The sequence below is a fragment of the Trichosurus vulpecula genome, chromosome X, assembly GCF_011100635.1.
Source record: "Trichosurus vulpecula isolate mTriVul1 chromosome X, mTriVul1.pri, whole genome shotgun sequence".
Taxonomy (NCBI): domain Eukaryota; kingdom Metazoa; phylum Chordata; class Mammalia; order Diprotodontia; family Phalangeridae; genus Trichosurus; species Trichosurus vulpecula.
The window spans coordinates 58,581,238-58,652,263 of NC_050582.1; the positions used below are offsets into that span (position 1 = coordinate 58,581,238).

Below are 71,026 nucleotides of genomic sequence, written 5' to 3' on the forward strand. Positions count from 1 at the left end.
TATTGCCTCATTGCCCACTCTGATTCCTTCTATTTCTTTTTCTTACCTTTTTGCTATTGCTAGGATTACCAATACAATACTGAATAATATTAGTGACAGTGGGCATCCTTGTTTCACACCTAATCTTACTGGGAAGGCTTCTAACTTATTTCCATTACAAATAATGCTTGCTGATTGTTTTAGGTAAATGCTTCTTATCGATTTAAGGAAAAGTCCATTCATACCTGAACTTTCAAGTGTTTTTTAATAGAAATGAGTGTTGAACTTTATAAATGCTTTTTCTGCATCTGTTGATATAATCATATGATTCTGTTACTTTTATTATTGATATAATCAATTGTATTAATAGTTTTCCTTTTGTCACACCATTCCTGCATTGCTGGTATGAATCCTGTTTGGTTGTAATGTATAATCTTTGTAACATATTGTTGTAATCTTTTAGCTAGTATTTCTTTTAGGATTTTTACATCCACATTCATTAGTGAAATTGGTCTATAATTTTCTTTCTCTGTTTTTGCTCTTCCTGGTTTATGTATCAATATCATATTTGTTTCATAAAAGGAGGTTGGTCTGGCGCTTTTTTCTTAGGAAGCTCATTTATGGTCTGTTCAATTTCTTTTTCCAAAATAGGTCTATTTAGATATTCTATTTCTTCTGCTAATCAAGAGAGTATATATTTTTGTAAATATTCTTCCATTTCTCTTAAATTATTAAATTTATTAGCATATAATTGGGCAAAATAACTCCTTATAATTGCTTTGCTTACATCTTTGTTGGTGGTACAGTCACCCTTTTCACTTTTAATACTAATGACTTGATTTTCTTCTCTCTTTTTAAAAATCACATTAACCAATGGTTTATCTATTTTCTTATTTTTTCATAATACCAATTCTTAGTTTTATTTATTAATTCAATAGTTTTCTTACATTCAATTTTATTAATTTCACTTTTAATTTTTATTATTCTAATTTAGTGTTTAATTGTGTATTTTTCATTTGTTCTTTTTCTAGCTTTTTAAAAATTGCACACCCCATTCATTGGTCTGTTCTTTCTTTGTTTTATTGATGTAAGTATTTAGAGATATAAATTTTCCTCTGATTACTGCTTTTGCTCTATCCCATAGGTTTTGATATGTTGTCTCGTTGTCATTCTCTTTAATAATATTATTGATTGTTTCTATGCTTTGTTCTTTAACCCACTCATTCTTTAAGATCAGGTTGTTTAGTCTTCAATTAGGTTTTTTCCTATGTTTGTATAGTCCCTTATTAAATTTAATTTTTGTTGTATTGTGGTCTGAAAAGGAAGCATTTAATATTTCTGCTTTTAGCTATAAAATTTTCATGCCCTGATATATGGTCAATCTTTTTAAAGGTATCATGTACCATGAGAAAAAGGTGTATTACTTTCTATTTCCATTCAATTCTTTCCACATATCATATTTAGCTTATCTAAAATTCTTTTCACTTCTTTTGGCTTCTTTCTTATTTATTTTTTTGGTTAGATTTATCTGGTTCTGAGAGGGGAAGATTATTACAGTACTACTATCTATTTCTACATTTAATTCATTTAATGTTTCTTTTAAAAATTTAGATGCTATAGTATTTGGTACGTGTAGGCTTAGTACTGATATTACTTCATTGTCTATGGTACCTTTTATCATAATATAGTTCCTCTGTTTATCTTTTTTAATTACATCTATTTTAACTTTAACTTTGAGATCATTATTACTACCCCTGGGTTTTTTTTCTACATCAACTGAAGCATAATAAGTTCTACTCCAGCCCTTTATTTTAACTCTGTAGCTCTCATTTTCAAATGTATTTCTCATAAGAAACATATTGTCACATTTTGATTTTTAATCTATTCTGCTATTTGTTTCTGTTTTATGGGTGAGCTTATTCCATTCACATTCAAAGTTATAATTACTATTTCTTTATTTCCCTCCATCCTAATTTTTTCCCTATTGTCCTTCTCAGCCTCTCTTTTGATCCTATCCCTCCTCTAGTTTACTTTTGACTACTACCTCCCTAATCCACAGCCTTTTAAAGAATCTCTCCCTTATCCTCTCCTTTAACCCTCCTATTCCTTATTCTACCCACTTCTCTAAAGAGCTCCCCCCTTTTCTTCTCCCCCACTCTCCTAAATATTAATTTATACAACCTTCTAAAAGTTCCTCTCCCCCATTGTCTCTTCACTCTCTTATTCCAATATAAATTTAGAAGACTTTTATATCCTTCCCGATGTAAATGTTGTTCCCTCTTTAATCCAGATCTGATGAGAGTAAGGTTCCAGAACTACCAGCCCTCTACCTCCACTTCCTTCCTCTCTATCAGTTCTTCCTCTCATGCCTCATTTGTAAGAGATAGTTGTTCCTTTTTACCTTTTTCTATCCAATTTTATTTTTTAGAATTACCCTATCATATTGAGCCCAACCTCAAATTTTCTTTCAAACTACCGAAGTACTGATGACAGTCCTAAGAATATTGATAACATTTTCATATATAAGAAGTTTGACCTTATTGAGTCCCTTATAAATGATCTTTAATGTTTACCTTATATTTCTCCTGGATCTTATATGTCAAATTTTCCATTAAGTTCTGGTCTTTTTATCACAAAAACTGCAAGTCTTTCAATTCATTAAATGTCTGTTTTTTTTCAGGATTATACTAAACTTTGCTGGGTAAGTTATTTTTTGTCACAACTCCAGCTCTTTTGCCCTTTTAAATATAATGTTGCAAGACCTATGATTTTTTTGCCAACCTCTTAAGTTCTCTTAGGCTGGAAAAATGTCTCCCTCTGACTTTTTTTGGCTCTACCACTCCAAAATTGGATGTGAGGTGTTGTGTTAAAGTTATTTGGAGGGGAATGTTGAGAGAGTTCAGCTGGGTGGCTGCCTCTAATCTGCCATCTTCAACATTATCTCTCACCAGATACCATCAGGGAAGAAGTCAAACCAAGAGCAGAGATCCAACTGAACGGTCAAGGTTGACTTAAACCTCATGAAGGTTTCACAACTACAACCAATGAAAAAGGGTACTATCTGCCCAAGAGACTAGCAGACCAGAACCAGTTACTAAATGTCTACACAAGCTCCAAAGTCTCCCTAAAGCATTTTCCTTACATGCCATCACAACTTGCCTGGAAGCCAGATGCTCAGCTTCTTCCACTTGGGAAATTGCACCAGTCAAATACACCAATACATTTTGTTCAGGTCCACAAGGACTGGGTTTATTGGCCGGTCCCCCAGTACATAATGTTGTTTTCTTTTATATTACCGAAGTCATTGTGTAGATTGTTCTGGTTTTGTTTACTTCAAGTTATGAAGTTTATTTGTATGAACTGATCAAGTTATCAAGTTTACTTATACGAACTGATGTTCATACAAGTCTTTCCAATTTCTCTGAATTCTTCGTATTTATTGTTCCCAATCCCTCTTAATTCTAGTCCCCTCCTTCTCTTAATTATCTCCTATTTATCCCGTATATTGCTTGTTTGTACATATTTATTTGCTTGCTGTCTCCTCCATTAGATCATAAGCTCCTCGAGGACAAGGATTATCCTTTGCCTCATTTTGTATCCCCATTGTTTAGCACAGTGCCTGGCACATAGTGAGCACATAATAAATGATTATTGTTTGTTTCTTATGGCCCAATAATATAACATTATCCTCGTATGCCACAATCTGTTCAACCATTCCTCAAATAATGGGAAATAAATTTCCTTTCAGTTTTTTTCTAATACAAAAAGTGGTGTGTTAAAAGAAAGTTTATTCTAAGAGAGGATTTTGGGAAGATGGCAGAGTAGGTCAGAAAATTCCAAGCTCTCAAGATTTTCCCCCACAAGTTAAAATAGCACCTTAGGGCGAACAAAGTGTGGCTGGTGACAAAGAAAAATAGGGGCACAACCGGGATCTTCCTCGGACAGTTTGAAAAGATCTGAAGAAAAACCCCAGGACCAGCTTTGGTCCCGGTGAGGCGTAAACACCTCGAGGCTGGGTTCCGTTTCAATAACAAGCGGCAAGCCGCTTAAATTACTAGTGGCAAGCCCCAGGGGTAGTTGGTTTGAGAGGTTGCCTTCGCCCAGCCACTGGAACTTTTCACCCCGGGATAGTGAGGGGAGTCCTGCATTTGAGCCCAGAAAGATTGCGGGAACCTCTGCTGACGAGGAATGTCTGACCCAGCTGTGCTGTGAAGGGGTGGGGGGCGGCAAGAAGGAACCAGCACACGTGGGTGAGTGCAGAAGCAGTGGGGCAGAAAGCCCCTGGCTGTGGGCACTTACAGGAGGTTGCAGGTTTGGCTTTGGTTCCAGGCTAGAAGAGAGAACTGAAGATTTGGAGCAAGAAGCACCATTTCCCATACCCCAGGGCTAGAGGTATTACAAAAATCAAGTCATACACACAAAAAATGCACAGGCAAAGGAGAAAGAATCCAACCATAGAGATCTATTACAGGAATAGGGGTTCATCTTCAGAGGAGGATATTGAAGTGAAGAACCCCCCAAAGAGCAACGTCAAATGGTCACTTGCCCAAAAAGAATTTACAGAATATCTTAAAAAAGACCTTAAAAATCAAATGACAGAGATGGAGGAAAAACTAAAAATAAATAACTAAAAATAATCCAAGAAAAACAAGAAAGTAATGAAAGGAAGGGCAACCAATCAGAAAAGGAGATCCAGAATTTCAAGAAGAAAAATGACACCTTGAAAATTAGAATTGGGCAAAGTGAAGCCACTGAAATTATAAGAGATCAAGAAATAATTAAATAAAACATGAATAATGAAAAAATAGAAGGGAAAGTAGAACATCTTATGAGAAAAACAACAGATTTGGAGAATAGATCAAGAAGAGAAAATATAAACATAATTGGAGTAACTGAAAGTTATGATCAGAAAAAGAATCTTGATACAATAATATAGGAAATAATTAAAGAAAACTGTCCTGAAGCATTAGAACAAGGCAGGGAATTAGAAATAGAGAAAATCCATCAAACACCACTTAAAAGAGATCCCATGAGGAAAACTCATAGGAATATCATAGTCAAATTCCAAAACCCCCAGCTCAAGGATAAAATATTAAAAGCATCAAGATTAAAACAATTTAAATATGATGGTGCCACAATTAGAATTACATAAGACCTAGCAGCAGAGACATTAAAGGATGGCAGGTCTTGGAACAAAATGTATAGAACAGAGAAAGACCTGGGGCTCTGGCCAAAAATATCATACCCTTCAAATTTCAGTATTATCTTGAATGAAACAAAAATGGACATTTGACAAACCCTCAGACTTTCAAGACTTTGTTAAAAAGAATCCTCAACTTAATAAAAGATTCGACATACAAGAACTAAGAGGCACATAAGGTACATACCAAAGACTGACTATAAGGAATTCATAAGAACAGACTGCTTACCTTTTATATAACACAAAATGTAAAATGTATGTCTGACATTCTTATTAATAATTGTTGAGCTCATAAGAAAGAGGGGGATAAACCTGACTATGATATGAATTTAAAAAGTAAAACCATTTAGAAACAGCTAAAACAGTAACTATTTTATACAAAAGAGGTGCAAGAAGAAGAAAGGATACAGAGGATTTAGATGGGGGAGGAGGGTTGGTAGTTCTGGTAACCTACTTTCATCAGGAATGGATTTAAGAGGGAACAATACATATATATTTAGAAGAATATAAAAGTCTTCTAAATTTAGAAGAAATAAAATGGTAGGGGTTTAGTGTTGGGGGGAGAGGACAAGGGTGGGATTAGGACAAGGGAGGGATTTTTAGAGGGGAGAATGAGGGAATAGGTAAAGGGAGTCCAGATCAATGGGAATGGGAGGATAGGGAAGGGATCCTTGGAGGGGGGAAGGCAAGTATTAGGAGGGCAGGGTGGTTGGTGGAGGAGGGGGGTAGGCAGGTAATAGGAGTAAAGTAGAGGAGGCAGGAGGGATAGGAAACAAAAGATATGTACAAATACAAAAAAACAGAGCAGGAGTAGAGTGTGTTTGGGAAACTACATGTCTATATATGCATGTACATGTGTATAAGTGTATGTATATATCTGTATGTGTATGTATATATCAAGAAACATATAAATTATATTTTAGCCTTCTGGGGGCAAGGGGAGGGGAAAAAGAAGAAGGTTAAAAAGTGCACAGCAGAAAACACAAGGAAGCAAAGAAAAGATGGACAATTCTCAACACAAGGTGTATTATTTATCATACAGAGTTTCTTGAAATGAAGATTTATTGTTACATATTTTGAATCCTCTCCTATGTTCTGCTATGCACATGACATGCTTTTTTTCTTTCTTACTTTATATTTAAGTTTCAATATTTAAGTTTATGATATGTTTTTGTTTCTTTTTTCTATTTTGTATTTGTGTTTGGGTAAAATAAAATTAAAAAAAAGAAAAAAATGTATTCTAACCTACTCATCATGTACTAGGTAATCCTCTACTCTGCTTATATATGGGAGACATGGGCCCCCTGTCTTGGGTCAAACCCATTCCAAAAACTTTACCAGATCAAAAGAGCAGAGGTCGGGGGGAAGGGGATTATGAGAAGATGAGGACTCTAACAAGGGACCAGGACTCAAGCTTTGGAGGAAGAAAGTTCAAGGACAAGAAGGAGGAATGGAATGAGTAGATATCTCTCTCTGGACCTAGGTTTGCCCATGAGATGACTCCATGGCTCCAGTAGCAATGGGAAGATATGGAGGTCCTAAGTAGCCCAGCCAATGAGCTAGCCATGGGGCAAGCAGACAGGTGGAGATCAAGACAGAGCAGAGGACAGAGTAATCATGGGATCATAGACGAATAGCTAGCTCTAGAAGGGATATTTTAGAGACCTTCAAGTTCAATTGCCTCATTTTCCATAGGAATAAACCAAAGCCCAGAGAAGCGAGTGACCTGTCCAGTGTCTAGTAACAGCTAGTAACAGTCAGGGGGTGGATTCAAATCTATATCTTTCTGATTTTAAGTCCAACATTCTCTCTAAGGCATGAACTCTGGAGTTATTCTTTCATTCCCCATTACCACTGACTTTCTGGTGACCAGAAGACTGCTACTTCTTCCTTCATGGAAGTGTGATGATTAAAAAATTCAATAGACACAGTTTCTGGGTAATTTAATCATTTTATTAATAAGTCCAACAAGTTATTAATTAAAGGATAGTCATTTGGCTGTCTCTCTTAGAGACAGTGGCCTCACAGTTTATATGCCTTTAGACGAGGAGGTGTTCCTGAGGGATGCCTAATTAACTTGGATTGGTTAACACAATGGGAGGTGTGGGCTATATTAAAATGAACATCTTGGGGTACTTGACTTAGGTCACTCAAATCTTGGTCAAAGAGACATCAATTTCCATATCACTTGTCTTGATAATAGGGAGAATCAACTTTTCCCCAGACCTGTCTGAGCAAACACAATGAGCAGGAATACACCCATTAGCCCAAACTTAGAATTTCATTTATTGTCTGATTAGATCTTGGCTGGGTAAATATCTAAGAGATTTATTTTTTTTTCCTTTTAAATTAATTAGTTTATTTTTAGTCTACAACATTTAGTTCCACAAGCTTTTGAGTTACAAATTTTCTCCCCCTCCCTCTCCTCTCTCCTCCCCCACCAATACGGCATGCAATCCAATATTGGTTCTACACATACATTCACATTAAACATATTTTCACACCTGAGGTCTTTCTCCAAACAAAAGGGGAGAGGGAAGAGACAGAGGCTCTCTTTTCCCCTCTCCTCTCCACCCCAATGATTTCCATTCAGGGGCTTGGTGGGACTTCTCTCTCCTCCACATTGCCTGACACTCAAATTCTGGGTTCCAGACTCATTTGCTATTAGATAGAAGACCCACAGATTGTGACTCCATGCATTACTTTCATGCTTTTGATTGATTCATTTATTCAAAAGAGGTATCCTCACCTAGTATGGATATTAAGGGTATATTGTGTTATTTAAATGAGGTGGGGTGATTTATTGATTGGTTCAGTCAGCCTGCATTCATACAGTCATTATAGGGAAGATGAGATTCAGCATGCTGGGTCCTGAGATCCTTCAATGAATTGGACATTGTCGCTCAAGGAGGCCATGAATGGAACATACTCTTCATTGAGCCCTGGAGGGCACTTTCTGCTACCTGCTTCTAGCCTGGATCCCCTCCCAGGATTGGCAACAAGCAGGGGGAAATTGGTACATGAGACAGACCAAATGTGCCTGCAGACCATGAAATTATACATTCAGAAATTGGGAGCATATCAGAGCCAGAGGCATTCTGAAAACAGAATGGAAGAGCTGCAAGGGACCTCAGAGACCATCTTGTTCAAGTCCATCATCTTACAGAGGAGAAAACGGAGGCCCAGAGAGGAGAAGAGACTCGTCCGAGGTCACATATTGGCCTAGAGAAAGGAAAGGACTTGTCCAAGGTGAGTGAGATAGTGAGAGAAAAAAATGTGAAGACTTCACAGGGAATACTATATATATGCATATATCTGTATCTAAAATGTTTGAGAATCAATATACAGAGAAAAGGGAAATGGGATAAGTTTGAATCTATGAGAACTTGATTACTCAGTCCCTTAGGAATGCCTTTCTTCCCTGAAGTCCCTGTCCTTTCTTCTGGTTCTGGTTTAAAGATTTACCCAATGAGAATGAGGTCACTGTGACCTGCTTTTCTTTTACTGTAAGAAAAAGGAGAGGGTCTCCCCCTCCCCTTACCTTATTCTTTTTCTTTAGATTTATAGATGCCGCCTCAGCAATAATCATTAACCAGGGAAAGTGGGGGTTAGATTATCTGTGCTTGGTTTCCCCATTCTTTGTCTAGCTTTTCACGTTCAGATTGTAAGCCCGCCTCCCAGCCAATGGTGAGGAGGGACAGAGGTGGGCGGGATTTTCTTGTGTTAGGGGTATATTTATTGGTGCTTTGTTCCTTGTGTTTTGCATCCTCCTGCTAGTCCTGTTCTGGCAGAGGATGCCCTTTTCTGGCAAGAACTGAATAAAATTTGATTTCTGTTCCTACCTTGAGATGGCTCTTTATTAAAATTAATTTCTTTTCATAATTGGTGAGGGTCTTTCACCCCACACAAAGGTCACTCATAGGCTCTAGAAACCTAGAGGAAGGGAAAAGACTTGTCCAAGGTCACTCATAGGACCCTAGAAACCTAGAGAGGAGAAAGGACTTGTCCAAGGTCACTCATAGGACCCTAGAAACCTAGAGAAGGGGAAAGGACTTGTCCAAGGACACTCATAGGACCCTAGAAACCTAGAGGAAGGGAAAAGACTTGTCTAAGGTCACACATAGGTCTCTAAATCTAAAGCAGGAAGGGAATGCAGAGACCAGCTACTGCAAAGACCTCCTTTAATAGAAGAGGAGCTGGGGGTCTGGAGAGTGGAAAGAACTTGGTCAAAATCACCCATGGAATGCTAATATAGATTTGGAAGGATTTCAGAGTCCACTTACTCCAATTGCCTTATTGTCTAGGGGAGAAAACTGAGCTTTGGGGAAGTAAGGGGACTCGTCCTCATATAGGACTCTGAATCAAGAGTTTGAAGTGATGCCAGAGGCCACCTAATCCAATTCCTCCTTTTAAAGAGGAAGACAGGGGGGCAGAGCCAAGATGGCAGGGAGAAGCCAGGAAGTCGCCTGAGTTCTCCCCAGTTTCCCTTGGAAACAATGTTAAATCAAGCCTCTAAATGGATTCTAGAGGGACAGAATCCACAAAAAGATGGAATGAAACAATTTCCCAGCTTAAGATGACTTAGAAGGACTTCAGGGAAGGTCTGTCTCACTTGGATAAAAGGGGAGTGCAGCCCAGCGCAGACAGTGTCCCAGCAAGCCAGTGGGAGGCTCTTAGCCACAGTACGGATTGGCAACCAAGGCCCCTTGGTCCTGGCTAGGCAGGCCAGCGGCACAGCAGACCAGATGTAAGGCCTCCAGTCCCAGCACAGAAGGCAAATTGCCAGTTCCAGAACCCAGGGCACAACAGGTGCAACTAAGCCAGGGCACTCCAGCATAGTGGGCAAGCTGTCAACACCTGAGGCCATAGCATGGAAAGCCAGTGACCAGACCCCTGACCCCCAGCACAAGAAGCTTGGGACAGTGCCCCCTGTGCCCCAGGAGCAGAGCTCAACTTTTAAAAAATGAGCAAAAAAGAGGAGCCTCAACAATAGAAAGCTACTATGAGGACAGGGAAGCTCAAAACACAAACTCAGAAGAAGACAACAATGTCAGAATGCCTACATGTGAAGCTTCAAAGAGGAATATGAGTTGGTCTCAAGCCCCAAAAGTGCTCTTGGAAGAACTCAAAAAGGATTTTAAAAATGAAATAAGAGAGGTAGGAGAAAAACTGGGAAAAGAAGTGAGAGTTATGCAGGAGAATTACAAAAAAAATAGACAATAGCTTGGAATAGGAAGGACAAAAATTGAGTGAAGAAAACAACTCCTTAAAAAAAACGATTGGCCAAATGGGAAAAAAACTACTGAAGAAAATAACTCCTTTAAAAGCAGAGTTGGCCAAGTGGAAAAAGAGGTACAAAAACAAAATGAAGAAAACAATTCCAGGGCAGCTAGGTGGTACAGTGAGTAGAGCACCAGCCCTGGAGTCAGGAGGACCTGAGCTCAAATTTGGCCACAGACACTTGACACACTTACTAGCTGTGTGACCTTGGGCAAGTCACTTAACCCCAATTGCCTTCCTTTCTCCCCTCCCCCAAAAAAGAAAGAAAATAATTCCTTAAAAATTAGAATCGGGCAAGTGGAAGCTAATGACTCTATGAGACTTCAAGAATGAAGCAAAATCAAAAGAATGAAAAAATAGAAGAAAATGTAAAATACCTCATTGGAAAAACAGCTGACCTGGAAAATAGATCCAGGAAAGATAAAGTATAATTTAAGAATTATTGGAATAGTTGAAAGTCATGATCACAAAAAGAGCCTGGACAGCATCTTTCAAGAAATCAGGGAAAACTGCCTTGATATCTTATTACCAGAGGGTAAAATCACCATTAAAAGAATCCACCAATCACTTCCTGAAGGAGATCCCAAAGTGAAAACTCCAAGGAATACTGTAGCCAAATTCCAGGATTATCAAATCAAGGAGAAAATACTGCAAGCAGCCAGAAAGAAACACTTTAAATATCATGGAACCACAGTCAGAATTATGCAGAACTTAGCACTGAAGGATAGCAGGGCTTGGAATATGATATTTCAGAAGGCAAAGGAGCTGAGATTACAACTAAGAACCAACTACCCAGCAAAATTGGGTACAATCTTTCAGGAGAAAAGATGGACATTCCATGAAATCGGGGACTTTCAATCATTCCTAATGAAAAAAAGATAAGAACAGGCAGTTTTCAGATAAAGAAATTAAAGCAATTTATAGTCATATGAAAAAATGCTCTAAATTACTATGATTAGAGAAATGCAAATTATAACAGCTCTGAGGTTCCACTTCACACCTATCAGATTGGCTAATATGATAGAAAAGGAAAATGATGGGTGTTGGAAAAGATGTGGGAAAAATGGAACACTAGTGCATTGTTGGCAGAATTGTAAACTGATCCAACCACTGTGGAGAGCAATTTGGAACTATGCCCAAAGGGCTATAAAACTATGCATATCCTTTCATCCAGCAATAGCACTACTAGGTCTATATCCCAAAGAGATAATAAAAAAGGGGAAAGGACCCACATGTACAAAAATATTCATAGAAACTCTTTTTTTGTGGTGTCAAGAATTGGAAATTGAGGGGATGCCCATCAATTGGGGAATGGCTGAACAAGTTGTGGCATATGAATGTAATGGAATACTATTGTGCTATAAGAAATGACAAGCAGGCAGACTTCAGAAAAACCTGGAAAGACTTATATGAACTGATGCTAAGTGAAGTGAGCAGAACCAGGAGAACATTGTACACAGTAACAGCAACATTGTATGATGATCAACTATGATGGACTTAGTTCCTCTCAGAATTGCAATGATCCAACCACCACCTCTTCAGAGGAACAAACTGAGGCCTAGAGAGGGGAAGGAACTTGTCCAAGGTCACACACAGGAACGACATAGAGAGCCAACAGGGATCTCAGGGGCCACTTAATTCAATTCTCTCATTTTACAGAAGAGAAACCTGAAGCCTACATATGGGAAGGCACTTGACTAAGGTCACACATAGGACCCTACTTTCAAAGCTGGCAGGGCCCTCAGAGGCCACTTAATCCAAAGTCCTTATTTTACAGAGGAGGAAACTGAGACCCAGTAGGGGAAATGTCTTCATAGTTGCAGATGTGGTAATTAGCAGAGCTGAGGCTTGAATCCCGGCCTCTTGGTTTGTAATATAATGTACTTTGCCCCTCTTCTCTCTCCAAATAATCCTTTCAGGGCCCCTCTTCTTTGTCCTCCAATCCTGGCTGTCTCTACCCTTTACCCCTTTCTTCTCTGAACCGCCCCCCCCCTTAGTGTTCCCTAGCCTCTGACCCATTTCCACTAACCCTTGATCTTAGAAAACATCCGGTAGGCTCCCTCTCTTCCAGCTTACCTCCTACATCCATTAAGGCTCAGCTTAAATATCACCTCCAACATGAAGTCCTTCCTGATAGCTCCAAGCTGGAAATTCTTTCTTTCATCCGATCTCATCCTGCTTTATACTTTTCTTATACATAGCATAATTTGTATGATAGCTCTTTATATACTCTTCTCATCTTCCTACTAGATTGTACACTTTGCCGTGGCAGTGCCCTGTGACATTTTAGAGACAGAATGGTGTGATGGAAGGAGGGCTGGCTCTGGCATCAGGAGCCCTAGGTTCATATCTCAACTTGGATATTTCCTAGCACAGGTGGCAGGGTGCTAGATCAGGAGTCAGAAACACTTGGGTTCAAAACCTACCTCAGATACTAAGTGACCTTGCACAAGTCACTTAACCTGTTAGTCTCAGTTTCCCCATCTGTCAAATAGGAGGAGGTGGGCTAGATCGCCTTTGAGGGCTCTTGATCTCAGAGCCAATGTATCCTCTGCCAACTCTCTGGAGCCTTGACTGTTTGAGTGACGCACTTAGTCACTAAGTCTCAGCTGGAAGAACCACCCTGATATCTTCACACTCTCAGCTTCCCCGTGTTGCTCGGAGGATAATTCTTTGTAAACTTTTAAGTGCTAAAACAAAGGAGTCATTAGTGTTATTAATATTTACCTTTGTATTTCCCTAGGGCTGAACAGAGGGCCCAGCATCCAGTTAAATACCTAATTAATGTTCGCAGATTGAATGAACAGAGGCTGAGTGAGAGCTGGAGCCTACCTCCCGCCAGGCTTATTTGCATTTGAATCAGGGACCTTAGAGCCTCAGCACCCAGAGGGACCTAGGGAGGATTCTCTGGAGTGGATTTTGACCTTTTCTTCCTAAGATGTTGGTTTGGGGCTGGCACACTCCATATCAATCTAATGCATTAAAGAAATATAAGTTGTTGTTATCGTTGTTATTATAACATCTTAAGTCACACTCTTCCTTTGACCGAGTACTTCCGGGCCCTCCCCCTTCTCTTTTCTCCTTTCCTCACCTCATAGGGATATTGGCTTAGAGCTGAAAGGGAACTCTGAGGAGAAAGAAAGGAAAGGATTGAAAGAATTTTTTAAAACGTCAGGAGAAGCTCCCTCACTCCCCCCCCCCCCCCCAAAAAAAAACCCGACCTAATAAAATCAATAGCTAGACTTCAGCTATACTTTACAAGACTTTTTCTGCATCCAAGGATTTTTGTGGGGTTTTTGTTTTTATATGATTGGATGGCGCTGGACCTGATATAGGGAAATTCCAGGTGAGGAAACACCCTTTCACGAATGTTGGCACCTTTTCTGTAACTTGCAGTCTTAGGGGATTGTTTAGATTCTAGGCAAAACTCATTTTTACAGAGGTGGAAACAGACCTAGAGAAATTCCATCCCAGATCTCCCGACTACAAGCCCAGCACTCAGAGGAGGGATCTATCCCATACATGTCCTTCCAGGACACTGACCATTTGCCTTAGCACAGTCGTGTGTGTGCACGTGTGTGTGTGTGCGCGCGCGCGAGAAAGAGAGAGAGAGGGGGTGAAAGAGAGAGAGAGAGAGAGAGAGAGAGAGAGAGAGAGAGAGAGAGAGAGAGAGAGAGAAAGTGTTCCTGTTCCTGTGTTTGTGTGTTTATGGGACAAGAGGTGGGGCAGTCATCAGGAGCACATGAGCTCATTCCTTCCAGGAAAGGAATGTTCTACTTTTTTCTGTTTCTCAAGTTGGACTTTGAGATTCCTCTGCTGAGTCTCCATAGCTGTCTGGCAGCCAGCAGGAGGGATATGTTCAAATAACTAGAAGGGGAATTTGAAGACAAACAGGAAGTACTTGTTTGCAGACAGACAAATTCTTTACTGCATCCCCCCCCCCCCCCCCCCCGCCCTTTTCACTTGCTGTTTTCATAGGACTTAGACCAGAAGAGACCTTAGCCCTCCCCACTGCCCTTACCCTTTAGAGATTAGGAAACAATATCTGTGCAATGGAATATTCTGATGGAACTTTAATAATATGCGTGTGTGCGTGTGTGTGCCTGCATGCATGTGTGTGTGAGCATGTGTATGTGTGTGTTGTGTGTTTAGTGTTTTTGCCAAGAGACATCAATTTTTAGGATCATATATTTAGAGCTGGATAAGACCTTAGAGGTCACCAAGACCAACCCTCTCATTTTACAAATGAAGAAACTGAGGCCTGGTGAGGTGACTTGTCCAGAATCATACAGCCAGTAAGTGACAAAGCTAGAATTTGAACCTGAGTCTTCTGGCCTCCAAGTACAGTGCTCTATCCATTACATCACACTGTCTCAATTCAACGAGCCTTTATGAAATACCTACTGTGTGCCAGGCACCGCCCTAGGAAATGGAGATAAAAAGACAGAAATTAAAACAGTCTGCTCTCAAGGAGCTTACTGGGAGGCTGACAATTTCCTGCTGGTGCCAGAGCCTGAGGAGACCCAAGAAATCTGGTCCAAAGCCTCTCCTCCTAGGAGGGAGAAAGGGAAATGAGGATTAACCTAAAGAGAAAGTAAAAACCATTGTGGTTGGAAGAGTGAAACTTACTAGAGTGAGTGACCTCAAGGAAAAGGTTGAGAGCACTTTCTCCCCAGCCTCAGGCAACAGTTTCTATTCCCAGAAAGAGAAAGCCAGAAACAGAATCAGACAACCTGAAACAAAACACACCAAACAAACAAATGAAAAACACCCCCAAAACAAAGACAATTTGATCTCTTCTGGTCCAGGCTGAAATACCAAGAGAATGGCAGCCAACACCTCGATAACAGAGCTTCACAAGCTATGGAATGTGGGTAGCATAGTAAACATGGTGGGAGGAGGGGAGCAGGGAACTAGACTAGACGGGGCAGTGATCAGAGCTGTGATTTTGTTGGCATAGGGAGCTCTCAGGTAAGAAAATCCCCTCTACCAAGGCAGGTTGGCACGATCTCTGCAACTTGTGTGCAGAAAGGTTAGCTAGCATAAAATCAAGCAAGTCATTTCATTTATAGAATGATATATACATTGGAGGGGGGAAGCTATATTAGAATAGGAGAGAGACTCTGAGGGTCTGGAAGGAAAAAGGAAGGAGCAGCGTCACACCAAGCTGAGCCAGGAACTGGCCACCCTGGGGTCAGAGGAGAAGGGGGACGATGAGGAGGGTCAGTGCCTCTAAACCTCCTGGTAGCTGTCTGTCTACTCTCAGTGGCAAGCTCTCACCATCTTGCAGGCAGCAGGAAAGATCCAGGAAGACACTGAAGGGAGGAAAGAAGGAGAACAAGAATGCTTGCAGAAGCAATCTGCTGGAGTAAGATCAAGGGGGGATGTTGAAGGGGACTATCAGCAGAGAAAAGAGCCATTTATTTCATGCAAGATAGTGTGGAAGGAAGAGACACAGAGGAAAGATGTCTGAGGAAAGTGAGAAGAGGTTGGAGGTGAAGTTCCTGGTACCAGGCCTGAGGCTCTACCGACTATACCACCCAGCTGCTACCTAGCAAGGGAGTGGGAAGTGGGGGGTGGGGAATCCCCATCTGGGGGATTCTGAATCATTGAAATAATGGGAATATGCTAAGCACTGAGGAATGAGTCCAGGAAAAGTATCAATGATTAGAAAAAAATTTGCCAAGGAAAGCAGGTGTGAGTGTATAGGATCCTGGGTGAGTGATGGGGAAGGCCCTGGGGCAAGGACTGAGGCCCAGTGCCCTGAGAAGCCCTGAGTGGAAGACTGTGGCTGGGAGCCTTCTCTCTCAGAAGGCCCAGATGGAGCTGTCTCCAAGGGCACTGTGCTGCCTCCAGAGGCTGTGGGCTTTCTCAAGATAGAGGTCTTCGAGCAGGGGCTGGACAACCATGTGTTAAATGTGTTACCAAGGTATTCTTCAGAGACAAGGACTAGTCCCAAAGGGCCTCTAAGGGATCTCCCAAATAGAGATGTTGTGATTGTGTGACCCTCTTCTAAGGAGGTTGCCTTGGGCAGGAATTTGGATAAGATGCTCTCTGAAAGCCCTTCAAACGCTCGGATTTTATAATTCTTTGAGCAGTCTGTCTTCAAGTGAGGAAGGCCTGGGTTTAAATTTCAACTATTACCAACTATGGGATTGTGAACAAGTCTCTTCTCTCTGGTCTCAGTTTCCTCATCTGTAAAATGAGGGGCTTGGACTAGTTGGTTTGTAAAATCCCCTTCTGTGCCAATATTCTCTGATCCTTTACACTTATCTGACCTGGGGCACTATTTACTGAGTTTTATATAAATTGGAGGAATGTAGTGATGCACGTTGGACACCAGATGGCAACCAATGAACACAGGAAAATCCACTAAAGGCCTTTTGAGTTGGAGGAAAGCAAACCCCCAACCCAGAAAGAACAGCAGATCTTGCTAAAAAGAGGGCCTTTGCCTTGACCCCCGGAGGCAAGAACCCTAGCAAAGGGCCATGGACCTGGGGACCAGGGCTCTGGGGACCAGAGGGGGCAAGAAGGGGGAGAATCTGATCCAATTTGGGCCACACAAGCTCAGTGACACATTGTCGCCACTTAGACCTTTCCTTAGATGTCCTCCCAGAAGTCAGAAGGACCCAGGGCCCGACCCTAGACCACATGAGATGTCTAGGGAAAGCACAGGAATGTCATATGAGGTTCTGACTGCCAGGCACACTGCCAGGACCCCATGAGCATGGGGAGACAAGAGGAAAAGCCCAAACACTGCAAGCCAAACACTGAGCCTCTTTAGAGTCAGTTTCCTGTCTTGTAAATTCCATGGAGGTGAGTGAAAGCAGTGGTGACAGAGTACACTTGCCAACTGATGGGGCGGGAGTTAGGAGAGCAAGGACAGCTGACATGGCAAGGCTTCAAACTGGCAGATGCCCATGCCATCACTTTCCGTCACATTGGATTGCCAAGGGCCTCTGACATGGGCACATCTGAGAGAATCAGGAAGAAGAGCCAGCTGTTGCTGCTGACCTTGGGACAGGGAGTCATCACCACCCAACTCCTTGGTGTATTCTGTGCCTCAGACTCAAGGCTACTCACAGCAAGGCCTTTCACCTCCACACACAAGACCTTCCCCAGGGACAAACAAGACACAGGGAAACCAAAATCGAAACCCAGGGAAAGCCGTTCAGGTTGCCAAACTTCCCAGAACCTCACTATTCTGCTAGGAAGCTTCACCTGGCTCTCTGGTTCTCCCTTCTGTCAACACCAGCAGATTGGCCATAGCAAGACCAGCTTAGTAACAGTGGCCCCAAAGCATGAATTAGCCCTGTTTTTATAAGGTGGTTACAGGCAGTCTCAGAGGGAGAGAGGCCCCCATCAGGATTATTGGTAACATCTTTCTACTATGTCTCCTCCTCACTCACATGCCCTCCCCCCACCCAAATTCAGGGCTTCCTAATCAGTCTTTCTGCCTCTGCTTTTTCTCCCTTTAATCCATGATGGCATGGTGTAAGTAAGGAGGATTTTGTTATCCTTCTAGGGTTCAGTTTCTCAGGATCCATGGCCATGGCACTGTCTAGTTTCCAGGTGTTAGCTAATAACTCCCAGAACAGCCCCAAGGATCCTAGATAGTAATTCCTAGAATCATCGTGATAGACAGCCCTACTGAGGCTGTGCCATGAGATAAGGGGTGACGTAATGTGATACTGTGCTTGTGCTGAATGATGATATTGCTAAAGTTAACCTGTGAGGCTATTGCTGTAATATGCCTTCTTTGCCTGTTGCCCTATAAAGCAAGTGGGCACTGGTCAGTGAGTGGGGGAATCCATGGGGAACCCATGGGAGAATCTGTGTGCACCTTGGCCGGTCTCCATCAAGGATGGAGGGGATGTAGGGGATGCACAAGCTGTGCCTGCCTCGATTGACCCCATCGAGACATAGGAGTAGTTGCCCCATCCACCCACCCCTTCTCGCCAGCCCCTTCGAGAAGGGTGATTAGGGAATGTTTTATTAGGGAATGCTATAGAAGTTGGTGTTCCCATTATCAGCAACCCTTTTGAGAAGACTAGAGTAGAATAAAGTAAGATTATTAACCCCTCCAAAGCTATCTTCCTGTCCTTCCTGTCTGACCAGATCAAGAGTGAACCTGTTAGAAGCTGGGGTCTAAAAACTCCAGAGCCTTCTGTGGCCCTCTAGGTCCTCAAGTGTGGCCCTTTGACTGAATCCCAACTTCACAGAACAAATCCCCTCTAGGTCCTCAAGGGCAACCCTTTGACTGAATCCCAACTTCACAGAACTGTGGCCTTCTAGGTCTTTGGGTGCAGCCTTTTGACTGAGTCCAGCACCCTCTCTACTACACTGACTCTCATGATGACTCCCACTATACCTCCATGTCTCTATGTTTTCTCACTGACTCACAAAGGAATTCTTTGTCAGTCATCAACTCACTGTATACCTCAGTTTTCCCAACTGTAGAGTGGGGAGAACAACCCCTACTTCCAATCCCTGAGTCCAAGTAATGGTGGGAATGAAAGTAAAGAAGCTTACAGATCTGTTCCAGCTGTAAAGGAAGAGGCCACAAGCCCCTGTTAGATATTCTCACCTGTCACAAGACTAGGAAATATCCATACTCAGGGAAATTGAACCACTGATGATTTTAACAGCTGGTTGGAAGTGATCCCAGATCTTATCCCGAGGGCTCCTCTGTTGGGAGTCCCTCAGCCAGAAATAGAGAGAGGCTTATTGCAGGGGACTTAATTGCAGGAAACTGACTAAGGTTAAGCTCTTCTACCTGGCATTCCAGGCCCTCTTCACTTGGATGTCACACTCCCTTCCTAGACTTACCTCATGCCACTCCCTGCCATATTCTCAGTGTTCCATCTATACTCCTTTTTTTTGTTTAATTCTTTTTTTTTAATTTAAATTTATTTATTTAACATATTTGGTTTTCAGCATTGATTTTCACAACAGTTTGAATTACAAATTTTCTCCCCATTTCTACCCTCCCCCCCACTCCAAGATGGCTTATATTCTGGTTGCCCTGTTCCCCAGTCAGCCCTCCCCTCTATCACTGCCCTCCCCTCTCATCCCCTTTTCCCTTCCTTTCTTGTAGGGCAAGATAAATTTCTACGCCCCATTGCCTGTGTATCTTATTTTTTAGTTGCATGCAAAAACTTTTTTTTTTTGAACATCTGATTTTAAAACTTTGAGTTCCAAATTCTCTTCCCTCTTCCCTTCCCACCCACCCTCCCTAAGAAGTCGAGCAATTCAACCTAGGCCACACATGTATCATTATATATAACCCTTCCACAATACTCATGTTGTGAAAGGCTAACTACATTTTGCTCCTTCCCAACCCATCCCGCTTTATTGAATTTTCTCCCTTGACCCTGTCCCCTTTCCAAAGTGTTTGTTTTGATTACCTCCACGCCCATCTGCCCTCCCCTCCATCATCTCCCCCCCCCTTTTATTGTTTTTTTATCTTCCTCCCTCTTCTTTCCTGTGGGGTAAGATACCCAACTGAGTATGTATGGTATTCCCCCTCAAGCCAAATCTGATGAGAGCAAGGTTCACTCATTCCCCCCTCACCTGCCCTCTCCCCTCCTCCCACAGAACTGCTTCCTCTTGCCACCTTTATGCGAGATAATCCACCCCATTCTATCTCTCCCTATCTCCCTCTCTCAGTATGTTGCTCTCTCATCCCTTAATTTCATTTTATTTCTTTTACGTATCTTCCCTTCATCTTCAACTCACCCTGTGTCTGCTCTCTCTCTTTTACACACACACACACACATATGTATATATATATATAAACACACACATATATATATACATATACATACATATACACATAGATATATACATACATACACATTCACTTATATATATACATAAACATATATATATATATGCATATTCCCTTCAACTACCCTAATACTGAGGTCTCATGAATCATACACATCATCTTTCCATGTAGTAATGTAAACAAAACAGTTCAATTTTAGTAAGTCCCTTGCAATTTCCGTTTCTTCATTACCTTTTCATGCTTCTCTTGATTCTTGTGTTTGAAAGTCAAATTTTCTATTCAGTTCTGGTCTTTTCACTGAGAAAGCTTGAAAGTCCTCTATTTTATTGAAAATCCATATTTTGCCTTGGAACATGATGCTCAGTTTTGCTGGGTAGGTGATTCTAGGTTTTAATCCTAGCTCCATTGACCTCCGGAATATCGCATTCCAAGCCCTTCGATCTCTTAATGTAGAAGCTGCCAGATCTTGGGTTATTCTGATTGGGTTTCCACAATACTCAAATTGTTTCTTTCTGGCTGCTTGCAGTATTTTCTCCTTGATCTGGGAGCTCTGGAATTTGGCAACAATATTCCTAGGAGATTTCTTTTTGGGATCTATTTGAGGAGGCGATCGATGGATTCTTTCAATTTCTATTTTGCCCTGTGGCTCTAGAATATCAGGGCAGTTCTCCTTGATAATTTCTTGAAAGATGGTATCTAGGCTTTTTTTTTGATCATGGCTTTCAGGTAGTCCAATAATTTTTAAATTATCTCTCCTGGATCTATTTTCCAGGTCAGTGGTTTTTCCAAGGAGATATTTCACATTGTCTTCCATTTTTTCATTCCTTTGGTTCTGTTTTATAATATCCTGATTTCTCATAAAGTCACTAGCTTCCACTTGCTCCAATCTAATTTTTAAAGTAGTATTTTCTTCAGTGGTCTTTTGGACCTCCTTTTCCATTTGGCTAATTCTGCCCTTCAAGGCATTCTTCTCCTCATTGGCTTTTTGGAGCTCTTTTGCCATTTGAGTTAATCTATTTTTAAGGTGTTGTTTTCTTCAGTGTATTTTTCAGTATTTTTTTGGGTCTCCTTTAGCAAGTCATTGACTTGTTTTTCATGGTTTTCTCTCATCCTTCTCATTTCTCTTCCCAATTTTTCCTCTACTTCTCTAACTTGCTTTTCCAAATCCTTTTTGACCTCTTCCATGGCCTGGGGCCAGTTCATGTTTTTCTTGGAGGCTTTTGTTGTAGGCTCTATGACGTTGTTGTCTTCTTTAGGCTGTATGTTTTGGTCTTCTTTGTCACCAAAGAAAGAATCCAAAGTCTAAGACTGAATCTGGGCGCGTTTTCGCTGCCTGGCCATATTCCCAACCAACTAACTTGACCCTTGAGTTTTTCAGTGGGGTATGACTGCTTGTAGACTAACGAGTTCTATGTTCCACGTTTGGGGGGGAGGTGCCAGCTCTGTCAGACCCGTACTACTCCTTCCCCAAGAACCCCCAGTCCAGACTGGGCTTAGATCTTCAGCAGGCTATTGCACTCCTGCTCTGATCTGCCACTTAATTCCTCCCACCAGGTGGGCCTGGAGCCGGAAGTAACAACAGCTGTAGCTGCCCCACCTCCGCTGCCCCCGGGGCTGGAAGCCGAACCTCGAACTCCTTCCACTCCTGCAGCTTTTCCCACTAACCTTCTCCGCAGTCTTTGGTGTTTGTGGGTCGAAGGGTCTGGTAACTGCCGCAGCTCACATATTCAGGGGCTAGGGGCCCCATCCGCCTGACTCCAAGTTTGGTTGGTCCACACTGCTCAGGCTGGGCTCTGCTCCACTCCGTTCCCAGCTCCCAGGTCCCAGCTCCCAGCTCCGTGTGGAATAGACCTCACCCAGAGACCATCCAGGCTGTCCTGGGCTGGAGCCCTGCTTCCCTCTACTGTTCTGTGGGTTCTGCCGTTCTAGAATTGGTTCAGAGCCATTTTTTATAGGTTTTTGGAGGGACTCGGTACAGAGCTCACTGTAGTCCCTGCTTACCAGCCGCCATCTTCATCTATACTCCTTTTTGGCCTACAAATAAGTCATACTTTCCCACATCCATGCCTTTCCTCACTCTAGCCCCTCTGCCTGAAATTCCCTTGCTCCCTTTCTTTACGTCTAGAATCTCCATCTTGAAAGCCTAATTCCAATGCCAACTCCTCAGGGAAGCCTGCTCTGATCTTCATGGTTCTTGATAACCTTCCCCCTGAGATCTCACAGGACACTTAATTTTGAAGCTCTCAAATGCATTTATCCTATCATGTTGTGTTCATACACAACAGTGACCTGTGCTTGTATCTAGCACACCGTGAACCGTGAGAGAAGAGAGTGTCATTTAGGAGCCAAAGAAGAGGGCAACATTGTCGTATGTATGTATTCAGTATGGCGGCTAATAAATCTGGTTTTAATGAAAGAATAAATAACTGAATAAATGAAGCTCTGAAAGAATAAATAACTGAATAAATGAAGCTCAAAGGGCACGTAGCATAGGAGAAAGGTAAATGCACTAACAGAGTCAGGAGACGTGGGTTCCAGTTCTATCATTTATTGAATAGACTCAATCACACAACCTCAGGACTAGAAGCAACCTCAGACACCATCTAGTCCAGGAGCGGGGAACCTGTGGCCTTGAGGCCACATGTGGCTCTCTAGGTCCTCAAGTGCAGCCCTTTGACTGAATCCAAACTTCATAGTACAAATTCTTACCCTCTAGGTCCTCAAGTGCAGCCCTTTGACAGAATTCCAACTTCACAAAACAAATCCCCTCTACGTCCTCAAGCGTGGCCCTTTGACTGAATCCCAACTTCACAAAACAAATCCCCTCTAGGTCCTCAAATGAGGCACTTTGACAGAATCCCACCTTCACAGAAGTGTGGCCTTCTAGGTCTTTGGGTGCAGCCTTTTGACTGAGACCAAGTTTTACAGAACAAATCTTTTTATTAAGAGGATTTGTTCTGTGAAGTTTGAATTCTGTCAAAGGGCCACATTTGAGGACCTAGAGGGCCACATGTGCCTCAAAGCTGAATTCTAGTCCAGTCCTCACCCTTCTACAGCATCCCCAACAAGAGCTCATCAAGGCTCTGAGTCAAAACTTCCAGAAATGAGAACTCACTACTTCCTGTGGAACCCACTTTCCTTTGGAACAGCTCAAATTATTAGAGCATTCTCCCTTATGTGGCAGGGGTTATATTTGTGGCCCTCCAGGACACTCCCCTCAACTTACACCACTGCGTGAGTTCCCCCAGATTCAAGGTACTCTGTGGGTCCACATCCACTTCAAAGCTCATGTCCCCACCAAAGGATTAACTTTAATTCATCAGCCAGAGCACACAATTAATTTGAAGCAGTTCTTTAATGAAATAGCATAGTAAGAAAAATATTGCCTCTTCAAGCCAAGGCCATACTCTCACGAACACACACACCACCAACGGGAGGTGGAAAGGCACCCACAGTACACACATGTGGTCCTTAATAACAGGATTTGTTCTGGAAAACTTGGACTCAGTCAAAGGGCTGCCCTTGAGGACCTAGAGGGCCACATGTGGCCTCGAGGCCACAGGTTCCCCAGCCCTGCCTTAGTCTGTTTCCTTTTCTGAGCATGTCTGTGACTAAGATCTGAGAATGGGCATTTCCAGCCTTGAAGGTTACCTTATAGGTAAACCTGAGTTGGAGAGTTCCTAAGTTAGGCACTAGCTACCCACAGAGGAATTTCTATAACAGTTTGCTTTTCAGAGAAGAAAACTAACAACAGGAAAATCCCCAAGCCCTATCCTATTAGGAGATCTGTACTTAGTTAATACTCCATAAAGGGTAAGGGGAAGGGTATAAACATTTAAGTGCCTACTGTATGCCGAGCACTGTGCTAAGTAAGCACTTTACAAATATCTTTTGATCCTCAAAACAACCCTGTGAGATAGGTGTTATCATAAACCCCATTTTACAGTTGAGGAGACTGAGGAAGGCAGAGGTTAAGTGACTTACCCAGGTCACACAGCTAGTAAGTGTCTGAGGCTGGATTTGAACTCATGTCTTCCTGACTCCAGGCCCAGCACTCTATCTACTTGCCTCGTCTAGCTCCCTGTGAGTTGATTGGACACAGTGCAGGTCAGAGGTCAATGTGAAATATCTGTTCAGCAGACCCACCGAGGGTCTTTACCTTGCAAGGCAAGTATAAAAAAAAGTATAATGGGCTTGTATTTGTTCATGAATGCCCAAGAGTCATGTCTTGAGCTATTTCTGTGATAGAGGAAATGAAAATTTTTCCCATACTTGATACCCACACTGTATATTTCGTATCTTTGTGAAAGGGTATCTATTATCCAAATATGGGGAAACGCTAGACGTGAGACACACCCAGTTTTGTTTTAGAGATTTTCCTGGAGATATCAGGGTAAGTCATTAGAGATTCAGAGACCCTGAGAGAACTTGATCCCGTGGAAGCCCAGCCCTCAGGATCAAACCCAAATCTGGGTGAGCCTAGAATTTCTGGCGGGGATCTCCTGGTCCAAAGGATACACACACATAGAGGGGGTGGAAAATAGATGATGACTCTTCAAAGAGTCTGAGAATGCAGGCACAACGAGGACCATGGCCAGATAGAGACATTTCAGAGTGATGGATCTTGGAGGTAGAACACTTCGGGGTGATTACCACATCGAAGGTGTGGCCGTTCTTATGGGTAGCTGGTGCCCAAGTTAAGGAATCTGATGGACTAAGAAGCCAGGATGCTTGATTGAACTTTAATGTGTAAATTAAAGAGACCTAATACAAGGACCAATATATTATTAATATTATATTATATAAACGCAATATAATATTAGGGTGGAAAGGAAGCCTGTGAGGCAGGTACTGAGTCCTATGAGAAATCTCCCATAATGCTAGTGTCTTCCCTCTGCTGACTACCTCCAGTTTGTTCTGTCTATATCTTATTTGTACATAGTTGTTCGCAGGGATTGTCTTTTGCCTTTCTTTGTATCCTTAGTATTTGGCAAAATGCCCGGCACGTAGTAGGTGCTTAATAAATATTTACTGACTGATTGAGAAAGGAAGAATAATGATCTGGTAGATAATGGTCTCCAGGATCAGGGTAGGACCCTAGATATAGGAGGATGGAGGGGAACTTCAAAAGAGGAGGAGTCAGTGAGTAAAGGGGAGAAGGAGGGGGCCTGCCTGGAAGTGGCAATGAGGAGTCAGAAGTGTGGCAAGGGGCCTCCTTGCCTTCCTGCCCCTGTCGTGGTGGTGGCAGGGGGAGGACGAGAGAGGATTTCAAAAGGAAGAGGGTACATCTAGTATTAGAGAGAGTGACTCTGGACTCAGTGTTTTCTGTGGGGAGCCAGGTTTATGGGACCCAAAGGAGATGGAAAAAGAATAAGAAAAATCGGTCTAAGAATTTAGCAAATATTTGTTAAGCCCTGACTGTTGTTTCTCTTACATTCTTGAAGAGGACCATGACATCAGGAAGATGATATCATGCCTTGTGAGTGAATTGGATTTAAATGAGGGAGGGCTGTGCAAAGTCACTTTCTCCTCCGGAGCCATCTGGGTCCAGTGGCCAAATATAGATCAGGATGACTGAAGTTGGCCCTGCACCCTGACTGTGACCAAAGATGAGACAGTCCCTTCCCTCAAGGAGCTTACGTTACAGAGTTAATGTATATACAGGGCAAATGTAAATGATGATAATGGTGGTTTTCTTCCAGCTCGGACATTTTGCCTGACACATCCAAGAAGTCCGAAGTGGGCAAGGGAAAGTGGTTATACAGAATCAACTCCCCTCAGCCCAGAGTTATACATCTCACTGCCCAAGGTAACCAATTAAGATTTTCTCCCCCAAACTGCTCCCCCGCAATCCAACTGCCTTCCCTTTGTTTGGCCAGGTTCTCATCTACTCCAACCCTCCTTTCTTATAGTCTCTACAATTATTCCAAAATCCACATAGCTCTAATTCAGGGTTTTTAACCTGGTTCATGTCCATGGATCAGTTTCAGGGGGCTCCATGAACTTGGATAGGAAAAAAAATTAGCGACTTTACTTTCACTCACTCCTAACTAAAATTTAGAATTCCTCAAATTATTTAAAATCATGATTCTGAGAAGGATCCATCAGCTTCATTAGACTGCCAAAGAGAGGTCCTTGACAGAAAAAAGGGTTAAGAACCCCCTTCTCAAGGTAGATGACTGAATGCAAGGGAATTTGAGAAGGGAGGGGGAACCAGGAAAGGGGAGAGGATTTAAAAAGGAAGAAGGTCATGAGAGACTTTAGAGCTGGAGATGGGGAGGCAGGGTTTAGAAATCACTTTCTCCAATCCCTTCATTGTACAGAAGATTTTTTTCCTCCAACACACAGCAAGCTTTGCACCTGGAAGTCTGAGCAACTTTCTTCTAAATCAGGAGTCAAACCAGTTAAGCACGCTGGCTTGGCCCCCTGCTGGGGTGCTCCCCCTCGGGCAATTGCTCCGCTCTGTTGTCCTCCAGTCCTGCCCAGTAGGAGAATGATTGTGATGGGCTGAATCTAACAAGATGGAATTTAATACAGTTCTTCCTTCCACATCTCGACTTTTCCCAATCATGGTTTCAATATATCGCAGGTTGGCATAAGAAATTAAATGGGAATTTGGGGGGAGTTTTGTGGAAGCCGAAGATGACAAGAGAAGGCTAGCATATGACCCAGAGCCTATGAACAAATACTTAACCCAAATTTCACAATAAGCTACTGTAAACGCCCCATAAAAGAAAAAGAAAAAAATCAGACTTCTCTGGTATGAAGAGAGAGCCCAAAACTTTTGCTCAGATTTTCCAGATTGATGGGGTGCTGAGCCCCTAACCCCTGCAATGTGGAAGGGATAACTGTCCCACTAAATGTAAAGTCAACTGCATATGGGATAACTCAAAGCAAAAGGGAATGGTGAGTCTGAAATAGGATTATAATATGGGTCTTCAATTAGTGAAAAGCTGTCAAGGAACTTTAGTCCTGTTCCACTTGACCCCTGAGGGTGGAACTAGGAGCAATGAAGAGAGGAGGAGAGAGCACCAGAGAGTGAGATTGGAGATTGAGGGAAGAAAAAGCTTTCCAGCAATTCCAGAGTACTCAAAGTGGAATAAGCTGCCTTTGATGGTAGCAGGTTCCCCCGGTAAAAAAAACAAAGGACCTAGAGCTGAAGGACCTAAATTCGAATCCTGCCTCTGGTGAGTACTAGGTGGGTGACCTTGGTTTGAGTCTCTTCTGTCTGGGCCTGGGTTCTCTCCTCTATAAAATGAGGGGGTTGGAATAGACCTCTATGGTAGGGTCTCTTCTCTCTCTAATGATAGGATTCTAATCAAGATGTTCTGAGATCCTTTCCAGGACAGGGTTGGATGATGCCCATTTTACAGAGGAATTTGCCCAAGGTCACAGAGCAACTCTCAGGTCAGGGTTCTTTCTACTAACACCAGCTTTGCCTCTGCACTATGTTGTCATACATGACTTTCTCAAAGGTCACACTCAGATTTTCAATCATGGGGGGTCTCAGGACCATTTAATTTTTCTCCATAAATGCCTTTAAGGGACAACGTGGGCCCCTGGCCAAGTAAGAGCTCTACTCTATTGAATCACTGTGCTTTTCAAGATCTTTCCTAGGCTGCTTTTAACTAGGTTGCCTTGGCAGCAGCAGCCTTGACCTCATCTGTCTGAGAATGCTAGACTTAGTTAACACAGCCCCAGAATGCAGAAGTGGGGGTGGGGTGGAGAGAAGAGGAGAGGGGAGGAAAGAGGGAGAGGAGGAAGAGGGAAAAGAGGGAGAGGAGAGGAAAGAGGGAGAGAGAAAAGAGGGAGAAGGGAGGAAAAAGGGAGAGGGGGGAGAAGGAAAAGAGGGAGAGGGAAAGGAGAGGGGAGGAAAGAGGGAGAGAAAAGAGAGGGAGAGGGAAAGGGAGAGGAGAGGGGAGGAAAGGCAAAGGAGGGAGAGGAAAAGGATAGAGAGGGGAGAAAAGCAGGAAAGGGAAGAGAGAGGAGAGGGAAAGAAAGAGGGAGAGGAGGAAGAGAGAGAAGAGGGAGATGGGAGGAAAGTGGGAGAGGAAGAGAGGAAAGAGGGAGATGAGGAAGAATAAAAAGAGGGAGAAGGGAGGAAAGTGGGAGAGGGAAAAGAGGGAGAGGGGAGGAAAAAGAGAGAGGAGGGAGAGGGAAGGAAAAAAGGATAGGGAAAAGAGGGAGAGGGAGAGGAGAGGGGAGGAAAGAGGGAGAGGAGGAAGAGGAAAAAGAGGGAGAAGGGAGGAAAGTGGGAGAGGGAAAAGAGGGAGAGGGAGAGGAGAAGGGAGGAAAAAGAGGGAGAAGGGAGGAAAGCAGGAGAGGGAAAAGAGGGAGGGGGAGGAAAGAGGGAGAGGATTGAAAGGAAAATGAAGAGGGAGAGGGAAGTAGGCGACTGCATCTGAAGCACTGAGCCACCAGAGTTGGACAGGACCTTGGAGATTGTCTAGTGTGTGACCCCAGGTGGTATTAATTTTCAAAAAATTTTCATTGGGATTCTTTGTTTTTTACAAAATCCATTTCTGAATATTTGTCTCCAGTCTCTGTAAAAGTAGTCTACATCCAAGTCGGACAGCATGTACCACATTCCGAGCCCAAGTACCTCACCTCTGCAAAGAAGTGAGCAGGATACCCCGAAGATAGTAGGTGCTTCACAAACACCTGTGGCATCTCTCATTGGAGGATAGGCTGGTACATTAATACAATTAGGAAGTGTCTTCTTTTTGTTTTTTCCATTTACACTGTTGTAGTCATTGCGCGTGAAAGGCAGTGTGGTGTGGTAGATAGGGGCCTGGAGTCGGGAAGAGCTGGGTTCATATTCTACCTACTAAGTCATTACCAATGGTGTGACCTTGAGTAAGTCATGGAATCTCTGTTTACCTCAGTTCCCTTGTCTTTCCCTTTGAGGTCCCTGAGCTAGGAGCCCATGACCTAGTTTCACATCCTCATTACTCGTCAGCTCTCTGGGCCGGGGTTCTCTCCTCTATAAAATGAGGCGATTGGAATAGATGACCTCTAAGGGGGGGGGGTCTCTTCTCCTTCTAATAATCTATGATTCTAATTAAGATGCACTAAGCTCCTTTCCACCTCATGGTCAGATGATGTCCACCTTACAGAGGAGAAAAATTGTGTCTCTACATTACGTTGTCATTCTTCACTTTCTAAAAGGTCCCACTTTGATCTTTAATCACAGTAAGTTCTCAGGACTACTTAGTCCACATATCCATCCTTCCTTCCTTCTTTCCTCCCTCCCTCCCTCCCTCCCTCCCTTCCTTCCTTCCTTCCTTCCTTCCTTCCTTCCTTCCTTCCTTCCTTCCTTCCTTCTTCCTTTCTTCTTTTTAGGAAAGGTGGATTGCATTTTTAGTAGGAAATTTAAACAAAAGTTTCAGAACTAAATGCCATTAAAAGTCAAACTACCCCCACCACACACACACACACACAAACATGTCCACATGTTCAGCCCAGAGACTGCATTTGCTTCCATTTAGATGCTCAGGTATGTGTGAGTGATAGAAAGTTTGTTGTGATTGGTGGATGAGTTTTCCCCTCTAGACTGGTTGTTTACATAACACTAAAAAGCTACAGCATTCCCCCTCTCCTCTCTTTTTCTGTTAGTTTTTTTTTATCAGCCATCTTATCCGTTCTCTCAAAGCATTCAGTTTTTCCAGAAAAAAAAATAGCAAGAATGTAACTGAAAAGATTATTTGCTAAGGGAGAATAGCTAAGGTGGTATCACATCTAGTTTTTTGGCATTATTTGTTCTGTTTTTCCATTTTCTTATTCATATAATTTTATTATATTTAGAATTAAAAAGAATTTCCCTTTTCTTCCCACTTCCCTCCCCCATGACCAACAACAAAAAGAAAAAGACAATCCTCCTAACAAATAAAAATTCGGAGAAACAAACTCCCTTGTTGGCCACAACCAAAGATTCACGTTTCCATGGGCAGCATAAGTCTGTCCCTTCCCTCTCTCTCAGGAGATGGGGAGCACAGTTCATCATTGGTCCTCTGGAATAGTGCTTGGGCATTGTATTGATCAGAATTATCAAGTCTTTCAAAGTGGATTGTCTTTACAATGGTGTCACTGCTATATAATTTGTTCTCTTGGTCTTACTTGCTTCATTCTGCACCAGCATATCCAATTCTTCTCAGACTTCTCTGAAACTCCATTTTGTTATTCCTTAAGGTACAATACTATTGCATGGCATTCATATTGTTTCACCATTCCCCAAAATGACAACTCATTAATTTCCAGTTTTTTGCTACTACAAATAGAGCTGCTATGAATATTTTCTCATATTATGAGTCCTTTTCCTTTCTTTGATCTCTTCAAGGTATATGCTCAGTAGTGGTATGACTCTGAGGCTATGTTCCAAACCTGTCATCACTCTTCAGTCTCTCTCTTTCTTACCTCCCATATCTGGATGTAGCCAAATGTAGCCTTCAAAACATTTCTCTAATACACCCCCTTCTGTCCTGACACTGAATCCTATCATTAGAGAGAGAAGAGACCCTACCATAGAGGTCTATTCCAACCCCCTCATTTTATAGAGGAGAGAACCCAGGCCCAGACAGAAGAGACTCAAACCAAGGTCACCCACCTAGTACTCACCAGAGGCAGGATTCGAATTTAGGTCCTTCAGCTCTAGGTCCTTTGTTTTTTTTACCGGGGGAACCTGCTACCATCAAAGGCAGCTTATTCCACTTTGAGTACTCTGGAATTGCTGGAAAGCTTTTTCTTCCCTCAATCTCCAATCTCACTCTCTGGTGCTCTCTCCTCCTCTCTTCATTGCTCCTAGTTCCACCCTCAGGGGTCAAGTGATTTTCCTAAAGTGCAGGCCCAACCATGTCACCCTCCTACCCAATAAACTCTAGTGGCTCCCTACGGTCTCCAAGAGCAAATGCAAAATGCCCTTCATAGTCCAGCCCCCTCCCAGCTTTCTAGTCTTCTTATACTTTACTCCTCAACACATACTCTTCGATCCAGTGACCCCAGCCTCCTGGCTGTTCCATGAATAAGGTCCTCCATCCTCTGGGCATTCTCTTTAGCTGTCTCCCATGCCTGGGATGCTCTCCTTCCTCCACTGACTACTGATCTTCCCAGCTTCCTTTAAGTCCCAACTAAAATACCACCTCCTACAGGAAGCCTCCCCCAACCCCTCTGAATTCCAGTGCCTTCCCTCTGGTCATTATTTCCTATTAATCCTCTATAGAGCTGGTTTGCATGCATTTGTTTGCATATACAGTTTCATGTCTTTTTCTTGGTTCTTTCCACTTAACATTACTGTAGTGGTTGCCTAAAAAGGCAGTATGGTCTAGTAGATAGGGAACTGGAATCAGAAGACCTGGGTTCAAATTCCTTCTCAGTCACTTACCTTGGGCAAATCACTTAAACCTTTCCATAACTACAAAATGATGGTGTAGGACTCAATGGTCTCTAGGGTTCCTTCTAGCACAAAATCTATGAGCTGATGATCCCATCTTGTTCCCTAGTTATGCTTAGTTCACTTTTCCTCAGTTCATGGAAGCTTTTCTATGCTTCTCTGAATTCTTGATATTCACTGCTTTTCTTTCATTTAAAACAGTGAAAGAATATTTGAGTACCAGAGAGTATGACCATTTGTTTGGTCATTCCTCAAACCCACTTTATTTCCAGGCCTCTGCTACCACAAAAAGTGCTTCTTGGAGTGTTTTGGTGTCAAAACAAAGAGACCTCTGGTCAAAGAGTATAAATAAGCTCCTGCTTTTACAGAGGAACAGAAAAGTAAAATGACTTGCCCATGGTCACAATGTTTTTTTAAGTACTAAAGGCAGAATTTGAATGAACATATCCCATCCAGTGCTACATGACTAGCCACCCAATGTTCTCTGTACTCCCCTATAGCACCTTCCTAGGATCTGACGATGAGGGTTTTTAAAGACAACTCAGGGGAACGCTAAGGTTTCAATCCCGGACTACAGCTCATTGCCAAGAGAAGGGTCAGCTTCCATTGGTCAGAAAGTGGTCAGGGTTTATGCAGCACCAATCAAGAATAAAGAAAGCTGCAGAGAGATAGAATGGGCCATTCCACCCTCCAAGAAAGCCCAGGTTAGCATCCACCAGGCAAGGAGGGCTCAAGACAGTTACCCTCCCAGCTCAGAAGCCCTCCTATTCCTGGACAGAAGGAGAGAAATGCACAGATGGCAGTCATTCCCCACCACTCCAGTATGGGGCAGCCCTCAGTTATGGGGGCTGTGACCCACAATCGAAAGAGCAGGGGCAACTGTCTTGTTTTGGTGGCTGAAAGCCCTGGTCCTTCAGTTGGTATCTCAAGTCCTCAACCCTCCTCCTTCTATTCCAAGAATCCTTTATCCCTAATTTGGGGCTTATCATAAAGCCCCTGCCCCCTAACTTTTGCTGGGGTGTTCTGGGCAGATCACTGACTCTGGAGGTCTTCCCTTTGATCTGCCTCTGACTCTGGGAGTTGGCAGGAATATCATTTGTAGCAGGCACTCACTTATCTCTTGTCCAGCACTTTCTAGGGACTAAGAGTAAGAGTGCTCTATGACAATTATGGTTCCCTCACCATGGACGGTGGCCCTTGAATCCCCTTGCAAAGGCCTATCGGGGGTGGGCAACTTTTGCCCTCAAGGCTACATGTGGCCTCCTAGGTCCTCAAGTGTGGCCCTTTGATTGAATCCAAACTTCACAGAACAAATTCCCTCTAGGTCCTCAAGTGTAGCCCTTTGACTGAATCCAAACTTCCCAGAACAAATCACCTCTAGGTCCTCAAGTGCAGCCCTTTGACTGAATCCAAACTTCCCAGAACAAATCCCCTTAATAAAAAGATTTGTTCTGTACTTAGTCAAAGGACTGCACTTGAGGACCAGGACTTGAGGACCTCGAGGCTCAAGGTTCCCCACCCCTGGCCTTCTAAAAAGAATGTGGATAAAAATTATGTAACAATATTTGGGGGGAGTTATCTGCTATGTAGCTGTGAATCACCATTCTGACTTGTTTGCTGAAGCTTTGTCTCCCAATGGTTTTGCTGTGAGACGCACATAAATCCAAACGTTTGAGGGAATATGTTATCAGAACAGAGGAGTGGTGAATGTAGGTGAGAGTCTGGAAGGTAGAAGTTAGGGCCAAGCTGGAGGAAACTCTGGTCACAAGGGCAAGTGTTTTTGGAAACAGGAGAAAGTCCTAAGGGGTCTGGCTGTTTCCACATCTGGTGCCAGTAGCTGGTAGGCTTCTCAAAACGTCAGGGCTAGTCTGCCTGCCCTTACCGTAACCCAGGTGCCTAATGATTATAGAAATGAATCTCAAGGGCCAAGGATCCTCAATCTAGAACTGAAAGGGGCCTTAGAGGCTAAGCGAGTCAATTCCTTTGTAGCTAAGAAAAACAAAGGCTGAGAAAAGTTACGTGACTTGCCCAGAATCACACAGAAAGTAACCAAGTCACGATTCAAACCCAGGTTCTCTGACTCAAATTGAACCCCGTTTCACCTGGGCCATGCTACTTACTTCCCAGTGATTTCCCTATTTGACAATCTGGCCTGGCCCCAGTCCTGGCTCCCTGAGCTGAGGCCATGTGCTGTCCTTCCCGAATACTCCTTAAAATGATGAAGATGGCACGTTTGCATGACACTGTTTACTCATAGCAAAGAAGATAGAGCAAGGAGTGTTAGCTCCATTTTAAAGATGAGGAAACCAAGGTGCAGAGTGGTGCAGTGGATGATTTTCATCCTGGAAGGTTTCTTAAAGACCATCTACTCTGACGCTCCTATGACATCAATGAGCAAACCGATTAGATTCACCCAGGTAGTTAGGTAGTGGGCCCAAGATCCTAGCTCGAGCCGGAAGGGTCCCTCATTTTACAAAAGAGGAAACTGAGGCCCATGGAGGAAAATAACTTGCCCAAGGTCACATGGGTAGGCAGGGGCAGAGCCGGGATTCAAAGTTAGATATTAAAGCCATTGCCCAAAGCCCACTATACTGAACTGGACCTCCTGAGTATCCCAGTCATCACAACACCACAAGCAGGCAGCATTAAAACGCATGTGTGACCAAATCCAGCGCCTTTCCCGAGGCACCAGAGCTGCCCAGCTTGACCCCATAGCCTTCTCTGAAACGGTCTACTCAATAAGCAGCAGGTTGCCAAAAAAGGCTAATGGAAATGACAGGCACACCAGGGACGCAGTGATCTCTCTAAAATCCAGAAGTTTATTAGAATCCGCAAAATGAACATTCATTATGAAAAGTCACGAGGTTTAAAAGATGGAAGGAGGAATCAAAGAAGCCAAGCTGGGCAAAGTTCCCGGGGGAGGGACGGCCCCTGAGCAGAGCACCCAGGACCAAGGAATTTCTTTCAGGGGCCGTGGTTAAAGATGGAGCACTTTAAGCAAGGGCTTGTTTGGGAGGGGGTCAAAGGTTAAGATGTTAGAATGTCAGCATTGCAGGGTTCAACCCGACCAACCTGAAAGCCTAGCATGGAGCAGCAGGCTCATTGTTACTGCACAGAACCAAACTCCAGTGACTGGAGTGGGGGTGGGGGGGCCTGAGGCAGCAGACTCTAGCTACATTTCCTTTCTCTTTCCCCAAGTAGCTGACATGACACAGGGCATATGCTTACATTCTCCCTCGGCCCTTCCCAATCAGCTTCCCTCCCACCCTCTGGGCAAAGCAAGGAAAATTTGAGCACCGAAAATAACAAGAACATTCATTTAAGAACGCTCCCTCTCTCCACCCCATAATCAAGCTGGGGCAGGGAGGGAGGGGGAAGGGGCCAAGGGAAATGCAGGCAGGTGGTGACTGGTCCCCAAACCTTGTTCCCATGTGGGATATGGGGTAAGAAGTTCTACCAAAAACCAATTTGGATCTCAAGGAGGTCCTTCAGAGCCGACTCCCAGAAGTGGAGGGGGAGGAGCCGTGGGAGGAAGCATCTCCCCCATCCTTGCCCCTTGGATGGTGAGAGCAGTTCTCTGATGCAGAGCTATCAGCTCAGAGCCCAAAACCCATGCCCTCTGCAAATGGCTGAGAAAATAAAAACCAAAAAACCCAAACATGAGTTTTAGGAATTCACCAAGTAAGTGTGTCCTGGGCATTCTAGCTCATAAGACCAAGAGCGGGAGGGGGGACAGAAGCATCGAGGCCAGAAAATTTTCTGTACTACACACATGTACAGAACATTTAACAACAGAAAGCTAGAAATGAAAAAAAGCACCTACACCAAGTTTGAAACATATAGCCCCTTGTACCTGGGCATCTCCTGTTGGGATCACAAAGGGAACAGCATGCTATATTGGGGTTGGGGGCTGGGGGGGATGCAATACTAGTCACAGGATCATGAGCCAGGTAAGACCTAAAGGTCAATTCTAGTCTATCTGGCTTATTTCACAGATTGGGAAAGAGAGGCCCAGAGAGAACAGCGTGGCCTGCCCAACGTCACACACGGGGTTCAAGGCAGCTGAGACACCCTCTTTGTTCAAACAGAAATAATATCTGTTGACTTCCTCTTAAAATTGTAAACAGCAATGCTTAAAAATAAAATATATAAGAAAACAACTGTCGATAAACATTTTCCATGAATATAAAATGCAAACAATACAAAAATAGATAAAATTGGCCTTTTATATATATTAAAAGCAACTTGGATGCAATGTATCCCTGGATAAGCTGAAGCGGGCACCCTCCAAACCCTTCCTTACCTCCCCCTATGCGGGCACTAGGGAGATCCCTGTTCATAGGAGGCTTTCAGCTTTCTGCTTGAGCTGAGGCATAGATGTGGGAAGCCAGGCTGCTTCTTACCACTCTTTGGGCAGAGCTCCAAGGCCCTCATTTCCCAGGGGGCAAAATGGGGAGCCCGGCTGGCTGGGATGTCCTCCAGGTATGGAGGTCGAGGGAGAGGGGAGCTCCAACTAGGTGCTAAGACAGGATGCCCTACCCAGACTGCAAAGGGGAGCAAAGCCACGATGCCATCATCCCATTTAGAGCTGAAAGGGTGCTTAGAGATCATCTAGCCTAACTTGCTCTGTTTTATAGAAAAGGAAAACCGAGACCCAGAGAGAGGAAGGGATTTGCCCAACTATTAAGTACCGGGATGGAAATTCAAACCCACGTCTTCATATTCTAAATGCAATGTTTTCGGCTATTATACCAGCGTTGCTGGGACAGGAAGTCTGGCCGAGTGTTCACAAATGGATTTAGGAGATCCGGCTGAGAAAATAGGATCCTCCTTTACTCTTCTGGGCAAGCACCTTCTATTCCAGGGCTTCCCTCCTTCCCCTAGTCAAAGCTTGAGGCAGTGAAAAAGAATTGGATTTGGAGCTCTGCAACTTGGGGAAGTCACTGCCATTTCCGGTTGGACTAGATTACCATGAAGGCCCTTTCCAACCCTAAATTCTAAGGTCTCAAGTATTAGGATCAATCATTTTTCACAACAGCAACAACAGCAGCAGCAGCAGCAGCAGCAGCTTGGAATTGAACTCACCAATTGACCTGTGCCCCCTACCTTACCACCTGTGATCTACTTGAACAGGGCTCTTAGGGGGTTCATTTCTTAGACCTGAGCTGGCCCAAGGTGCCATCTCTAAGTCTAGCTTAACTAGTCTCCTCTTCTCCCCCTAGGCCATCTGGATGAAGAATGAGCCCTTAATGGCCCTACTATTACTAAGGGTCAATGATAATGGCCAGCCACAGATCTGAAAGTGGGATCCACCTGTGCTGAGAACGTGCATCTTAACACAACTAGTTGCTTTGGCTTTCATTCAATCTTGCAGCCCAGAGGTGGGCTCCTTGCCCTTTCTCACATGTGATTCTTCCTGTTCCCAGTCTCATCTCAGGCCCAGAGGGAAGAGGTCTCAGCTGGAGCCCCAAGTGTCTTTGCTGATAGTCAGGGGGGGTTTGGGGCACTGTGAGTGTCCCAGGTCAGCCCAAGTGGCTGGTGCCGTACGTCAGGTTCCCAACTCTTGCTCTGCTGGCAGTCTTCCAAAGCCTTGCCACCCAGTTCCTCTCTTCTTTTCCCATGTTGGCTGGTTGCCCTTCATTGGCATGGGCTGAGGAACCTGAGGTGGCTCAGTTCACATGAGCAGACAGAAACTTCGGCTGCCCTGGAGGAAAACCCAGGGCCAGAGTGGGCTGAGACTGGTGACTTCCTGCCAGACCAGCCAGACATATTTCAGCTACCACCTCCCTGGACAGCCTTGGCCAGAGGCCAAGGAGGAGGAATGTGGGCACATTTTTCTGGAATGCAGGGCCTCATAACAGGGGTGGGGCCTTCACTAAGAGGAAGGAAAGGCCCTGCCAGCATAAACCATCAGCTAGCACTGGTTCCAGTCAGGAGACAGCTTGGTATCATCTTGTCATCCAAAGGCATGAGCCTCCAACTGGCCAAATCCATCCAAGAACACCCAAACTACAAAAGGGAGGCGACCCAGTTCCTTGACCAATGGCTACTTCCAAGTCACTGTGATCCAGGGATAGCAGTCCCAGCCCCTTTGGAATCCTGCAGCAACTGTTCAGGCACCCTTCTCCAAATGGAAAGCCCTGGTAACCTTATCCTTCCAGATCCAAGTAGGGGGAGGGGGAAATAAGTCAAAATTTGGGTCATTACACACCCAGACGACTAATATCTTGCATGCAATTCAAAAGAAAGAAATTCAAGCAGAATTACTCAGAGCCTATCTCCTCCCATGAATAATGGGATTTCAGGAGCCTTTATTCAAAAAATCATAAACAGAGCAGGAAAGGACCCTAGAAGCCACCAATCCAACCCCCTCATTTTACAGATGGGGAAACTGAGGCCAAGAGGGGGGAAGTGACTTGCCCAGGGTCACACAGTCAAGTTAAGGGGCAGAGACAGGCTTCGAAACTAGGTCATCTGACTTCAAATCCTGCTTTTCCCCCCACTGCACCAAGAAGCCTCCCTCATGGGCACGTGCCAGGGAGCTCTTCCCCACCATCACTTATAACCTAAACACTAAAAAATAATAAAAAGGAGGAGGAGGAAACTGATTGATCTGTAAAGTGGAATTATCATGCAATTCTTGGTGCAGCAGCTTGGCAGACACTGGGGGAGGGGTGCGGGGCACATGGTCTTTGGTGATGCTAAAGGCCAAACAAATTGGCAGATAAACGCTCTTCTGACACTCAGGAGAAGTCAGAGGTGCCTTTGGTAGCCAGTCCAAGGGCAGAGCTTGGTACCAGCTAGCTAAATAGCAACAGGTCCTCACAGGGCATGACTTTTGCTTCTGACCAAAGAGTGAGGCTTGCCAGATAGCGTGCCAGGATGCTGGACTCAAGAAGCTGCATCGCCCCACCCCGACCACCACATGGGGCCTTTTGGATTGAGGACTTGGACAAATCTTCAGGCCTCCTCCTCACTCCACTCTTCTGCTCATCTTAAAAAACCAAACCACCAACAACAATACCATGCCAACAACAAAACCACTGAAAAGCACCTCAAACCCCAGCAAAGCCTAATTCAGGCTATCTCACAATCCCATACTCTAATGGAAAGAATACATTTCTTGTGATGAGATTATGAAAACTTTCTTCTGAGGAAAAAAGGGGAAAAAATTGAAAGCGACTTAGCTAGACACCAACATTTTAGCTTATTGAGAGGAAAAGACCACACAAAACCAGGCTCTGTGGACAGTGCCGGCAACAGACCCATTTCCTGTTTTTACCTTGAAGAGTCCAGTCCTTCCACTGGGGAATGGGGATTTTGTCCACTCCAAGTCACTCCAAAGCTCAGGTTACAAGGTCCCCTTGTGGTTACAGAACAATACCATAGACTTGGGAGGCAGCCTCAGGCCACTTTAAGGACATCAGGTACAGATGCCAGAGGGGGTAGTCTCACCCCTGAGCCAAAGGTGGCAAATACACTGAAGTGGGGGGAGGGTTGCACCATAATTTCCTGTCTATAATGAACTACATCCACTAGATAGATGGGGGTTGGGGGGAGGGGAGGGGCTGGTCCCTTGCTGGTAATCGGTGCTGTGGTGTGTTCAAAGAAAGCAGCATCACTGACTTGGTAGGCATTGTGGGTATGAAGTCATGGCAGCCAAAACCCTGAATGGATCTTAAGAAACCAAAAAAAAAATGACCAAAAAAAGATAGGTGTGCATCTGTTTTCTCATGGGGATCTATATTCCACATAATACAGCCAATGATAGAGAGAAAGAACCTTTACAACTCAGAATAGCTTTCATTGGCCAAAACACTTTTTGAGTTCAGCAGCAAGCACCTCTCATGTTCTGAGCCTAGCACTAGAGGCTCAGGCCCCAGCAGCTGCATCAGGTGCTATTTGGCTGTGGTTACATTCATGGCACTGGACGGGTTACTGGGAGGGAAAGAAACTCCATGGCCACCCCTCCCCTTGAGCTGGTTGGTGTTGGTGCCCCCAGACTGGGAAGGATGCCATTTGGGGTGTTCTTCCCAGCCCTGAGGGGAGTGGGGTGCCCCTTGGATGATACCCACAGATTTGCACTTGGCAGGAAGACCAGAGAAGCCTCTGGTAGGCCCTTTGGGTTCCATGGGCACCATGAATGCCTGTTTCTTTGCCTCAGCCTGAGCATAATGTGCATGAGGATTCCAGCATGGGCCCCCCTGCAAGTCCAGGTGAGAAGGGCGGACTGCCTGCTGCTGAACTTGGGGCCCTCGATCCCAGGAGTCCCTTGGCGCTAGCCCCTGTAGGGAGCCATAACAGGCTGGGGACCCAAATGGGGTTCTAGCCACATCTGGCTGCTGCCAGCCATGGCCAGGCCCTGTTGGTAGGGTACAGTGGGCCCAGGCTGGCCAGTCATATGCTTCTGGGGGCTCTAGGTAGGAGCCCAAGGGGCTCTCCCAACCCCACCTTCCCTCCACAGGCTCTGCCAGCTTCCCAGACTCCATGTAAGTCAGGGCTAGCTGAGAGCTGGCCAATTCAAGTTCCAGGGTCTCCGTGTCCAGGGAGCGGCTCCTCCTGTTGAGGCTCACAGGAGGTGTCAAGGGGGGAGGGCTCAAGCCAGGCAGACCCAGGTGCCGAGGGAGGCTACCCACCCCCCAGGGGAAGCCTCGGAAAGAGCCAGGGAAGAGGCGGTCATCCAAGTCATCCAAGGCCTCCTTGGGAATGTAGCCTACATCAAAGTCCTCATCATCGGTGTGGAACTCTGGGGGGCCCTCGCATTCCCCTTCCCCTTCCCGTTCTACATCAGCAATGTCAAAGGTCACCATGGGTGGCAGCGCTGGGAGGTTCTGGGCGAAAGAAGAGTCCGAATCAGAGCTGCCTGAAAGGCTGGAGAACAGGGTCCCATTGCTCGTGAACTCCACCAGGGCCTGGGAGAAGCTCACAGCAGGATCTTCCTCCCGGTCCTCTGGATCTGCTTCTGGGCTTTCCACTGGCGAATAGGCACCATAGGTCCTACTTGGGGACCCTCCTTCAAAGCCAGTCTGCTCTGGGCCTGACTCAAACACTCTGTCACCCGAGCAGAGCTGAAGCAGGCAGTTGCTTTGGCCTTTCCACTCATAACATTTTTCTGGAGGTGAGAAATCCCTCCAAACCGGAGCAACGGAGAAGACCGCGTTGAGCTTCCGACTGGCAGGGATCAGCCCCCCTGGGTCCCCTTCTGCATCCTTCCTGAAAGGAATCCTCTTGTGATGCTCTTTGCTGGGCTTTTCCCGTTGGGGATAGGGCCCTTGGGGCTCCTGTCTCTTCCTCCGGAGCTCCCAGTAGAGCAGCTGTCTTTGAATGGCCACCAGCCTTTCCTCCTCCGTCTCCATGGTGCCTAGACTGGGGTCCAGCCCTTTGCCGGAGGGAAAGCGTTCAAAAGATAAGAAATTGTCAAAGAGTTCAGGGCCAGGGACTGGAGGGTCAAACAGGCCTTCGTCTCCCGGTGGGGAGCCTGTGAGGCTGTCACAGGGCTCAAAGAACTCATACAAGGCATCCCCACTGTAGCTGTCCCTCGGCAATCGGTCCTTCTTCCCAGGGCCCAGGCCATCACCAGAATCATCATCTGGTCCCGGTGTGTTTGAGTCATAGTAACCTTCATCACTATTAGGGGCAGACTCTTGCTGATCACTCTGGGGAGTCAGGAGCTCTCCAGGTTCAGGGTCAGAGTATGGCCGGGCCCCCTCAAATAGGAAGCAGCCGTGGGGGCCCAACTCCCTGGTGAGGTGATAGAGGGTAGCCCCTTCCTGTGTTGCGTTGGCCCTCTCAGACAAATGCCCCATGGTTTCTTCTTCCTCCTCTTCCTCTTCCTCCTCCTCTTCTTCCTCCATTTCCTCAGGCATGGCCATCTCCTCACCACCCCCTTGGTAGGTTACTAGGCAGGAGCTCCGCTTGGCTGACTCTCGCCCAGGTCCCCGCTCTGCAGAGACAATGCTCTCACTGATACTGTCCACATCTTGCTCTGCAATAATATCCCCACAGCCTGTCAGGGAATCAAAACTCTTTAGGGATGTGACATCCCCAAAGAGGAGGTTCAACTGGTCCCCAGAGAGGCCCAAGGGGGGCTCTCCCTCCTCTTCATCTCCCCTCACCTCCGGGCCAGATAAGTCCCCTGGGCTGCCACCAGGTTCAGGATTAGTGTCAAGTGGAGGTGGTACTGAGATAGAGGCATCTAAGAGTTGCTCTGGGTTCTCCTGGGACATCTCCCCAGTAACTGGTGGAGGCGGATCTGGTTCTGGGCCTTGGACTTCGATGACCTTCGCGTTTGTTGGTAGGAGGGGCAGGCACTCATCCCTGGTGCTAGGCTGAGGGGCTGACCCTGGAGGCTCCCCAGGCCCTTCTCTGGGTACCCCCAGGCCTTCTTTGTCTGGGGAGCTTCGCTCAGGCTCCAGGGCCTTGGGCTTACGGTGGCGGCGAATACTACTGAATAACCCTTTCAATCCTTTCTTAGGCCGGGTAGCTGCTGAAGCCCTCTCTGGCCTGGGCTTCTCAGGCCCTCTGGGTGGAGATTTCTTGAGGCAGGTTCCTGTCTCCAGGGCCCCATGGGAGCTCAGGGAGCTGGGGAGCAGGTGGAGTGATCTAGCTAGGGGTGAGCTGTGGTTGGCCCCTTTGACAGATGGTGGCTCTGACTCCTGGGAGGCCTCCTGCAGACCATCATGGGTCTTACTCTTGCTCAGACCCTTTTTTGCAGCTCCTTTCCCCGGCCCTTTGCTTCGGCCACCCCCCAAAAAGCTAGGCAGAGTACAAATGCTTCTTTTGCCACCAAAGAGCTTGAGTGCTGTCTTCTTGAACTTGCCAGGCCCTGCTGGGGGTAGCTCGGAGCCAGAGCCTTCAAGCTCAGGCGCCTGGCTGAGAGCTTTGCTTTCTGCTCCTTTGCCCTGCTGCTCCCCACCAGCTGCCCTTCCCTTAGTCTTTGTGTGCTCCTCAGGGTGGGCATCCCTGTATGTCTCCATGGTGACAGGGGCCAACGAGGTACATTCAGTGTGAAGCAGAGATCTTGTAGTCTGGCCTGGGGTGCTGTTTAGGACATCTCATGGGCAGCTCTAGAAGAGACAAGAGATACAAAGACAGAGAGACAGCGGTGAGGAAGGGTCAAGTCTGACTCTGTGGTCTCTGGCTTGAGCAGAGTTAATCGGAATGTAAGGCAAAACCTTAATCTACTCCACACTTTCCTCCTCCTTGCCTTTCCCCTTCTAGGCCCCAAAGCAGTGAAATTCTACACTGAGCCACAGGCAGCTGTGTCTCCTACACTCCCACCAGTCTCCCTCCCCTCCCTTCCAGCGAGCCCGTCCCTGTGGCCTGGCTGGCTGGAGGAGCGATTACTGAAGGCCACAGCATCTGGAAAAACCCGGTCATGTCTTTATTGGGCTCAAACGGGGCAATTGTTCTCCAAGTCTTGTCAATTCGACCTCTATAATGTATCTTCCATCTGTCTCCTCTCCATTCTCATTGCCAATACCCTAGCTTAGGCCCCCAGTGCCTTTTACCTGGACTATTGTAACAGCTTCCTCATTGGGCTCACTGGCTAGAGCCTCCTTCCTTTCCAGTCCATCCTCCACACAACTGCCAAGGGAATTTTCCTAAAGTGCAGGTCTGACCTCATCACCCGCCCCTCAAGCACCACCTCTTACACGAGGCCTTTTCAGGATCCTCCCAGCTGCTAGTACCTTCCCTAGTCCACTCAATATGTTTTTACATACATTCACATGCATTTACATGTATGTGTATGTCATATCTACTTATCCACATACAATCTGTTTTCCTCTGACAGAATGTAAATTCCAAGGACGGGGCTTTTTCATTTTTGTATTTGTACCTCTAGTATTTAGCATGGCATCTGGCACATAGTAGATGCTTAATGAACACTAGTTTATTGACTGACTAGAGGTTAACCTATGTGCCTGTTTTTGTGGCTGGGAGGGAGAGAATTAGAGAGGTGGCTCAGAGTCAGAAAGACCAGAGTTCAGATCTGGCCTTTGATACTTAATAGCCATGAGACCCTAGGCAAGTCACTTAAGCCTTGCCTGCATAAAACTAGAGAAGGAAATGGCAAACCACTCCAGTATCTTTGCCAAGAAAACCCCATGGACAGTTGGCCCATGTGGTCATGAAGAGTCAGAACACAACTGAACAACAAAATCCAGAAAGCATTTGCCTCCTTTGTGAAGCCTTCCTAGATTTTGAGCTGATTACTTCCAATGATCTTGGCTGGGTTTAGAAATCTGAGGGCCCCTGCTGTCTGACCCTTGCCTAATTTTGCACCTGCTTTCACCTCATGCCCAAATAGAATCATCTTCACCCTCTATCTCCTGAGCTATGATGACCATAGACTGTCAACTAGCAGATGTTTGATATTGTGACCTGCGGAGTGAAGACTGTTCCTATCTGGAACGTGGGGAGAAAGGAGGGTGCCTGAGCCGTGGCTGTGGTGGATAATGAGCCCCAGCTGGCCCTCTGAGCCCACTTTGGATAATAGGGTACTAGTGGAGATTCATAAGTTCATAAGGTTTAGAGCTGGAAAAGATCTTAGCAATTATCTCAACCCACTGCCTCATCTTCCACAGGATGAAACTGAAATCCAGCAAGGTTGTTACTTGTTTAGGCTCACACAGCATGGGGTTGGATTTGAACACTGGTCTTTTATATCCAAGCTCTTTCCATTATACCACACCTGCTACCAGTCAGATTATTAAGAGCTCTGGTGCAGCATGTGGACAGACCTCTTACGGGGGCATCTCTACCCACATGCTTGCTACGTGGAAGCTGGCTGCCTGAACAAGAGGTAGACCACCCAGTTCCCACATACCTAATACAACAAAACCCTGAAGTTTTCGGCAGAACAAATAGTGATCAAGAAATCCAATGAGAAACAGCCTGAAGTGGCTTCTTCCACCCCAGAACTTCATAAGACTTACAGGCCTAGAGGCAATAGGAAAAGGGACTACCAGCAAAGCCAGCATCAGCAGCCCAGTGTAATCTCCTAAGAATATGGCCAGGGATATACGTGTAACCAGCAAGGATCTATACCCAGAAGCAATAAGAACAAAGAGTTCCCCCAAGAAAGCCAAAATTCATAGTAGGGACCCTGGAAGCAATAGAGACTGGGAGCAACCAGCTTGCTCTGGGTAATGTTTATAAGTCCAAGGACACCACAGAGGTCTCTGAAGATCTAGCACTCTGAGCCTCAAAGACTGGGGGTGGGACAGCTTTGGGAGGTAGAAATAAGTGTAAGAACACAGAAGACCCAAGACAAATCAACCTGGCCTGATCACTTCACTCAAACAATGTACCAAGTGTTAGAGCTTTGAGTGCTGGCCAGCACCAAATCTCAGTTGAAGAACTAAGTCTGGACAGATGAGTAAACCCAAGATATAGACCACTATAGAGAATTCTAACACAGCAAGAGACGCCCAGAAATCCAACCAAGAAGAGAGTCTGTGTACAATAACTTCAATCAAAGACTTAAAGGGGAAAAACATTTTCCACATAGACTACAGAAATATCTAGAATAAATTAAATTAAAAAGTGAAATATGAGTTTTGGAACAAAGAATTGGAAAGAAAATAAACATCTTGGAACATAAAGAGGTAAACTTTAAACAAGTAACAGACTTTCTGAAAATTAGGCTAGCCCAAACAGAAATCAGTGATTCCACAAGACAGTAAGAAATTTTAAGGTAAAAAATTAAAATACTGAAAAAATGTAGGATATCTATTATTCTAAATAACTAATGTAGAAAACAGCTCAAGGTGAGATATCTAAGAATCACTGGATTCCCTGAAAAACATGATTAAAAAAAGATCCCTGGACCCTCTATTTCAAGAAATCATAAATGAAAACCATCCAGATTTATTTGAACTAGAGGGCAAAGTAAAGAAAGAATTTACCTATTACATCCTGAAAAAAAATTTAAAGGAAAATACCAGGGATGTCAAAGCCAAAATTCAGAGCTTCCATGGCAAATAAGAAATATTTTAAGTATCTAGAAACAAAGAGTTCAAGTACCCGGGAACTACAGTAATGACCACACAAGACTTGAAAGCTTCTACTATAAATGAGAGGAGATCCTGATGCACACTATTCTGAAATGCAAAAGATGCAGGCTTATAGCCAAGAATAACTTACCTTTCAAAGTGAGTATAATCCTACAGGGGGAAAAGTAGACTTTTATTGGAATTGTGGACTTTCAAGCATCTCTGATGAAAAGACCAGAGTTGAATAAGAACTTTGAAATGCAAACATAAAAGGTCAAGAGAGGGCTAGAAAGGAAAATTTATTTGAGCAATTGGAATATGGTGTATGATATTGCAGTACTAATATTCTAATGGAAAGAGTAGAAATAGATGTCTCTCTAGAACCTCCTCAAAGGATACTATGGGGACCAAATAAGAAAAGCAGAGAACAGGGGACTATATTGGTTCTGTCCAGAGAGGTTTAAGAGGACAAAGTATAGGGAAGGTAAAAGGATTACACCAGTATAGGAAGGAGGAAGAAAGGGGTAAAACTTACTATTTCTCATAATTGGAGTACACAAGAATTATACAAACATAGAAGAAGGGGTGGGGGGAGCATGCATCAAATGAACCTCACTATTATCTGAAACTGATATGGAAAGGTTGAGCAAACACAGATATCACTTACAAGTTTGGTGAGAAATAAATGAAACTCAACAGGGAGCAAGGCAGAGATGGAGCGGGGGAAGCAGCTAACACCAAAGCAGAGAATAATGGGATGCAAAACAAATTTGTTGATCCCAAAGGGAGGGAAAATTAAAAGGAAGAAAAAAAAGAACTAGAAACTAAGGGGATGACCATCAATTGGGGAATGGCCAAAAAAATCATGGTATATGAACATAATACAATTATACCATAAGAAATGAAGAAAGATTTTTCAGGGAGTCCTGGGGGAGTATAAAGTGAAATGAGAGAACCAAGAGAATATCTTTACAATGACAACAAAATTGAAAAGATAAACGACTTTGAAAGAGTCAAGATCTCTGATGAATGCAATGATCAACCATGTTTCTGAAGGATTTATGATGAAGTATGCTACTCACCTCTTGACACAGAGATGATAGATTCAATGTATAGAAGGAGGCAAACATGTTTGGACGTGGCCACTGTGACTCTGTTTTGTTTGGCTATGCTTACTGGTTACAAGGGTGGGTTTTTTCCTCTTTTTTTTAATTGTAGAGTGGGGGATAGAGGTTAGTAATACTTATGCCAAAGGGGAAAAAAAGAGGGCCACTGTAACATTTTTCAAAGTGCAGAAATTCAAAATGTAGCATAGATAAGCAAGATAGTTCTGAAAATAACAGGTTTAATTTTTTAATATATTTTTTTTAAAAGTGAGAGGTATGGAAAAGAGATCTATAGTTTCATACATAATCCTTTTTTTGGTGTTCTCCTTAGTATATGGAAATGCTCATCTGGGAACTGTTTATTAAGGTCAGAATTTTTAAAATGATAAAACAGACAATTTTGATTACATAAAATGAAAGTTTTTGTACAAACAAATCTAATGCAGCTAAAATTAGAAGGGGAACTGGTAAATGGGGGGATCTTTGCAAAAAGTTCATCTGATAAAAGTCTCATAGCTAAGATATATATGGAACTGATTCAAATTTATAAGCCTAAGCTATTCCCCAAGAGATAAATGATCAAAGGATATGGACCAGCAATTTTCAAAGAAAGTAACCCAAACCATCAACAAATGAAAAAATGCTCCAAATCACTACTAATTAAAGAAATGCAAATGAAAGCAACTCAGAGGTTCTACCTCATACCCATCAGACTGGCAAAGATGACAAAAATGGTAAATGACAAATGCTGGTGAGGCTGTGGGAAAATAGGTCCATTTAGTGCACTGTTGGTGGAGATGTGAATTGGTCCAGCCATTCTGGAAAGCAATTTGGAACTATGCCCAGAAAGTTACCAAACTGTGCCTGCCCTTTGACCCAGAAATACCATTGCCAGGCATATTCTTCAAAGAGATCAAAGAGGAAAAGAACCCATATATAAAGAAACGTTTATAGTAGCTTTTTTCATGGTAGCCAAAACTTGGAAACTAAGGGGCTGTCCTATTGGGCAATGGCTGGACAAACTATGTTATATGAATGTAATATTAATGACAGAATGGGCAGCTTCAGAGGAAGACCTCTATGAACTGATGCAGGGTGATTGAGAACAATGTAAGTACTATGACAATATCAGAGAGAAAAACAACTTGAAAGGACTTTAGAACTCAGATGCCATGAGGAAACATGAGTCCAAAGGACCGAAGATGAAACATGATACTTACTTCCTGACAGACAAGTGATGAATTTTAAATGGAGAGAGAGGCATACATTTTCTGGCAAGGCCAAGGGGGGAATTTGTTTTGGCGAACTATGAATATTTATGATACGAGTTTCATTTTTTGTTGTTTTTTGTTGTTATTCAATGGGGGAGGGGAGGGAGTAGAGTAGGAGGGATGAATTAGAAATTTAAATGTTTTTATTATAATTTATTTAAATGTTTTATTATAAATTAACTTAAATGTTTTATTGAAATTTATTTAAATGACTTTACTAATTAATTTTAAATTTATCTAAATGAACTATTTATTTAAAATTTATTTGAAAGTGCCTATTTTCCTTCTAAGCTCTGAGGAAAAGGGTGGTATGGTTCTTCACATACATAGATGTTGGCTACTAGTTTTCCCATCTGGAATCTTTGGAATCCTGAGGCTGGGTTGTTCAAGTGGTAATTTACCCTCCCCCAACCTGCAGATTAATCCACACTATTCTGAGACCCTTAACTATTAGAAAATTACCCTATCACTTCCCCCCTCCCTCCCATTCTACACCAAACAATCTGGAGCCATTCAAGGACTACCAGGGAAGTAGAGGATGGGAGACTGGTCACTTCCCTCATTTCTGAGCCCTGAAGGTCTATTTATAGCATGCTCAACAAGCCACAGATTACAGCCAAGCAATGCCCTTTCCCTTGGGGACCCCTTTGCTGTCCTAGATCTCTGGGGACAGTGAAAACCCAGAAATCTGGGGGGGAGGGAAAGGGTGAATGGCTACAGGAGGGAGACAAAGTCACCTTCCTGGACATGGCAGTTGTAGGCCTGTGGCTGGTTAGCATGGTGATAAGATTTCCACATTTAACTACAACCAGAATTCTCAGAGGAGGGGGGAATTAGATCTGTGTCTTTTAGCAAGGGTAAGGAACCTGCAAGCCTCAAGGCCACATGTGGTCCTGTAGGTCCTCAAGTGTGGCTCCTTGACTGAGTCCAAGTTTTACAGAACAAATCCTTTTATTAAGGGCCATCTAGTTCAGTTCCCTCATTTTACTGTTGTGGAAACTGAGGCCCAGGGAGATCGACTCACCCAGGAAAGGACTTTGTGTGAGTTACTTAATATCACTGGGGCTAAATGAATTATGGTATATGAATATAAAGGAGTATTATTGTGCCATAAGAAAGGGCAAAAGGGACAGTTTGGGGAAAACTGGGAAGACTTCTACGAGTTGATTCTAAGTGAGACGAGCAAAAACAGAACAATTTATATAATAACAACATAATTGTAAAGACTAACAACTTTGACTCATGAAGGAAAATGCCATCCACATCCAGAGAAAGAACTATGGAGTCTGAATGCGGAGCGAAGGAGAATTTTTTTGTTGTGTTTTGTTGTGTGTTGTTGTTTTGTTGTGTTTTGTTTTGCTTTCTTTCTCATGGTTCCTCCCATTCATTCCAATTCTTCTTTACAACATGACTAGTATGAAAATATATTTAAAAGGAATGTATATATGGAGCCTATATTGGATTGCATGCTGTCTTGGGGAGGGAGGAGGAGAAAATTTAAAACTTATGGAAGTGAATGTTGAAAACTAAAAATAAATAAATTAGCTTATTTTAAAAAAAGACTAACGACTTTGGAAGATCTAAGAACTGTGGTCAGCACAAAGACCAACCAGGACTCCAGAGGTCTGGGGTTGAAACAAACAACATATACAGTTTTTGACATCACCCCTCCAAAAGAAAAGACTTTGCCTCCCTTCTATAGCTGTTCACCCTCCCCCCCCAGATTTCTGGGTCTGCACTGTCCCCAGAGATCCAGGACAGCAAAGGGAAAAGGGGTTGCTTGGCTGTAACCTGTGGCTGTGTGACCCTGGGCAAGATCACTTCCCCTCCCTGGGACTCAGTTTCCCTCTTTGTGAAATGAAGGGGCTGGACTCCATGGTCTCTGAGGTCCCTTCCCACGCTAGATCTAGGATCCTGTGAACTCTGAAGCTGAGGCCCAAGGGGGAAAGGACTTAACTCAAGCTTGCACAGCAAGTCAGCAGAAGAGTTAGGATTCATATCTACTTCTGACTCCAAGGCTGCTACTTATACAGAAGGCCTGGGTGGCCACAACCACCTTCATCAACATAATTAAAGCTTCTATCAAGAGTACATTATAAGTCAAGCAAGATTAGAGCTTGTTGTCTGTGGAAGGTCTGGCCAGCAGCGCCCCCACAACCCCCTTCAAAGCAGGGCCCTGCTCTGTCACTTGCTGGGAGGAGAGATTTGGCTGCGTTGGCCATACTTGCAGGAGAATCAGGCAGACCAGGCCAGCTTCGCCTCTCCCAAATGGGAGACAGGCACATGCATGCTGACTCTGGCATTTGGTTCAAACAAAAATCATGCATACCATTTTTTTGGAGAGAGGAAGAGGAGCACCTTCATCTCTGTCCCTGGAGAAAGCCCAGGTGTCTGTCCCAGTTGCTGGGGTAGAAGCAACCCCAACCACTATTACAGGGTTGGCACAAGAAGGGGAAAATTAGAGCTATTTGTGGGGCATGCCTTCATTTCTCCACTAAAGCCTCCCTCTGAGGTCTCACCATGCCATACAGGTGACCTGGGCTTCTCTAAGGCAAATAAGGGGCAGAGGTACAGCCCTTTGACTGACTCCAAACTTCATAGAACAAATCCCCTCTAGGTCCTCAAGGGTGGCCCTTTGACCGAATCCAAACTTCACAGAACAAATCCCCTCTAGGTCCTCAAGTGCAGCCCTTTGACTGACTCCAGACTTCCCAGGACAAATCCCCTTAAAAAAAGGTTTTGTTCTGTAAAACCGGACTCCATCAAAAGTGGATATACAGGAAAGGTGAATAAAGAGGAAGAGACAAAGATGCTGTCACAAATGGCAGTAGCTCCCAAATGCTCTTGGGCAGCAGAGAAGGGGACAAAGTGGCAGACTCTGGGGACCTGCCACCAAAGGAAAACCAACTCCTGACGGGGGTGGGGGAAACTCATGCTCTGGCCCTGGTCTGGTCTGGCAGTGCTACTGAGGGGCAGGGGGAAGTGGGGGGAGGGGAAAGGAGCTGAGTGGGGTCCAGATAGGGAGATATTAGGTTCATTGTATTCTAGCTAACCTGGGTGAGTTTATAGGAAGGAAGGAAGGGAGGGAGGAAGGAAGGGAGGGAGAGGAGGGGGAGGGAGGAGGAAAAGAAGGAAGGAAGGGAGGAAAGAAGGGAGGGAGGAAGGAAGGGAGGGAGGAAGAAAGGGAGGGAGAAGATGAAGGAAAGAGGGGGGAAAGAAGGAAAGAAGGGAGGGAAGAAAGAAGGGAGGGAGGGAGAAGATGAGAGAAAGAGGGGGGAAAGAAGAGAGGAAGGGAGGAAGAGGATGAGGGAGAGAGGGGGGAAAGAAGGAAGGAAAGGAGGAAAGAAGGGAGGGAGGGAAGAAGGGACAGAGGAAGAAAGGGAGGGACAGAAGGAGGAGGGAGAGAGGGGGAAAGAAGGGAGGGAGGAAATGAGAGAGGGAAGGAAGGGAGGGAGAGGAGGAGGGAGGGAGGAAGGAAAGAAAGGAGGAAGGGAAGGAGGAAGAAAAGGAGGGAGGGAGGCCAAACCCTGTCTTCCACCCACCCTGGCCCAGCTCTGTGCTGGATGGGCACAGCCCCCAGTGCACCAGCACATCCTACCTTGGCTGGGGCCCAGCTGTGGATTCCCTGCACATCACAGAATTCTAGATTTTCAAGCTGAAAGGGCCCTTAGAGATGTTGTAGCCCAACCCTTTCATTTTGCAGAGGAGGAAAAAGAAGCCCAGGAGGGAGGTGTCCGAGAGGGAGGTGTCCAGCCCATGATCACGGAGGTGCAGCGTAGACTAGTTTCTCTCCCACGTTCCTCGGCCTTTCCTAGAGCCTGCACGGAGAGGCCCTCGCTTATCTCGGAGGGGCTTTGGGCAGGAGTGGGAGTGTCTGTAATTCCCCCAGGACCAGAATCCCCAAATCCGGACACTTCCCTCACTGGTCATCTAGTTCACCCATCTGCAGCGTTCCTTGGTCACTCAGCCCAGTGCTGAATGGCCTGGCAGTCTGTTCTTCCTCCAATCTTCCCTAAGTCCAGCCTGCTCCAGTTTCAGCTGGTACTCAGAGATGGAGGATGGCCTACCAGTCATCAACACTCTTTTACCAACCCTACAGAGACCTGACAAGCTCTGCTAAGTCTGGCCTCAGCCTCATTCCCAAAGAAGTCACAAAACAGCTAACCCAGTTTGCAACCTCAGCTTACCACAGAACCCAGAGCCAATCTTGGGCCTGAAAGGCAGGCTCGGCTAACTGTGGCCCTGTCCTGACTTGCTGTTTGGGCTTGGGCAAGTCACCAAACGTCTTTGGGCTTCAGTTTCTCTTGGTGTCAGAATGGCTTACTGGACTGACCTCATCTCACTAGGAGCTTTACTGCAGGATTTCTGTGCCCCTAGGGAGTGTAGGCCCATACAACCAGCTGGCAGTTCTTTCAGGATCAAAGAGGCCTCTGAGGTGAGCTAGTCCAAGCCCTTCATTCTAAAGATGTCCCACAGACAGGAAGGAACTAGATCAGGGCCATACAGCTAGTGATCAGCAGAGGCAGGAGGGGTCCAAGGGTCCATGGTTTAACTTCTCTAGTAATGCCCAAGGCAGATGCCCCATTCTACTGGGTACTGCCATACTTCTGGCTCTGAGGAGTCCTCTGGCCAGATGAACACCACCTACCTGGCTTTTGAGGCAGTGCTCACACCTGAAGTGTAATGCCTAGAAGTGCCTGAGCAGCTAAATGGAGTCATGTACATGAGGCTTTTTATTTTCAAAAATGCTTTCCACCACAGTGTTATCTGCAGGTAGGAGGGGCTGGGACTATTGTTTCCATTTGAAAGATGGGACAGCCAAGGCTGGAGAGTAGAAGGGATTTGCCTCAGGTCACCTGGAGGAGCTTGGCTGAGAAGGCCAAGAATTAGCCAAATAACAGCCTCTTTCACCTAGCCTAGTGGCTATTTCCAAGTGGCCTTCCTATGGGCATCTCAAATTCAACCTGTCCGCAGAGAATTCTCCCTGGCCCCAGCCCTGTCCCTCACTCCTCTTTCTAAGAGGGCACCACCATCTCTCAGTCTCCCACCTCCCTCACTAGGCCTCTCACTATCTTCCTAGTTGTTAATGTCGCCTCCCCTCGATTCTTCTGTATTTATTTATCCTGGCGGAAGTTTTCTATCTGTGTGCATATGGCAGCTCCCAGTGAGGACAACATTTGTCTCACTCTTGCTTTTGCATTCCTAGGGTCTAGCACACAGTAGGCACTTTGTAAGTGCTTCCTGAACAAAGAATAGATACAAGAAGCCAAGGGTGATGATGGCTCTGCTCTCCCATTCGAAATGACTTTGTGCATACTTGGCATTTCGGTCTCTGCCCACGTGTTGGTGCTTTAAGTACAGATGGCCTTGACATGGAGAGTCTGCCATGGGACTTTCCTCCCAGGGCAGAATTCACCAGGCCAGCATTTCTAAGCTGCTCCATGCTCCTGGCCTGGGCTGAGCTGACCTAGGCCTCAGGCCAGTTTGCTGCCCATTCTCCTTTCACTCTACTGGCCAGAGGGGCCATCCATGAACGAAAGGGCTACAGTGAGAAGAGGTTATACCTAAAGCTCAGCTAGGCTGACACCTTCATTTTGCGGAAGAAGAAACTGAAGGCCAAAGAGTCAGTCAGAGCCACTAAGCAACAGCATCTCATTTGAATCCCAATCCTCTGATGCCCAATCTTGTGCCCCTGAGGCTGCACCAGCTGCTTTTTTCCAAAAGGAATGGGTCTCCTAGGCCGCAAGTGGCCTAGAGGAGGGGTCCCCAGGCAGGCCAGCCCTCTCCTGCCCACCCCCACCCTCCCACCCAGCTGGCCTCAGATGGGTTCTAAAGATGGATTCTCCAGTAAAGAATGACTGCCTCAGGGGAACTGGGAGGGGCTGGGGGGGGGGCAGAGGCAGCTGAGAGAGGACTTTGATGCTGAGAAGCAGGGTGGGACACCCTCCACCCCTACCCACAGACATACACATACCTTCACGTACACACTCACACATATACATACTCACAAACATACATACCCTCCCATACATCCCTACCCACACTCCCTACAAAATGTATCTCCCACATATACATGCATATACGTACACCCCTACATCCATATTCCCTCCACATACATACCCACACCACCTACCCCCCCACGTTTACCCCTCCCCACACTCCCATACCCATACTCACACCCTCATCCACATATATATACTCACTTACCTCTCCCTAGGGACAGCTAGGTGGTGCTGCAGTGGATACAGTGCCTGGACTGAGTTCAAATCTGACCTCAGATACTTCCTAACTGTGTGACCCTGGACAAGTCACTTCACCCTATCTGCCTCAGTTTCCTCATCTGTAAAATGATCTGGAGAAGGAAATGGCTAAACCACTCCAGTATCTTTGCCAAGAAAACCTCAAATGGGGTCACAGAGAGTAGGACACAAGTGAAACCACTGAACAGGAATACCTCTCCCCACCTTTGCTCACACATACATATAACCATACCCACACACTTACCTCAAAACCCAACCCTGAAGAGATGAAAGGAGACCATAGACCCCACTATAAGGCCACTGGAGATCTAGGGCAAAGGGCTGAGGGAGCCCCCAGCAACAGAAAGCAGCCTTCTCCTGCAAGTGAATGCTTCCTTCTCCTTCCCCAGTAGCCAAAACAAGTGATTTTCTCATTTTTCTATCTTCCCAGTATCACAGAGGGGTTGGGGGTGGCTGGCATTGAAGAAAGAACACGTGAATCTGCAGGCCTTGATCTGTAGCTGAGAGAAGCCAATTGACTCTGAGCCCCTCATTTTGGTGAAGAGGAGGTCTCTGAAGCTACAGAAAAGAAGTGACTCACTCAGAGTCACACAGATAGGAAGCAGGAATGCAGGGCCCAGGACATTGATGCTAGCATTTTTTTTTACTATATCATGCTATTTGCTCAGATTTGTTTCACCATATATTAGCTGTGTGACCTTGGGCAAGTCCTTTCCCTCTCTGGATTTCAGAATTCTTCCTCTGTAAAAATAAAGAAGTTGGACCAGATGACCTTTGGGATTGCTACCTGCTCTGAAGCCTAGGCGCCTCCAAGTAAGGAAAACCTCAGCTTGCAGCCCAGCATCAAGCTCCCCAACCCTTGTCCCTCAAGGGTATTTCCTGGACCCTGGGCTGGAAACAGAAAGTTGTCAGTTGAGAAGCATTCCCTCCTCATGGAAAAGAAGCCCAAACACTCTGCAACTCACTTGGCTGGCTTTCTGCTTCCTTTCCCCTTCCAGCCTAAACGCCTTATTTCCTCCCTACTTGAAATTCCTTTATTCCTAACTCACTGATCAGAAAAATAAGACATTTGACGAAGGGTTTTGAGATTATTCAACTAGGAGAACAGAAATCTAGAAGAGAAGACAATGATTCTAGTCGAGGTTCTGCCATTTGGTAGCTGTGTGACCTGGGGCAAATCGCTAGCCCCCTCTGGGCCTGTGACATGCTCTGTAAAAGGAAAGGCTGTGGAGCTACAAGGGACCCTTGGAGTTCTAGGGGTCTGATCCAAGCCCCTCATTTTACAGGTGAGGAAGTGAAGAGCAGGGAGGTGAACAGGGAGTTGATCTGCCCAAGGTCAGATGGCTCCTAATGGCAAGACCCCAAACCCAGGCTTCCATCCACCCTGCCTCATTACCAAGGTCCTTTCTAGCCCTGAGACTGGGTCTTCTACAATTCTTCCCCAGCTCTAAAAAATGTCCATTTCCATGACTGTCACTACTCTGGAGAACTAAAAGATAGAACATGGTGACCATCTGTTCTCTATCTGCCCTGAAGAGCAAATGCATTTTTAAACCAGAGGACAACGCACTAGCTCGAAGGAGGGGTTTTCCAAAGGAGCCACCTGAGGGGAGAGGTGGGTGAGAGAAGGAAGCTGTGAACCGCACAGATGGCGGCCATCAGCTCACACATACCCTTGCCTGGCTGTCCTGGTTTTTAGGGTTCAACACAGGGGAATGAATGAAATGACCTCTCGGCTTCCTTGATTCCCTCCCACTTCCACGATCATCTCATTCTGTTCTAGTACCATAGAGCTGCTCCCTGCTCACACCTTCAGAGTGTCACACTAACAGCTGGAGGCATTTGTAACACTATGAATCCACTGCTAGGTAATCTGCGGCACTTCCCTGCCTTCTCAAGGTCATGGGAATGCTGGAAGGGCCCCTTCTGAGATTGCTTAGGGCCCAGAGGTGGGAAACCTTAGGCCTTGAGGCAACACATGGCCCTCTAGGTCCTCAAGTGTGGCTCTTTGACTGAATCCCAACTTCACAGAACAAATCTTTGCTCTCTAGGTCCTCAAGTGCAGCACTCTGACTGAATCCCAACTTCACAGAACAAATCCCCTCTAGGTCCTCAAGTGTAGCCCTCTGACTGAATCCAAACTTCACAGAACAAATGTGGATCCAGTGAAAGGGCCACACTTGAGGACATAGAAGGCCACATGTAGCCTTGGGGCCGCAGGTTCCCCACCCCTGGGCCTAGGCCAACCCCCTCATTTGAGGAAACTGAGGCTCAGAGAGAACCCCTGATCTAATACCACAAATGAAACGGCTTGAATCCAGGCATCCCAGCCCAGGGTTCTTTCTCATACTTTGACACACCACTGTAGAGCCCAAGGGTGGAGGCTCCCAACTATACACTTTCTCCTCCTCCTCCCTCATCAACTGAGGATGCTTGGGGCTAACTGGCATGCAATGAGGGGCCAAGGTCAAGGATTGGTGGGGAGGCAAGTCACTCAATGGTGACACTTGCTTAGGATAGTTGAATTTCCCCAAGAAGTCTAAGGAGATGCAATTTGGCTCCCCTCCCCACTCCTCTTTGGTTTCCAGGTCCAAGGTTCCCCAATATCAATGATAAAAGAAAGCCCTCATTTGGGATAAGTTCGGGTCCCACTTGGGGGGAGGAGCTCTTGGGTAGTGGGGGAGGGATAAAAACTACCAATGACTTGAAGGAGCAGCATTTTTCTTAGGACCCAATTTTGTCTGCCATGATGAATTTGTGAGAAAACAGCTATCCACCTTGGCATAGCTGTACCAGTCTGTCAGCTTTTTCTTGACCTTCCAAGAGCAACAGGGCAGCTTACTGGGTCTGAAATCAGAAGGCTTGGATTCAAGGTCAGGGCATGCCAGTGGTGTGATCTGGGTCAGGCGGCCCTGCCTGAGCCTCAGGACGCTCACTTATTAAGCAACACAGGAATACTCAAGCTACCTGTCTCAGGGAGCCCTTGGAAGGTTCTCTCCCACCCAGCTGGTCCTTTTCCTCTTGGAAGCCCCAAGGAGATATTCAATTTCTGATTGAGTACCTGCCATGAGCATGGTGCCAAGGCCTGTTGAGCGCTGGCCTTAATGTACCAGCAGGTGTTTCATCTTCACACTATAACCCAAACACTATGTGGGACACAGGTCAGTGCTATTGGGATTTAGGAAAGGGAGAATTACAGGATCCTAGATCTAAAGTCAGAACCATCCAATCTTCTCATTTTACCAGGGCGGGGCGGGGGTAGGGACTGAGGCCCAGGGAAGGAAGAGAGTTTGCCCAAGTCACACAGGCAGTAAACCATCAGAGGTGGGATTTGAACCCAGGTTGTCCTCTGCCTCTTTCCCCTGGACCACGCTATCTCGAGAAGTCAGTTTAAACTAGGGCAGATAGCCAACCAGGGTTCAGTATAGCTCACACACCAGAATGACTTCGATAGCCTACCAGACCTTCCCATGGACAGCGGCCTTTGATCCATCCTTTGTATGGCTGCCTGAAGCAAGGTCCCCACAGATCTGGTCATGTCTTTTTGCTCAGAAATCTACAGGGGTTCCTTGATGCCCCTTGTCTGTCATTACCAGCCTCCACAATGTGCAGTCACTCCATTGGCCTTTTGGTCTATACACTCTACTCCCCTCAACAGGCTCTTCTCACTGTCTTACCTGCCAATTCCACGCTCGATCCCAAGGCCATCATCCCCAAGAAGCCTTCCTCACCCCCTCGTGCTGGTGATGACTCCGCCTCTCAGACTCCACGGGACATTCTATTCTGTTCCCTAATAATGCACTTGGAATAGAATATGGAATGTGCACATCTGGTGCTGGAGCCTCAGGTTTACATCATCTCCTGGAGGACAGGGGTCCTATCTTTGCCATCTTTCCTACACACAGTACATAGGAGGCACTTAATAAAGACAGGAACTGTTGTCAGGTAGGTACCAAAGAGGTGCTGAGGACTGTGGGTCCCTGCTCTAGGCTTCTGTTGTTTGGGGTCTGGAAGAAGTAATAGTCTGCTTGCTTAATGTAATGGTTCCAGAATATACTGAGCCAATGGGCACCACTCAGGATCAAAGGGAGCAAAGGCCATTCCCGTCATCACTTGGTGTCTCAAGACTAGGCCATACTCTGCGAAGGTGTGCCGATACCTTTCCAAGCATTACCTTCCCTACTCTGGCCTTAGCAGGTACTTGGCCTATCCACCCTCAAAAACTTTCCATGGACCTGCTCCTAGTCAGAGCCCTGGCCAGTATCCACAAGGAACAAAGAGGCACTCATACTTCTGTCCCACCAGGCCCTGCATCCAGAGGGAGGGCTACTGCACACCTCCCTGAAACTTGGAGCCAAAGAGGGTAGGCTCCTTAGTCACTACCCCACCCCCCCATGCCAGCTTTCCTATTTCAGTGCTGGTTATATACAGGCAGGCAGTTTGATATACAGAAAATAGGGTGGGACTAGGTTTGGACACCAGCTTGGCAGCTTACTACCCCAATGACCTTGGGTAAGTCTTTTCCAAGTCCAGTTCTCAGTTTCCCCATCTTTAAAATGAAAGGATTAGACTAGATAATTTCTAAGGAACCCTCCAGCTCTAACATTCTGTGCTTCCACAAAAAGTAGGATATTTCTCCAAAAGATGTGCCTCACCCCAAGCCAAGGCAAATCTCTCCAGACAGGGGAACCTTAATTAACTGAAGACTCCAGCTAGAATGGAGGTGAGAAAGAGGCAAAGACACATGACCCAGAAGGAGGATGAAGGCAAGTCCAGGGGAGTCAGCAGAGGAGTCAATGGCCCTGTGTGCTGGGGGAGTATCTTCAGAACTAAAATTAGAAGGCTTTTCTGTTTTCCTTTCTCATGGAGAGGGACTACCTTTCTGCCTCTCACACAGATCCTCCCCCCAAAAGGTTGATTTGTACCTGAGGGACACACAGAAATTTGGGGAGCATCCTACTTTGAGAAGAGATCATTTGGGAACTCTCCTCAAATTTGGGGAGTGCCTCCCCAAATTATTTGGGAGCACTTCCCTTCCCATCCCATCCCCACCCCCACCATGGTTGGGGGGTGGGCAGCTGCTCAGTCAGCCATAGAGAGGAGCAGGGAGATGTGCTAGGTAGGGAATAAGGAAGGGAAAAAGGTCAAAGAAAAGAAGGGTGTGGTGGAGGCCAGAAAGGCCTGACCAGCTTCTCTAGCAAGTCATCTAGGACAAAGCTGTGGTGTTGGGTTTACAAAAGGTAAAGTGGCCCGGTGACCTCGGGTGCCCCTGCTCCGATCCTCAGGCCCTCAGTGTTGGTGTGTGTCCATCTGTCCCAATAGGGCCGGCACTGTCCCTCTCCGCATCGGCCCATCTCTGTGCTCGGTGCCCCTTTCCTGGTGTGCACCTCTTCAGCCTCAGTACATCTGTCCATGGAACTGCACCCCTCTCAGTGTGTGAGAGTGTGTGTGTGTGTGTGTGTGTGTGTGTGTGTGTGTGTCCGGCGCGCGCGCGCACACGAGCACGGGCTTCTGTCTCAGGGTCTGTGCCTGCTGTCTATCTGTCCTTCCAGCGGGGTGTGTGTGTGTGCGGAGGTGGGGGGGTGGGAATCCTTCCGACCAAATCAGTGAATGTCCCTACAGCCGTCGGGGTGTGTGTGTGTGTGTGAATGTCCCTCCATCTGTGTCGGGGAGTGCATGTGTCTCTTGGTCCCTTCATGTCAGCATGTGTGCCCTCTGCCTCAGGTCACAGTGGGTGTGTCCCAGAGTGTGTGTGCTCCTGTGGGTGGGTGTATATGCATGTGTGGGGGTGCATGCGTGTGCATGCATGTATGCATGCTTGTGTGTGCGCGCGTGTCCCGGGCCTCCAAGCTCCCCCAGGCCAGGCAAAGGAGGGAGGGGTGGGTGTGCCCCCCCTTCCCAGAGCGCCCCCCCCTCCCGAGGCAGCCTCGTGTGGTTCAGATCTACTCCCACCCCCACCCCGGCCCCTAGCTGCGGCCAAGCCTCCCCGCTGACCGCCCGAGACGCCGACTTACCGGGCCGCAGACGCCGCCTCCCCGCCCGGGCATTGTCTCCCGCGCCGCCGCTGAGGCTCCCGTCACCTCCGGCACTGGCCCCCGCCCCGCCCCGCCCCTCCTCTCCCCTTCCCTCCCCCCACGGCTGGAGCCAGCTTCCCCGCCCCCAGCTCCCAGCGCTCCTCGCTCCCCTCCAAGGCCGGCGCCACAATCGCTGGGTGGGACCCTTCCCCTCCTCTCCTCCTCTCCTCCCCCCTCCCCTTCCTTCGCCTCTCTTCCCCTCCCCTCCCTTCCCCTCCTCTCCCCTCCCCTCCTTCCGACCGGCAGGCGCCCGGACCAATCGGCTCAGCCGGGAGGCGAACACCGCCCGTCTTCGGTCCGCCTCCCTGTGTGTCTCTTTAAATGCAAATCAGCCGGGGACGGGGGGAGCAAAGCTGGCTAGCCACCCCCTCCTCGACCCCCAGCCCTCCAGGCCCTGGCACCCCCGCCCCGACTGACCCAGCAGGCTGCTGGACGTGCCGCGCCCGGGTCGCGCCCCTCGGTCTTTCGTTTTGCCCCAGGTCACTTCCCGGTTCCCGGCTCGCAGTTGGGCCCGGGTTACCTCCGCGCCTCTCGCTCGATCGTTCGGCCGAGTGCTGTGTGCCCGGCGCCGGCAGTTTGTTGGGCTGGCGCCCGCCTTGGCCCCTACTCTCTCCACGCATCCCGCATCCAGCTCTCTGCTCCTAGGGGCCAGGCCCCCTCACCGCCCCTACCCCACCCCCTGCCGGGCTGCCTCCCAGGACCTCTATTTAAACTACGTCGATCTGGGAGGATGCTCCCGGGGTCTCCCCTTCCTCGGGCCAAACCCTGAGCCCCCAACCCTTCCATTGGAAGGCTAGCCTGTGCTCGCCCTCCTCTCCTGGATTTCCTTCAGCGTCCCTTCTTGGACCTGTGCTCGGAACACCTGGGGCCCCATCGGGCCGCCTCCTAGCCCCATGACCTCAAGCCAGTGGTTTAGGAAGCCCGGGGTGGGAAGAGACCTCAGGGGCCATTCAGTTCAAAAAGCATTGAGCATCTCCTGTGTGCAAACTCTGAACCAGGGTGGGGACTAGGGTGAGTGGAAAGAAGGGGCCAAACACCTTCGCCTCAGTTTCCTACTTTGTAAAATAAGGCGGTTGGATTGAATGAGCCCGAAGGGCTCTCCCAGGGCTACTCAACTGGAGGAAACTCTACTTTGCTGTTTTGCTGTTTTCAGTCGTATCCTACTCTCTGTGACCTCATTTGGGGTTTTCTCGGCAAAAATACTGCAATGGTTTGCCATTTCCTTCTCCAGCTCCTTTTACAGATGAGGAAACTGAGCCCAACAGGGAGAAGCGACTTGCCCAGGATCATACAGCTAGGAAATGTTTCAGGCCAAATTGGAGTTCAGGAAGATGAGTCTGATTCCAGGTCGGGTGCTCTATCCACTGCAGCGCCACCTAGCTGCCCCACCTAGCTAGTGTACCACCTAGCTCCCCCAGTCCGCTGGCTACTGGGCTAGATGTTCTGAATTGTCAGTGGAAGCAGGAAGGGAGCAGTCATCAGGATTCATCGGTTCCTACCTAGGCCAGGAAGACCGCTCCAGTGGGCCTGAAAGCTTCCTTTGCTGAACCTCAGTTTGCAAATTGGCTTTGTCCCCCTCTCCCTCATTCTTGTCCCTCCCCAGCATTCTTTGGGAAGTGGGACCCATGAAAGTGGTCTCACTCTCTTCAAATTTCCCTAAACAGTGTGTCTGGCTCTCTCTCCTTTGGCAACATCATACATACTACATCTATCTGAATACATATGACATCAAATCAGGAAGCTAGGTGGCATACTTTGAGTTCAAACCTAGCCTCAGACCCTTGCTGAGTAACCCTAGGCAAGTTCCTTAGCCTCTGCCTCAGTTTCCACAACTGTAAAATAGGAAAAAATAATAGCATCTAACCCCCCACAGTTCTTGGGAGGATCAAATTAGATATTTGCAAAGTGCCCAGCACATAGGAGCTATATAAATGCTAGCTATTATTAATCAAGGAGAATGGAAATTCCATGAGGGCAGGAACTGTCTTTTTATATTTTTGTATCCCCAGCATCAAGCATAGTAACTTGTGTACAGTGGCTGCTAAATAAACTCTCATCAAAAACAAATCTGTATCTAGATGGCACTCATATCTACAACATCCGCAAGGAACAGTTATCCAGCTTTGAAGACTTGCACTGACAGGGAATTCACTACATATATACCAAGGCAACCCAATCTGCTTTGGACAGTTCCAACTAAGACAACCTTGCTTTGAACTGAACTAAACTCTGCCTCTTAAACTCCCCTCCCATCACTGCTGGTTTTGCCCTTTGGGACAAGGCAGAATAAGTCTTTCAAAGGCCCACCTCACTCCACTGCCCCAGTGCTCCTTGATTATCTTTTTTTAATAAACCCAGCAAGTCACAGTAATGTTTAAGAGCTGGAAAAGGATCTTAGAAATCCATTTAGGCTACTTGTCTCATCTTGTAGTTGAGGAAATAGGACCACGGAGGTTGTGACCCGCTAGGAGCAAAAGACAGCTGAAATTTGAATGAAAGTCTTTTGAAGTCAATTCTAATACTCAAGTCTGCACCCACAGCAAACAAGTCCTTTTTGAGCCTAACATCGGACTTCAGGGTTTCAAGGACCCAGAATCATGAGTTGACTTTTGGGCATGCTCTTCTCTCCTTAGAGAGATCATAGCCTCTCCATGCCTTCCTTAATCCTAGTGAGTTTCTGTCACTGAAAAAACCAAATAAATAAAACCCCAACTCTGTCCCCTGGTGGCCAGCATTGGTGCTGTCTCCCAGAATGTGACTAAGCCAGGGATGGGGAACCTGCGGCCTCAAAGCCACGATGTGCTTTCTGGGTCCTCAAGTGTGGCCCTTTGACTGAATCCAAACTGGCTGCACTTGAGGACCTAGAGGGCCACATGTGGGCTTGAAGCCGCAGGTTCCCCACCCCTGGACTAAGCTGATTCATGGGAGGCACCACTCTAGCTCAGTTGGAGAAGTCTTTCTATCTTGGTAAGTCCAACCAGTTTGTGCAGTGATGATATAGCCTTCCAGGCTTCTCCACACCTCATCAAGGCCTGGAACTGAGAGCAAAGGGGCTTCATACTTTTCCAAAGGCAGCCCAAGATGGGCCATTGATTGAAGGCAGCAGAGAAATGGGAGCTCAGAACTGGTCAGGGAAGACGAACAGGGCCAGGGAAGAAGCGTATGTTATAGAGGAGAGAAAAAAAAATCATTTTTGCAAATGATGCAGAACCAAGCAAAAGATTTGCCTAGGTGCAAGGCCAAGGGCGGGAAGTGAGGGTTACACTGAAATCCTAGACTTTCAACCCTGGAAGATTGGAGTAGGAAGCACTGGACCTATCTTAGTGAATGACCTAAGGCATGAGACAGGCCCATTTGGGGAATGATGGTGACTCCAACTTTGTGTGGCCACACTCCAACACTTCTTCAAAACTCTGAGGTCTTAGACCCCAATGCCACTCATCCTACATTGTCCAGGCCCTGCTGCTTCAGGTTTCTTTATTAGGTTATGAGATTCTTTTGCCACATTGGGAGAGGGTACAATGAAACTACTAGGTCAGGCACAGTGGCTTCATGATCTGTTTGAATGAGACCAGAGCTGGAAATCAGGCCTGGGTACTAGTCCAGACACTACTGCTACCAACAATAATCATAAATAATAAAAATGGCTCCCATAGTGCTTTGAGGCAGGGTACCAACTATCAAGGCACACCTTTTGGCAAACTCCACCTCCACTTGAGGCTGTGGAGTGGAACTACAACTGGGATGCTCACATTTCTGGTTACAGGGGCCCAGCAGCATGAGGGAAATGCCTACAAAGGAAGGAGTTTATAGTTTTGGACTCCACTGAGCTGTGAGGTGGGATGATACCATATATTGGATGGGGAGGGGGATGGTCAACAGAAATGGACTCAAGTCTTGGTTGTGACACTTAGGATCTGATGGAGAGACTATCTAAACCACAGGCAGGGAACCTTCGGCCTCAAGGGCTTCTAAGTCCTTTTGAGTGAGTCCAAGTTTTACAGGGGATTTAAAGGGATTTGTTCTGTGAAGTTTGGATTCAGTCAGAGGGCCACACTTGAGGACCTAGAGGGTATTTGTTCTGTGAAGCTGGGATTCAGTCAGAGGGCCTTGTTCTGGGAAGTTTGGATTCAGTCTGAGGGCCACACTTGAGGACCTAGAGGGGATTTGTTCTGGGAAGTTGGGATTCAGTACACATGTGACCTCAAGGCCGCAGGTTCCCCATCCTTGATTCTAATCCAATCCCCTCATTTTACAGTAGAAGAAATTGAAGCATGAAAAAGGGAAGACTTGCTCAATGTTCCAAAGTTGAGAAGTGACCAAGCAGGGATTCTAACCTAAGGGTTCTGAAAGAGAATCCAGAATTCATCTATATACATTGCAAACTTGGGCAAATCACTCCAACTTTCTGGGAGTGAGTTTTTTCATCTGTGAAAGGGGGATGAGCAGGGTGAGAGAACTGCTGTTGTCTATCTCTCATCACACTCCTCATAATAAGGAAAGAACCATAACAATATGAGCTATTATATCAAAGGGGTGGACTCCCCTTTGAAGCTGGGAGACCAGGCCAGTGCATGATGGGTTTCAGAGTCTCCGAACTCTGAGCAAAATCAATATGTGCAATCTACTCTAGACCAATTGTGCAGTTGGTATTGGGGGCGGGTGAGGCGCTTTACCAAACTGGAGTTAACATAGCTTGGAAAGAGGGGTGGTCTATTCATTTATGCTAACAGGATTTTTGGAGTTCTCACTTCCAACTAAATAGTGGCAGGACTTTCGATTGGTAGTAGGGGTGGCGGGGAAAGGGACGAGGAGGGCATAAATAACCACTCAGTCTACCTTTCTGCACCTTTATTGGGACAGAAAAAGTAAAATGAATGCAGTCATCTCTAAGGCACATTCGGGTGTTCCTCTTCTGGGTGGATAGGCTGTGGGTTTGTGTGTTCAAGGCTCTTGCCTTACGACTGGTGCTTAAGGTAATTAATCAACGCAGGAGGGATATCTAGTTCCTCGATGACATTGACCCAGCAAGAGCACTGAAGAGCTTTTTGGACTGCGAGCCGAGCTTGTGACATCAGGGATTTGGGATGAGCTGGAGGGAGAGATGACAGAGCTGAGGAAAGGCAATTTTCCCACACCCTTATTACACTCTCCTATTCCCTCCCCTCCTCAGCTTTCCATCTATCCCACCCCCAATCTGTCAAAAAAGAAAGCCATGGACTTTGGTGTCAAGAGTCCAGTGACTCTGACACTATCTAGCTAATGACTGTAAGCAAGTCACTTAACCTCTTTCCTTATATGATAAGGGAATTGGGAACCAGATGGTGACTGTGGTCTCTTCCAGTTCTGAATCCTTTAACCCACAGAAGATTCCATAGGAGAATCCATAGAAGTCTTAGAGCTTGAAGGGACTTTAGATCACATCTAACCTCCTCATTTTACAGTTGAGGAAACTGTAGGCCCAGAAAAATTTCTAAATGACTTTCCCAAGATCACAAAAGTAGTAAGTGGTAGATTCAGGATTCAACCACTTAGGAAAAAGGGGGATAAAAAATTGGCATGTGTTCTCCTGGAATGGTTGTTGTGGTTCCCAGGGAAGCTCTGGCAAGTAACAGGATCTTGGCTTGGGGACATGTCCCAGGGGCCCTCACTGAAGGAAGGTGGTCTCCCATTTCAACTATGCCTGAGACTAGCCCTGAAAACCCTCTCCCCTCCCCTTCTCACTCACTTCTTTCCTTTAGTAGTAGGGCCACACCTTCCCCATCCGGGTCAGTCTTCTCCAGTGGTAGAGATGGGAGATAAACATTGGCCCCAAAGTCCACAAGCAGCTGGATGTACTCGAGGGGGCAGCTGTGCCGTAGGCAGAATTCTAGCAGCGTGCGTGGCTTAGGTATACGTGAAAGCAGCTGTTTATCTGTGCAGTTGTAGTCTGGGTCAGCTCCATACAACAGGAGAAGGCGGAAGCACTCAAGATGGCCATAGACAGCTGACAGGTAGAGAGGCCCAGAGCAGGAGGTGACGTTGGAAGCCCACTCTGGCCCCCTAGCCTTGACATTGGCCTCAGCTCCATGACTCAGGAGTTCCTTCAGAATTCCACTGGCACCATCTCTAGCAGCTGTGAGAACTGGAGAACTGTTGTTATAGATGCTGCCCCCAGGGCTGGCACCAGCCTCCAGCAGGACTCGAACACAGTCCAAATGCCCATGACTGACAGCAGTGAACAGGGGTGTCTGGGCCTTAACATCCAGACTGTCCACTTCTGCCCCATGAGCTAGGAGAACTTCCAGGCAGCTAAGGTGGCCGTGAGAGGCGGCTAGGCGTAGTGGGGTACCTGGCACACCCCAGCCACTACGGCTGTTGATAAAGCGCTTGTAGCGCTCCTGGTGGAGGAGCTGGTCTAGGGTCCTGGCATCGTTGTTACAGACAACTTGGTTTAGCTCTTGCTTCTCATCAGCACTGTCTTCGTCGTCGGGCTCTTGGAGGAGGGAGAATATCTTACTTACGTCCATGAGGCTCATCTCTGCAGGCTGAAGAAGAACCCCTTTCATCCTGGGTGGCAGAACACACCACACCTGCCCAGGGTGGGAGAGGAAGACGCATGAACTCTGGTCAAGGGGTTATTTGGGCTCCCTTCTGCAGCCCAGGCTGGGCCCTCTGCTCTGCCTCCAAATTCCCATCTCCGTTCTGTTGACAATCTCCACCTTCTTTCCCATCCTTGAAAACCCAACTCTGATGCTGCCCCCCTCCACCAAACCTCTCCTGATCCCCATGGCAAAGTCCTCTCTCTTGTGCCCAGCTCTTTGGCACCACAAATGCCAGCCACATTTACCATGTAAGAGGCTGCTTCTTGTCCCCCGTTAGACTGTGAGCTTCCCCAGGAAACAGGGACCTTCCTAAGGCTTTCATCTCCAAATCCCAGGAAAGTATTCAAGTAGGGCTATGACTACAGTAGGTGGGGCTCACCCCGCCCCCCCCTTATTTAGCAAATGGAAGAAACCCATTCTAGGAGAGTATGAGATTTGCTCAGGCTCACCCGGGTAAGTGTGCATCCCAGGCTGGCTCATGGGCATCATTGTAACCCTGCCCTCCCCAGCCCCTAGTAACCTGCCCAAATATCAATGAAGGTGTAACCTGCTTCTGGGGAGTACCTTCAGAGGTATCTCTGCTGCTGGGGAGTATCTTCAGAGGGATCTTCAGCACATGAACCTTGGCTGGCAGAGGAGGGAGAGGAAGATGGAAATGAGCTTTCACTAGCTCCCTTGAGGTCACAGGATAAGGCAAAAAGGAGGATCTGGTTAGGTCACAAGCTTCTCAGTGTGGTCATGTCTCAGGAGGTAGTAGAGACAATACTTAGCCTGGCAGATAAGAGAGACCCAGGCTCAGGTCTCAGCCCTGCTACTTGATGGCTGTGTGGCCTTGCCCAAGTCCCTCTTCTCCTTTAGGCCTCAGTTTGCCTTTCTGTGAATTGAGGGAGTTGGACCCAATGACCACTACAGTCTCTTCCAGACTTTCATCGCATAAGAGCCTACAAGTCCATTCACACCACCCTCCCAGCCCCTGACATCCCGCTGGAAAAACCATCCTAATGCCTTCCCTTAGGGAATCCCCCCAAAGGAAGTTCTGCAGGTGATTTAACCTTAAAGTCCGGAATAAAACCCATGGGGCGTTCTGGGTCAGTCCCCCGAGGCTGAGGTACCCTGTTCCCACCCTCTCCCGTCCCGTAGCTGGGACGTGAAGGTCCTGTACGGTCTTGTAGGGATCGTTTCCTACTCGTCGGGGCGGGTCTGGGGCCCTCGGGGCGAGCATCGGGTGGCTTCTAGCAGCCCCTGCTGCCAGAGCCTTGGGTGGGCGCCAGGCAGGTACCCCGGTACCCCACCCCCTCCCCAAGTATCTCTCCCCAGTCTCAGGGGTACTCACGGAGCCACAAGCCAAGGAGAGCCTGGTCGGGGCAAGACCGACCCCACTGTGGGCGCAGATGGCCAATGACGTTGGCGCCCACCTTTGTGAGTCAGGAGCCCCTCCCCTCCCCTCCCCCACGCCCCACGCCGGGGCTCGGGTGCCCTACTCACCGTTAGGCTGCCGGTCGACTTCCGTGCCCCTCCCCTCCCCCACGCGCCCTCCAGGGCTAATTTTAGCTGCCCCCTCGCCCTCTCCCCCCTCCTCCTCCTCCTTCTCCTCTGTGCCCTGGCCGCCGGCTGGCTTATCTTACTGCTGCGATTCCAGAAGCCGGACATCTAGGGAGGGAGGAGGAGTGGGATCGTGACAGGTGCCCGACGCCCCCGCTTCCCCCCCACCCTGTCCATCCCTCTGTGCACCCAATAAAACTCGATCAACTCTGGAGCCCAAGAAGGAAGCGAAGCTTGGGGTCGGTATCCTCCTGCCGAATCTGATCAGGTTATTTCCTAACTTCAAAGACAACCCGCCTGGGACAGTTGGCTGCCCCTCTCCCCATCCCCATCTCCCCAAACCCAACGCCCTCCTCGCCTCTCCAAATCTTCTGGATAACAAGAGAAGCAGAAATGGGGGGCTCAGCCCCGGTCAGTTTTGTCCGAAGCTGGATAACTATTAAAGGCACAGTTAAAAGTCTTCATCCAGCTGCCCACACACCCCAAAGAAGGGAAGGATCCGGTCCACCAAGGGGCCCCACTATTCCGCCTAGATATTTGGTCACAGAGAAAACATCTACCTTTGAAGCTCCTAGACTTCCTCCCTCCCTACCTCCCGAGGGGCAGCCAGTCATGGACCAGATGTGTCTGCAGCTCAGAGAGGAAATGATCTGGTCCCATTCAACTCTCACAAGTGACCTCAACCTTCAGCCTAAACAGGACAGGAAGAACCCTGCCTCCTATCTCTCCTTTGATGGACAGAGAAATGAAGAGGGAGACAAAGTTGCCAAGCTTCTGTCCCACCAATGGGTCTGGAAGTCACTGAAGCACCTGGCATAGATGTAGGATAGCTCTCCATGCCCCGGAAAGGCAGCTAAATGGCTCAGTGGATATAGCATTGAACCTGGAATCAGAAAGATTGGAGCTCAAATCCAGCCTCAGACACTTACTAGCTGGGTGACCCTGGGCAAGTCACTTAATCTGTTTGACTTAATCCAGTGGAGAAGGAAATGGCAAATCACTCCAGTATCTTTGCCGAGAAAACCCCATGGACAGTATAGTCCACAGGGTCACAAAGAGCCAGACAGGACAACTCCATGTTCTGAGCCTGCCTCTCTCCTCCTCACACCTGTCCATGGTAGATGACTTCTAGGCTTTAGATCATAGTTCTAGGATTCCACTCTTCTAAATTACAGGCTGTATTGGCTCAGGCTGCTTGAAACCTCACAAGAATCTCCATGTTCCCTGGTCACCAGTGACCAGAGAACAAAGGTCACCAGGAGAACAGAAGGTAAGGAAAGCCAATGAAAAGACAAAAGACTTCTAGTTCTACTCCTAACCTGACAAGTCAGGGACTTTCCTTTGCCCAAAACCTATGGATCTCCCAGTCTTTAATTCCCTCATTTGTTGATATATTGTATGATATATTGTTGATATAAGTATTAAGGAAATACTGGTGTCGTGTTGCATTTAAATTCCAGTGGACAGTCTGACAGATTGGAAGCAAAGGATTGGATTCCTGCTTTGCCACTTCCTGGCTGTATGACTTTGAGTAAGTCACATCAACTTCCAGCCTTACTTTCCACATCTGTAAAACTTTAAACAGATGAGATGCTAAAGACGAACAGCTTAAATTGCATATTGAAAGAAGAAGAAAAAAAGGAAAGGCTTAGATAAATATGGCAGCATCTTAGATTTCAAGTCTAACCCCCCTCAGTGCAGATGCAGAGCTGGAAGGTGTCAAGACCATCTAGTTCAGCCCTCTCATTTTACAGGAAGGGAGACTCAGGCTCAGAAAGGGAAGAGCCCTCCACACTCCCTTCTCGCAGCCACACAGACATATATGATTGAGACTCATCTCTCCAAGTATGAACCCAACAGGAAAGCCATCGAGCACATGGCAGGTGGCAGCTTGGGCTGCTTTCTTCCTAGTGCTAGGGGATAGTTATGACCAGAAAGCAAGTGTCTGTCTGTTGTCTTTCCTTCATTTTGCTCTTTGTCCATCAGCAGTTCTGATAGACTTGGTAGCAGAGAAGACTGAAGAGGATGAGAGTCCTTTGCAAGGTTTTGATTTTCAAAGCACAGCCCTCCTCTCATTTGGTCCTTCTAACAGTCCTGTGAAGTAAGCAGAGTGAGAATGTTGTTTTTATCTTGCAGAAAGCACCAGATCATATTTCTGTAATAATAACTACTGATATCACTAATGTGTTTTGAGATTTGCAAAAGAATTTCTTCACAACAGCCCCAAGGAATGCAAAGATTATGATCCCTACTCTACAGATGAGCCTTAGGGAAATGTGACTTGGTCAAGGTCATACAGCCCTAGGATAAGTTGTGGAAACCAAGGCCAGGGCCTAATCGACTCTGCCATGCAACTACAGCTGAAACGGTTAAGATTACCTGCAGATTTAAAATATCAGTAGCAACATATGAATGGATGGATGGAGAGGTGGAGAGGTGGATGAAAAAAACTTTTTTAAACATTTACTATATGTAAAACACTGTGCTAAGCATTTAGGATACAAATAGAAATGCCTCACAGTCCCTGCTCTCAAGGAGCTCACATTCTAGTAGGGAA

At 46.2% G+C, this 71,026-nt stretch overlaps 2 protein-coding genes across 4 annotated transcripts; both read right to left on the reverse strand.

Moving 5' to 3' along the window:
* Positions 1-37,902: 37,902 nt before the first annotated feature.
* On the reverse strand, positions 37,903-60,356 carry AMER1 (APC membrane recruitment protein 1). The gene is made up of 2 exons (XM_036740324.1): positions 60,284-60,356; positions 37,903-42,701 (listed from the first exon to the last, which is right to left on the reverse strand). Exon 2 carries the CDS (start codon positions 42,609-42,611, stop codon positions 39,534-39,536), a length of 3,078 nt encoding a protein of 1,025 aa, XP_036596219.1. The 5' UTR covers positions 42,612-42,701; positions 60,284-60,356; the 3' UTR covers positions 37,903-39,533.
* A 4,824-nt stretch (positions 60,357-65,180) lies between these two features.
* ASB12 (ankyrin repeat and SOCS box containing 12) lies at positions 65,181-68,453 on the reverse strand. 3 transcript variants are annotated; one of them, XM_036740289.1, is made up of 4 exons: positions 68,413-68,453; positions 67,492-67,554; positions 66,072-66,915; positions 65,181-65,435 (listed from the first exon to the last, which is right to left on the reverse strand). In XM_036740289.1, the coding sequence occupies exons 3-4, from the start codon at positions 66,889-66,891 to the stop codon at positions 65,302-65,304; spliced, it is 954 nt and encodes a 317-aa protein (XP_036596184.1). In that variant the 5' UTR covers positions 66,892-66,915; positions 67,492-67,554; positions 68,413-68,453; the 3' UTR covers positions 65,181-65,301. The 3 variants fall into 3 exon arrangements, with proteins under 3 accessions (XP_036596184.1, XP_036596183.1, XP_036596185.1); XM_036740290.1 differs by having other exon boundaries at positions 65,229-65,435; positions 66,072-66,870; positions 68,413-68,446; XM_036740288.1 differs by lacking the exon at positions 68,413-68,453 and having other exon boundaries at positions 67,492-67,698.
* Positions 68,454-71,026: the final 2,573 nt, after the last annotated feature.

Bases quoted from the DNA above. Each gene is read 5' to 3' on its own strand.
- AMER1 (XM_036740324.1), bottom strand. From the start codon at position 42,611: ATGGAGACATACAGGGATGCCCACCCTGAGGAGCACACAAAGACTAAG.
- ASB12 (XM_036740289.1), bottom strand. From the start codon at position 66,891: ATGAAAGGGGTTCTTCTTCAGCCTGCAGAGATGAGCCTCATGGACGTA. The intron at 65,436-66,071 runs GTGAGTGAGAAG...CTCTCCCTCCAG, and splicing joins CCTACTACTAAAGGAAAGAA to CTCATCCCAAATCCCTGATG.